The sequence below is a fragment of the Phoenix dactylifera genome, unplaced genomic scaffold (assembly GCF_009389715.1).
Source record: "Phoenix dactylifera cultivar Barhee BC4 unplaced genomic scaffold, palm_55x_up_171113_PBpolish2nd_filt_p 000648F, whole genome shotgun sequence".
In the NCBI taxonomy this organism is placed as follows: domain Eukaryota; kingdom Viridiplantae; phylum Streptophyta; class Magnoliopsida; order Arecales; family Arecaceae; genus Phoenix; species Phoenix dactylifera.
In genome coordinates this window covers 167,842-239,036 of record NW_024068038.1, presented here as the reverse complement: position 1 = coordinate 239,036, position 71,195 = coordinate 167,842, and the positions used below count along the sequence as shown (strand labels likewise).

The 71,195-nt window shown below is 43.2% G+C and overlaps 4 protein-coding genes across 5 annotated transcripts; 2 read left to right on the top strand and 2 right to left on the bottom strand.

Annotated features, from left to right (window-relative positions):
• Positions 1–967: 967 nt before the first annotated feature.
• Positions 968–3,356, top strand: LOC103718572 (cyclin-D5-1-like). Of its 2 annotated transcripts, none has more exons than XM_039119869.1 (5): positions 968–1,501; positions 1,582–1,671; positions 1,761–2,037; positions 2,131–2,264; positions 2,374–3,356. In XM_039119869.1, exons 1-5 carry the CDS (start codon positions 1,220–1,222, stop codon positions 2,515–2,517), a joined length of 927 nt encoding a protein of 308 aa, XP_038975797.1. In that variant the 5' UTR covers positions 968–1,219; the 3' UTR covers positions 2,518–3,356. The 2 variants fall into 2 exon arrangements, with proteins under 2 accessions (XP_038975797.1, XP_008805680.2); XM_008807458.4 differs by having other exon boundaries at positions 1,758–2,037.
• A 17,483-nt stretch (positions 3,357–20,839) lies between these two features.
• LOC103718570 (calcium-transporting ATPase 10, plasma membrane-type) lies at positions 20,840–29,834 on the bottom strand. Its single transcript, XM_008807457.4, has 7 exons — positions 29,158–29,834; positions 25,380–25,434; positions 23,321–25,272; positions 23,069–23,227; positions 22,431–22,602; positions 22,020–22,318; positions 20,840–21,505 (listed from the first exon to the last, which is right to left on the bottom strand). The coding sequence occupies exons 1-7, from the start codon at positions 29,332–29,334 to the stop codon at positions 21,257–21,259; spliced, it is 3,063 nt and encodes a 1,020-aa protein (XP_008805679.2). The 5' UTR covers positions 29,335–29,834; the 3' UTR covers positions 20,840–21,256.
• Positions 29,835–33,893: 4,059 nt separating this feature from the next.
• On the bottom strand, positions 33,894–38,727 carry LOC120106818 (syntaxin-121-like). The gene is made up of 3 exons (XM_039119873.1): positions 38,088–38,727; positions 37,040–37,129; positions 33,894–33,952 (listed from the first exon to the last, which is right to left on the bottom strand). The coding sequence occupies exons 1-3, from the start codon at positions 38,725–38,727 to the stop codon at positions 33,894–33,896; spliced, it is 789 nt and encodes a 262-aa protein (XP_038975801.1).
• Positions 38,728–45,339: 6,612 nt separating this feature from the next.
• Positions 45,340–47,004, top strand: LOC103718569 (probable strigolactone esterase DAD2). Its single transcript, XM_008807456.4, has 2 exons — positions 45,340–46,229; positions 46,345–47,004. The coding sequence occupies exons 1-2, from the start codon at positions 45,817–45,819 to the stop codon at positions 46,775–46,777; spliced, it is 846 nt and encodes a 281-aa protein (XP_008805678.1). The 5' UTR covers positions 45,340–45,816; the 3' UTR covers positions 46,778–47,004.
• The last annotated feature ends 24,191 nt before the right edge of the window (positions 47,005–71,195 follow it).

Below are 71,195 nucleotides of genomic sequence, written 5' to 3'. Positions count from 1 at the left end.
TTAATTAAACTTTCAAGGCATTGCTAACTAAATTTTTTTTTTCACATTGACTAACTTGACCTAATGAAGTTCATACACGAGCTACGATACAACATCTTCTTGATTCCATCCACAACCATCCAGATCAAATCAAACAAGATCCGAAATTCCAGTAAGTCTAGGCATCTTTTTTTTTCCCCCCTCGATACGGAGCCTAGGCATATTTTAATAAAATAAAATGGTCTCAAAACCCTTCTTATCTAAATCTCACATTGATCTCTCCAAAGGAACGACTCACCCACATTTCCCTATAAATGAAATCCTTCCAAAGGAATGCTTCGCACACATTTTTCTCCTAACGAGCAGCTTACCTACATGTATCCGTAGGAGCCAAAAATATATTATTTAGCTTCCTTAACCTATATAAATATTCAGTATCTTTCTAGCACATAACCATACAGGATTAAACATAAACCCTAGCATCCAACTCTCCCATGTTTCTCTTCTAAGGAATAGCTCATCCACATTTTCCTATAGTAGTCCTTCCAAAATAAACGCAGCATAAAACCGATGTAAGGCTAAGTATAAGCCATGGCATCTAGCTCAACCAAGTTTCTCTCATAAGGAACAACTCATCCACATTTTCCTATATCAGTCCTTCTAAAGAAGACCCAACAAAATATTATCTTGGTGCATTTGATTTACCTATATTTCTCTCCCAAGGAGTGGTTCATCAGCATATCCCTATAGTAGCCTTTTCAAAGTAGGCTCAGGTAGACCCAAAAAAAATATTATTTGAAAATTTAGGTCGGTATAAATGTCCAAGTATATAATTGAAGTTGGATTAGCGCTAGAATCTAAATTCCATCAAATCCTGTCAAAATATTTCAGAAAATTTACTTCCAATATTTATTTGGATTTTTTTTGGATCTAATATAACAACGACGTATAACTAAACAAATACCAGCTCAGATTGTCACATCTCTTTCTTTTTCTCCCTCTCACGGCCGGAGCTAGAAAACTCCGCCAGAATCCGCTTCCACCACCATTCTCTATATTTTCGGGGACCGACGCCCGGATCTTCCATCCTCACCGTTCTCCTCCGCCGGCGGTTAAATCCCCCGGGGATTTTGACCGATTGTGGGAAATGGACTCTCGTTTCCTCCCTAATGGGGATTTTTGACCGGCCACGGGAAATGGACTCCTGAAACCTTCAAGAGCAGAGAGCCAAGCTATCCAAATGGAGGATTCCGATTGCTCTGTTTCGCTCTCCAACCTCATCTGCCAAGAAGATGGATCAACTCTTCTCCTTGGCGATGGTGATGAAGAGGAAAAGAGTGATATGGTAACGGTTTATAACGATTGCTGCATTTTCTCGGAAACAGAGGAGGATGACTACATCGACATGCTGTTCTCCAAAGAGAGCGTCCGCTCCGACAGCAGAGGAAGCAGAGTATATGATGACTCCTCCGAAGATTGGCTGAAATGTGCTCGCTCTGATGCCGTCCGATGGATTCTGAAAGTCGGTATCGATCCATTTAAATCCATTCATTTCATTCTCCAATTCTTATCTTCTAATCGCAGCCAATTTCTTTTTAACAGACCAAGGCTTGCTTCGGCTTCTGCTCGAAGACGGCATACATGGCTGTGACTTATCTCGATCGCTTTCTCATGCATCGAAGAATTGATGATGTAATGATTTGCTTCATTTTCTGACTCTGTCTTGCTATCTGATTCTTTAGTTCTGTCTACTGAATGATTCTAGTGTAATCGATCAGAAGGGAAAGATTTGGGCTGTTCAGTTACTGTCAGTGGCTTGTTTGTCTCTGGCGGCAAAGATGGAGGAATGCAAGGTCCCGGCGCTGTCGGAGTTCCGATATGATTTTAAGAGCAATCTGATACGAAGGATGGAGTTTCTTGTTCTGAATACATTGGAATGGAGGTTGAATTCAGTAACTCCATTTGCATATCTAAGTTATTTTGCGTCCAGGTTACAAGAACACAAATGGAGTAATTTGATGGCAAGAGCCATTGGATTTATTTTTGCAGCCACTGGAGGTTGGTCGCCATCAATTTATGAAATTCTTTAGGCTGTTGGATTGGAGTTCATAAGCTAAGGACTAATAATACTCTCTCTTCTTCTTTTTTCAGTGATGAATTTAGTGGATCATCGCCCATCGGTCATAGCGGCTGCAGCAACTCTGGCCGCGTTTGATGAAAGATTAACTCAAAATTTAGCTGAGTTTAAGAAGAGAACAATCTCGCTACGTGGATCACTGGAGACTGTAAGTTTTAACTTTTTGATTGGAATTTATATAGATTTAGTATCTCCATAAGGAAAGTTAGGAGAGAATGGAAGTGATGAGTAGGTGAACTGTTATTATCCTGTGCCAGGAGCATGTGTTCTCCTGCTATTGCCTGATGATTCAGGAGTCACACAAGGAGAAGCTGAAACCATCAAAGAATTTAATTGCCACCACCTCTTTCACAGCAAGAAGCAGTAAGAGGAGAAGGTCAGAATCGCCGCATGCCGAGTAGAAATCAATCAAATGGAGTTGAGATGGAGTTCAGAGACCCAGGCAATGGTTATTTTTTTTGTTTCAGGGTCCATGGGGCATGATTTGATTCTCTACTTAAGTCAGATTTTCTAATTGATGGATGACTTAGCTTGAAAAGGTTTGGTTTTTAGTTTTTGAGGTCAACTTTCTCACACTAGTTGGCGTAAAAAGAAGGGAGGAAAAAAAAATAAAGGCAAAAGCTACAGCTCAAAGTTACAAAAAGGCTGACTACGAGGAGATAAACCCCAATAGGCCATGGCACATAGTGATTTTTGTGAATAGGAATGGATGGATTCCTTTTGGTTTATAGCCCTTGTCATTCATTCATGAATGCTTGCCCATATTCGTTGTAATTCCTTTACTGTTTTTGTTTGTCCTGAAGTGTGATGTGGTGAGACCCATGGGACCTGTGGAGGGATCCTTGTGAACAGTAGTATTGAAAGTCCATTGCTATTTGAGGTGGAGGTATTTGGGACGCTTTGATGAGTCTTGGAGAGAACTTCAAAGCAGCGAGATGGCATTGGCCCTGTCCCACAGGGCCTCGATCGTGTTTTGTATTCTAATTCCTCGTAGCGCACTCACATCTATGTGTAAGTGAGACGCTGATTTACCAAAGAAAAGGAAAAAATGAAAAAAAAAAAAAGCAGTGAGAGAGTGCTGGTATGATCAGATGCACTTGGGTTGCAAGCTGGCCAGCTGAAAGCTTGTAAAGTGGGTGTAAACTGTGATTGGATTTTGCTTGGTCTTGGGAATGAGATGGTGCTGCCTTTATTGTTTTGCTTTGTGCTGTGTCATGAAGCCAGAACCGAGCTTTTTGCTTGTGGAGAATCTAAATGACTGTTCATGAATATGGAGTAATTGTCTCTCTCATGCTGCACGGCAACCCTCAGGATGTTTCACCGAAAGATATTTCGTATGGAGATCAAAAGTTCTGTTGTTTTTTTTTTTCAAACTCCTACAGGGAAAAGGCCAGACTAAAAGACGCTCAACTTTATATGAAAGAGAGATCTCTCTCTCCATGGCTGCAAAAAAGAGTCCACAAGTACTGCCCCTAAGAACATTGGACATATCATCCATATGATGATCACACATTATTCCATGGAGCTTCACCTTAAACAAGGGATGATAAATCTATATGTAGTACGAGTTACTGTTTTCTTTTTGCAGTAAAACCAGATTTTTATTTACAGCAATCTACAGTAAATACATGTATGTATCAGAAAATAAAGTATATGCCAATATGATTAGCCATATATGTTTACTGTCCAATCAGTATGTAACAATTCAGGATCTTGCTCAAAAAATCTAGTCATAAGGTATTATTTGGTTCTTTGATCCTGTATAAATATCCGAAATCTTCTTGGTAATTAATCGATGTAGGACTAAACAAACGCTCGCATGGATCCTACTCCTAAAAGTATATGCCATGTCATAAGAAAGTAGAATAAAAGCTTTTCTCCCGGAAAAATTTCAGAAATTGATGTATTTGATAATAACGTAATCATTAGTTACTAGTTTATGTCCGATGTTCTGAATAGTCCAGGGCTTGGTCCACATAACCATTGAAGGCCTCACCTTAGCTTGTAACATACAAAAGTATTGGATGTTGAGTGATAAAAGAAGGCCTAGTGCTGCCAATTTCTTTCATGCCAGTCCAGCACGTGGGCGGTGCTGTTTTCCAATGGGGAAGGGGACACTTTGCGAGTCTTCCATGCCTCAAAGCTGGTGTGAGGCCTTATCACTCACTACTGTCTGATCTCTGAGCAGATGGTTGGAAATGAGATAAACTTCTTTAATCCCTGTGAGATCCCTCTTCTCCATGCAGTCAGAAAAAAAAAAGAAAAAGAAGAAAGACTGAGATGTGGGTTGGTTCAATGGAGTACCACTGGCTCTGGCACAGCAGCAAGGGAAAAGGTTTAAAAAAAAAAAAAACATACAAGAGGTGCTTGATCTGTGGCCTTAGGAATTTACACATGAAGCCTGCCCATCACTGCAGACTAAGGATCTCTACCCCCACAAGAAAAGTGAATAAAGAAACAAAGCTAACCGAGGATCAAGGAGAAGAGAACAGAGTGCCTCATTTTGAGCTGGTCAACAAAATATTTCTGTGGGCTCCAGTGAATGATGGGACTGTCATTATATAATATTTCAGCAAACAGGGGGGCAAAGACCTGCAATGCAGTGGTGTGTGAAGTACAAAGTACAGAGTCTTTGGTGTATTTTGCCCATGCAAGCCTTTGGATTGGATATAGATGGAAGGATGTCAGTCGATCTTAATTATTTTTATGACAATTGTAGTGACAAGGCATAGATTCGGTTTTCCCTTCCACTGTGTAACATTAAAGGGTATCTCTCAAAATGGTTTATGTAGCCAAATCAAGTGCAATGTTGGCTACAGGGGCGGCCCAATACATTTGGGGGCAAACTGCTAGAAGCGGCGCCTGAGGAAAGGTCGGCCAGAGCCACCGCTATATGGATTGCGGGGAAAAAGAAGGGGACTAGTCCTTCCGCTCGAAAGAAAGCCATATTATGGCATGACTTGTCTTAAGCGAATTCATTAGAAGGGACTTTTTTTATTATTATTTAAATAATAATTTTTTTAATAAGTATAAAAATATTTTAAAATTTTTATTTAAAAATAATTTGCCTAGCTTTTTGAGGAGCAAAATTACTAATTAAACTTGTTACGGGGGAAATAAGCCGCCATGCCCCACGTGACCGGCACGCGCGCCCAGGAAGACTACGGCTGCCCTTTGATCCAGCAATCCGACCCCGAGTCGGACGTCCTCGGCTCCGCAGCCCGACCCCGAGTCGGCTGCCCCTTGATCCAGCAATCCGACCCCGAGTCGGACATCCTCGGCTCCGCAGCCCGACCCCGAGTCGGCTGCCCTTTGATCCAGCAATCCGACCCCGAGTCGGATATCCTCGGCTCCGCAGCCCGACCCCGAGTCGGCTGCCCCTTGATCCAGCGCTCCGACCCCGAGTCGGAGATCTCTTGATAACGACAGGCTATTCCCCAGAGGCACGCCGCGGCCTCCTGCTCCACTACTCCCTGCAACGGCTGTATCCGATGCTGCTCCACGATCTCCTGCATCAGCCGTACAAAGCGGAGCCCCACTATGCCCTGACGTGGCCGTACCCGGTGCTGCTCCACGACGCCCTGTAACGGCCATGTCAGTGGCCACACCATCGTGCCCCACGATAACGAACCCCCCTGAGAGACCCCCCAGCCAGGTATATATGCGGCTGGGGGGAGAAAGGGGGGAGGTGAGCAATATCTCCCAGAGCACTCTCTTACTTGCGATTATCACCTCTCCTCCTCCTCCAATCTCCTCTGACTTGACCGTCGGAGGGCCATCACCACCCTGGTGGTGGTGCAAGGCTTGTTTGCAGGTTTCTTGGCGGAAGGTGGAGCGCAACCAACACCAACCAAGACAACTCAGACGGAACCCCGTTCACACCGCAGTGCCAATCGTTCTCGGTTTGGACCACCAGCAACAGTTGGCGCTAGAGGAAGGGCCGAATCTTAGAACGATCGTAATGGCACGGCGAGGTGGTCGTGGAGCTTCCAATGCTTCCGGTCGCGGAGCCTCTCGCGCCTCCGGCCGAGAGGCTGCTGCGTCCCCAACGCACTCTCAGCAGCATTCCACCGCCCCTTCTCCCATTCAGACGGTCGAAGCTGCTCAGTTCGACCAGCTAGCCCAGCAGGTTCGCACCCTCGCGGAGGCAGTGCAGAATCTGCAGGGTGTGATCTCTCGGGTGCCGCAACGGGCTCAGGAGCCGCTGCCCCCTGAGCACTCGCCTCTTCCTCACAACCCGCGCTCCTTCCTCTCCTATGGAGAGGAGCGCCGGCGCGAGGAGGATTCTCGAGTGCGGTCCATTCTGCCAGGACCTTCTCATCGGAGCTGTGCGGGGTACGAGAGGCGGACCCGGGCGCGTTCTCAGACACCCCAGTCCTCGAGGGGCCCGCACTCCAGTCGGTCCCCCTCGCGCCGCTCCTTGTCCCCCACCCACCGGTCGCGCTCCCTGGACCGGCGGGTGGACGATCTCCACAGACAACTCCAGGTCCTGAAGGGCCACTCCAAAGATCCCTTCGCTGACTTGGAGATCTCCTCCCAGCCGGCGCTTGCCTCGAGGATCCTGCGGACCCCGAACCCGCCGGGGTTCAAAATGCCGGCGATCGAACCCTACGACGGGGCGGCGGACCCGCGGGACCACGTGGAGAGTTTCAGGACTCTTATGCTCCTCCATGGAGCATCGGATCCGCTCCTCTGCAAGGCCTTCCCGGCGACCCTCCGTGGCCCGGCAAGGGCATGGTTCGCCGGCCTGGAGGCTAACTCCATCCAGTTCTTCGACCAGTTCACCCGCTTCTTCATCAGCCATTTCGCCGTCAGTAGCAGGCGGCGACTGGTCTCCGACTCCCTCTTTGATGTCCGGCAAAACGAGGGAGAAAGCCTGCGGGATTATCTCACCCGCTTCAACAAGGCTACACTGGAGGTCCGGAACCTGAGCCAGGAAGTGGCTCTCTCAGCCCTGAAGCGTGGCTTCCGGAAGGGCAGACTCACCTTCTCCCTGGACAAACGCCTGCCGCGGAGCTTCCCGGAGCTGTTATCTCGGGCAAACCAGTATGCAGACGCCGAGGAGGCAGCCTCCCACCGGAACAAGGAGGCCGCCGAGGCCCCTCTAAAGCCCGGAAAGAAAAGGCGAAAAGAGGCACCCCAGAGGAGGAGCCCGACGCCTCAACGCCGGCGCAGAAGCCCGTCACCAGCAAGGAACCACGGCGCCACACGCCCTCGTTCCCCGCACCGACGCTTCAACCGGTACACCCCACTCCTGGCCCCCCGGGCCCAGATCCTCATGGAGGTCAAGGGGCGGGAGGACCTCCCGGTCCCGAGGCAGATGAAGAAGATCCCTGGGAGGAGGCCTTCTCGGGCGTACTGTGAGTACCACCGAGACCACGGCCACGATACCGAAGACTGCTTCCAGCTTCGGGACGAGATCGAGGCTCTCATTCGCCGAGGGCGTCTCGGTCGATATGTAAACGACCGACGTCCCCCGGCAGACCCGCGTCCGGCCGACCCGGCCCCTCAGGAGCCTCGGGAGCAGAATCGACCCGTTGCGGGAGTGATCCACACCATCACTGGGGGCTGCTCTCGGCCCGTGAGGAACGCAGGGGGCTCGACTGAAGCGTCAGGGGCAGCCGTCGCGAAGAGGCAGAGGGTCGGTAATGTAATCACTTTTTGTGATGAAGATTTAAAGGGGGTTCAGACCCCCCACGATGACGCCATGGTGATCTCCCTCACTATGGCAAACTATGATGTAAGGCGTGTTCTTGTGGATAGTGGAAGCTCAGCTGATATTTTGTTTTACGAGGCCTTCCAAAAGATGAGCTTGTCCAGACAATTGTTGCACAAAACATCCACCCCCCTCATAGGATTCACTGGTGACGCTATCTCGGCCGAAGGTGTCGTTGAGCTGCCTGTGACCGCGGGCGTTGCACCCGCAGAAGCCACGGTGCGACTCGGGTTCTTGGTCGTCCGTGTCCCCTCGGCCTACAACGCTATCCTCGGACGACCCGGACTGAACGCCCCTCGCGCGGTGGTTTCTACCTACCATTTGCTCATGCGGTTCCCCACGGCGGCCGGGATTGGAGAGGTCCGAGGTGATCAACCAACCGCACGGCAGTGTTTCCTAGCAACTCTCAAAGAGAAGAAGCAAGGGAAATGGCGCAGGTTCGGATGGCAATGTATCAGCGGAGGGTGGCCCGATATTACAACTCCAAAGTCCGACCGAAGCTTTTCAGAATTGGAGATCTGGTGCTGAGGCGAGCTAAGGCATCTCAACCTACGGAAGGTGGGAAGCTAGCGCCGAATTGGGAAGGCCCGTATAAAGTTCGTTGGGTAAACCGACCTGGCTCCTACCAGTTGGAAGCCCTAGATGGCCGAGAAATTCCAAGGGGCTGGAATTCCGCTAACCTGCGGATGTATTACCAGTAGAACAACAAGGCCAGAAAAACAATTTGAAAAGGTGCAACACTTTTCATTTCAATAATTTCTGGTTACAATGGCGTGCTCGTGTGATTACAAGGAATTCCCAGAGGGGAATTAGGGAGTAAAGAAAGCAAAGAAGAGGTGGAGAATCCGTGGAGCTGAGGACCGAGGATCCCAAACCCTCAACCCAAAGCAGCTGCAATCCCACCGGAAGTGGGTGCTTCTAACCGGAGGCGCCATCCAGCACCTCACCAAAAAGACGAGGAGCCGCCGCAGAAGAAGCTCCCGCTGCCCCCAGGGGAACGCCGCCTCCAAAGGATATTCCCATCCTCCCCAGTGGTAGGAAAGAGAAGGAATTCGAGGGGGAAGAGCATATGGAGGCGCGGTCCCGGACTGAGCGTCTGGTGCAGAGCTCAATCGGGAGGCTGAACTTCAAGGAGGGGAGATGTGATCCCGGATGAAACGCCTAGAGCGGAGTTCCGCCGGGAAGACCCTCCTTGTTGATCCCAGATGAAACGGCTAGTTGGCTGAAGTCGCAAGGGGAGCGCCTCCCCTTTCCTTCAACAGGAGTCTCTCAGTCATATGCCAAGGAGGAGGTCCGCGATCCATGGCAACCTGAACAGCTCCGGCTTGGCAAACTCCATCATACCTGCACCTGTATTTATAGCCAAACTGCGGCCCCCTGGTCGTTCCGATGCGGGTGGCTCCAATAAATGCAGGCGCATTGAAACCGGAGCCGTTCCGGCTCCCGACGCGTATCTCCCCGCGATTTCCTAAGCGTCATTCTCCTTAAACCGCATTCTTTGCGCAGGACAATCCGGGTGTCATGTACCCCTAGGTCCACATATCTCCGCTCGCGCCCAGGCCGTATCCTCCTCGAAGAACCCGCGTATCGCGGCCGCTCAACTAACACTCCTCGCAAGCAGCAGCTGGCGATCCGATTTCCCAGGTAACGCATTAATTAGCGTTTAATGCCCTTCTCGTGTTCCCCCAGGCAACGCTTAGAGAAAAGGAGAAACATGATCGCGGCTGGCCACGGAGAAACCCCGTCGGGCAGCGAGCGACAAGCGCACGACCAGCGAGCGGAATTTCCCGAGGCTCGGCCCTCGGATGCCTGGCTAGCCCGATGATCATCCCGGGAGCAGACTAGCCGGAAGCCCCGACCGGTCGCCTCGGCTTGCGCCAGCCTTGGCCGACCAACGAGCGGAATGTCCCGAGGCTCGGCCCTCAGATGCCAGGCTAACCCGATGACCATCCCGGGAGCAGACTAGCCTGAAGCCCCGACCGGTCGCCTCGGCTTGCGCCAACCTTGGCCGACCAACGAGCGGAATTTCCTGAGGCTTGACAACCCTCGGATGCCAGGCTAACCCGACGATCATCCCGGGAGCAGACTAGCCTGAAGCCCCGACCGGTCGCCTCGGCTTGCGCCAGCCTTGGCCGACCAACGAGCGGAATTTCCTGAGGCTTGACAACCCTCGGATGCCAGGCTAACCCGACGATCATCCCGGGAGCAGACTAGCCTGAAGCCCCGACCGGTCGCCTCGGCTTGCGCCAGCCTTGGCCGACCAACGAGCGGAATTTCCTGAGGCTTGACGGCCCTCGGATGCCTGGCTAGCCCGATGATCATCCCAGGAGCAGACTAGCCGGAAGCCCCGACCGGTCGCCTCGGCTTGCGCCAGCCTTGGCCGACCAACGAGTGGAATGTCCCGAGGCTTGACAACCCTCGGATGCCAGGCTAACCCGACGATCATCCCGGGAGCAGACTAGCCTGAAGCCCCGACCGGTCGCCTCGGCTTGCGCCAGCCTTGGCCGACCAACGAGCGGAATGTCCTGAGGCTTGACAACCCTCGGATGCCAGGCTAACCCGACGATCATCCCGGGAGCAGACTAGCCTGAAGCCCCGACCGGTCGCCTCGGCTTGCGCCAGCCTTGGCCGACCAACGAGTGGAATGTCCCGAGGCTCGGCCCTCGGATGCCTGGCTAGCCCGATGATCATCCCGGGAGCAGACTAGCCGGAAGCCCCGACCGGTCGCCTCGGCTCGCGCCAGTCTTGGCCGACCAACGAGCGGAATGTCCCGAGGCTCGGCCCTCGGATGCCAGGCTAACCCGACGATCATCCCGGGAGCAGACTAGCCTGAAGCCCCGACCGGTCGCCTCGGCTTGCGCCAGCCTTGGCCGACCAACGAGCGGAATTTCCTGAGGCTTGACAACCCTCGGATGCCAGGCTAACCCGACGATCATCCCGGGAGCAGACTAGCCTGAAGCCCCGACCGGTCGCCTCGGCTTGCGCCAGCCTTGGCCGACCAACGAGCGGAATTTTCTGAGGCTTGACGGCCCTCGGATGCCTGGCTAGCCCGATGATCATCCCGGGAGCAGACTAGCCGGAAGCCCCGACCGGTCGCCTCGGCTCGCGCCAGTCTTGGCCGACCAACGAGCGGAATGTCCCGAGGCTCGGCCTTCGGATGCCAGGCTAACCCGATGATCATCCCGGGAGCAGACTAGCCTGAAGCCCCGACCGGTCGCCTCGGCTTGCGCCAGCCTTGGCCGACCAACGAGCGGAATGTCCTGAGGATCGGCCCTCGGATGCCAGGCTAACCCGATGATCATCCCGGGAGCAGACTAGCCTGAAGCCCCGACCGGTCGCCTCGGCTTGCGCCAGCCTTGACCGACCAACGAGCGGAATTTCCTGAGGCTTGACAACCCTCGGATGCCAGGCTAACCCGACGATCATCCCGGGAGCAGACTAGCCTGAAGCCCCGACCGGTCGCCTCGGCTTGCGCCAGCCTTGGCCGACCAACGAGCGGAATTTCCTGAGGCTTGACAACCCTCGGATGCCAGGCTAACCCGACGATCATCCCGGGAGCAGACTAGCCTGAAGCCCCGACCGGTCGCCTCGGCTTGCGCCAGCCTTGGCCGACCAACCAGCGGAATTTCCTGAGGCTTGACGGCCCTCGGATGCCTGGCTAGCCCGATGATCATCCCGGGAGCAGACTAGCCGGAAGCCCCGACCGGTCGCCTCGGCTTGCGCCAGCTTTGGCCGACCAACGAGTGGAAGGTCCCGAGGCTCGGCCCTCGGATGCCAGGCTAACCCGATGACCATCCCGGGAGCAGACTAGCCTGAAGCCCCGACCAGTTGCCTCGGCATGCGCCAGCCTTGGTCGACCAACGAGTGGAATTTCCTGAGGCCTAACCCTCGGATGCCTGGCTTGGCGCCGGAAGAATTTCCTGAGGCCTAACCCTCGGATGCCTGGCTTAGCGCCGGAAGAATTTCCCGAGGCCTAACCCTCGGATGCCTGGCTTAGCGCCGGAAGAATTTCCTGAGGCCCAACCCTCGGATGCCTGGCTTAGCGCCGGAAGAGTTTCCTGAGGCCTAACCCTCGGATGCCTGGCTTAGCGCCGGAAGAATTTCCTGAGGCCTAACCCTCGGATGCCTGGCTTAGCGCCGGAAGAGTTTCCTGAGGCCTAACCCTCGGATGCCTGGCTTAGCGCCGGAAGAATTTCCCGAGGCCTAACCCTCGGATGCCTGGCTTAGCGCCGGAAGAATTTCCCGAGGCCCAACCCTCGGATGCCTGGCTTAGCGCCGGAAGAGTTTCCTGAGGCCTAACCCTCGGATGCCTGGCCTAGCGCCGGAAGAATTTCGGGAGCCAGGAGTCAGCAAGACGCTACCGAGAGTTAAAAGAAAAAGAAGGACGAAGGCGAGATGAAGAAACATTCAACTTGCATTAATTTTCATTGTTTCAGGGCCGAGGCCCATACAATTTGGCAAAACCCCGGTATACAAAAAAAAAAAAGAGAAGACAACGAAAGGTACAAGAGGTCAGCTTGGAGGAACTCCCGGGTCGGGAACGTCGGGCTCGTCCGCAGGAGGTAGGGAAGCAGCAGGAGAACCAGCAGGCAATGGCGCCGGAGAGGAGTCGAGAAGGGAAATCTCGCTCAGGTCAACTTCGGGGTACTTAGCCGACACCCTTGCCAGGCCCTCCTCGAAGCCTAAGATAAAGGCTTCGGCCCCCGCGTCCGACGCGTCACGGACAAACTCGTCGGACTGACGATAGGTCTGTACTGCCTCCGACATATCATGAGCGAACTCGGCGGACTGGCGATAAGCCTCTATCGCCTGACGCCCGATTTCCGCACTCCTCTCGGCCAGCGCCGCCTCTGCCCGCTCCATAATCTGGGCTTTCGCCTCCAAGACCTTCGCCACAATCCGGCCTTCTGCCTCGGTGGAGACCCTCAGCAGCTCAGCCCGAGCCTCCTTGTGCTTCGCTTCGGCAGCAATGCGAGCAGCCTCAGCCTCCGTCAGGCGCGAATGAAGCTCCTGATCGCTCGCACGGGACTTCTCCAAGGCCGACTCCAATTCGCCCAGCTTAGCTTCAAGAGACCGGATTCGGTTGCGGGCGTTGTCGGCTGACCGCTGGGCCTTCTCCCACCTCTCCCGGTAGTCGGCAGCCTTCCGGGACTGCTTCTCGGCCCGCTCATCCGCCTTCTTGACCTCGCCCTCGAGACCCGAGGCAACCTTGAGCTGCTCCTGAGCCTCCAACAGTTGCTTCTCGAGGGCAGCAAAGCCGAGTGCCCGCTCTTCGGCCTCCCGGAGCCTCGCCTCGAAGTCCCCGGTCGTCCTGCCTGCCACAGCCTGGCCTCCCTTTTCCACTGCTTTCAGCCGGTCCTCGGCCTTCGCCAGAAGCCCCGCCTGTTCCTTGTAGCACTCCTCCAGACGGATCATGTACTGGGCGAGCTAAGAAATAGGAAAAATAAGGGAGTCAGGCGGAGAACAACAGAGCCAATAAATGGTGAAAAGCGGCCAGAAGAACACTCACCGACATGAGACAGACACAGCTGGCAGCCCCAACGTCAGAGACCTCCAACTCCCGGACCCGCCGACGGTCCTTCTCCAGCAGCACTGTTTCGATGAGATTTCGGGCGCCATCGGTAGTGAAGGCAGACCCCGATTTCTCCCCAGAGCCGGACGGTGGTTCTGCAGCCTTACCCCTATCCATCGCCTGGGGAAGAGTCCGGCCGATCGCGCTCGGGGCGGGGGTCACCCCAGGAATTGATAGGGTCCCGCTCGGTCGGGGCCTCGGCGCGTCCCTCCTCGAGTCATCAGGAGCCGACCGAGTCGAAGGCCGGGTCGGGGACCGATCACGCCCGACCCGTCCGTCTCGGGCAGGCTCGGATGATACCTCCGGAGTAGCGGCAATCTTACCACCGGAGGGTTGATACAGCGTTAGCTGCCGGTCCGTGCCCACGACGTCTCCCTGATCGGTGGGCCCGGACTCGTCGGTCGGCGTCGGAGGCACCTCCTTACGGGACTTCTTCGCCGGTGGGGCCCCGCTCGGAAGAGCTCGTTTCCTCCTCTGGGCTGCTTCCAGCAGGGACGCCCTACCAACAGCCTTTGTCTTCACCGACCGCATGACGTCGTCGATCTCTGCAAAAAGGACGGGATAGTCGGAGACGGAGAAACCAAAGGAAAGAACGGGACGAAAGAAGGGAAAAAGTCAAGAAAGAATCGGTGGCGGACTCACGGTCGGTGGGGACCGAGCTCAGACCGACATTCACCAAAGTATCCTCGGAAATAAGGCGGGCCACCGGGGGGAGCTGGCCCTCGGCAACCAACCCCTTCAAGGCGGCCAAGCCATCGGACTCCTCCCTTGACAGTCTCGATAGGCCGATCGGAGACTTCATCGGGGTCTCCCAGGTCGCCCTGATTTCCCAAGAGGGATCTGCATCAACAAAAAAGAAGCGCTCCTTCCATTTGTGAATGGAGGTAGGAGCCTCCTTGACAAGGCCGCATCCTCGCCGCGCTGCGAAGCACCACCACCCTTTGTCCTGGGGGTGGCCGCTCAGGCTGTAGAACTCCCAAAAAACATTCAGGGTGGCGGGGATCTCGTGCATACGGCAGAGAACCTGGAAGACCGTCAGGGCCCGCCACGAGTTCGGCACCAGTTGCGTCGGTGCCACTCTTAAACCCCGTAGCACCTGCATGACCAAGTCCGAAGGGGAAAAGCGGAACCCGGCCTGGAGAATGCCCTCATTGATGGCGATCTTCCCTGGAGGAGGATGGGACATCCTCTCCTCGGGCCCCGGGAGCGTGGCGTTGCAGGCCTCGGGAAGGTGGTACCGAGCCACGAGTCTGTCTAAGTCTGTGGCGACCAGCTCCGACTTAATTTGGTCTGCTCTCACTTCGCCCATTCCTAATGGCCAATAAACCTACGGTCAGAACGGGGACAGGAAGGGGGGAAAGACCGGAGCGACTGGAGTACACTAGTATAAGAGGGGAAAGTATGGAGAGCCCTAAGTAGAAGAATGGGGAAAACTCACCGGAAAAGAGGTAAGAACGGCTCCGAGAGCGCCAAAGGAGAAACAAGTGAACAGTCCGACGGCAGCAACAGCAGCGCAAAGGGAAAACTTGAAAATATCTGTAAAGAAGAAGACGGACGGGGAAAGGCCCCCGATTAAATAGGCGGAAAGGCAAGTGACGCCTCGATGACGCCAGAGGACGCCTGGCTGCCGAAGGGTCGCTCGCGTCCCAAAGGCGAATCGACACCATTAAGGTAGGATGTCCGCCGAAATCCTCAGACTGCCAGGTCAGCAATAACCGCCATACGCCATAAAAAGGGCGGGGAGCTCGAAGCGCGCGCGCCTGTCCGAGGAACGGCGGCAATCCCGAAACATCACTCCCTTCACCTGTTCCCCTTCTGGTTCCAGGCTCGGAAGTGGGGGGCTATTGTTACGGGGGAAATAAGCCGCCATGCCCCACGTGACCGGCACGCGCGCCCAGGAAGACTACGGCTGCCCTTTGATCCAGCATTCCGACCCCGAGTCGGACGTCCTCGGCTCCGCAGCCCGACCCCGAGTCGGCTGCCCCTTGATCCAGCAATCCGACCCCGAGTCGGACATCCTCGGCTCCGCAGCCCGACCCCGAGTCGGCTGCCCTTTGATCCAGCAATCCGACCCCGAGTCGGATATCCTCGGCTCCGCAGCCCGACTCCGAGTCGGCTGCCCCTTGATCCAGCGCTCCGACCCCGAGTCGGAGATCTCTTGATAACGACAGGCTATTCCCCAGAGGCACGCCGCGGCCTCCTGCTCCACTACTCCCTGCAACGGCTGTATCCGATGCTGCTCCACGATCTCCTGCATCAGCCGTACAAAGCGGAGCCCCACTATGCCCTGACGTGGCCGTACCCGGTGCTGCTCCACGACGCCCTGTAACGGCCATGTCAGTGGCCACACCATCGTGCCCCACGATAACGAACCCCCCTGAGAGACCCCCCAGCCAGGTATATATGCGGCTGGGGGGAGAAAGGGGGGAGGTGAGCAATATCTCCCAGAGCACTCTCTTACTTGCGATTATCACCTCTCCTCCTCCTCCAATCTCCTCTGACTTGACCATCGGAGGGCCATCACCACCCTGGTGGTGGTGCAAGGCTTGTTTGCAGGTTTCTTGGCGGAAGGTGGAGCGCAACCAACACCAACCAAGACAACTCAGACGGAACCCCGTTCACACCGCAGTGCCAATCGTTCTCGGTTTGGACCACCAGCAACAAAACTTTTATACTCAAGATCCATTAAAATACTATTTTCAATCGATAATATAGCTAATCCATTTAATCTTTCTTGTGACATAGTTGATCGCAAATAAGATTTTATCAACTTTAATTTTGAAAAACTTCTTTCAGCAGAAGCAACTGTTACAGGTATTGTTAATAATATCCTATATGCAATGCATGCATTTGGAAAAGAATCTGTTTTTTTTATAAAACTTAAAATATCAATAGGAGTACTAGTTTCTGTTTGTAAAAATTCTTTTAAAATTTTTAACTCTGAAAACAGATCAATACCATCAATATCAGAATATTCACCATGCTTTAAAAAGTTTTCAAGATTAAGACAACACTTTTTCAAATCATCTTCATTCAAAGATTTTAACTTTCTAAAATTAAACAAAAAACCAAAAACATTTTCATATATGGTAAATTGTTCCAACCTATTTTGAATTGAAAAAATAGCTTGATCTACTATATATAAAAAGTAATCAATTCTAAAAGATTCTTCAGCTGATCTTGTTATCTCATCATCATTATTTTCATCAAAATATTTTTTTCTACGGATCACACGTTTTTCACGAAATATAGGTTCTATTTCCATTTTATTTGCAATTTCTTTAGATGAATTCAAAGCATTCATGAATCCATTTTCTCTATAACTTTTCAAATAAGAAAGAAGACCTTTTAATTGATCTATAGCAACATCAATATGCATGTCTTCAGATTGTAAAATCTTACTAACTGAGTTAACAGCAAACAATATATCATACCAAATATTCATGCCTAATAAAAATTCAAAATTTTCAATCTCATATGTAGCTAAACATGTGGCTTCACTCTTTATTTTAGGATCTTCACTAGTTTCCGCTAATTGAACTAAAGCATCTCTTATTTTAGGAGCTTGGTTTTTAATTGCTTTGACACTTTCAATACGACTTTCCCAACGTATTTGTGACAAGAGTTTAAGAGTTAATGTGGATATATTATCTTGTAAAATTTTCCATCGTTTTGTAGAAGAAGAAAATAAGGTATAAATTTGTTGTATCACTCCAAAAAAAGATATAGCTTTAGGACACGAGTTAGCAGTATCACATAATACTAAATTCAAGTTATGACATCCACATGGTATGTAAAATGCTCTAGGATTTATATCTAATAATCTTCTTTGTACACCTTGATGTTTTCCTTTCATATTAGATCCATTATCATACCCTTGTCCTCTTATATCATTAACCTCAAGTTTATGTTTTTCTATTATATTTATAAGTTCATTAAAAAGGCCCTTTCCAGAGGTATCATCTATTTCTAAAAATTCTAAAAAATATTCTTCTACTTTTACTGAACTTGTTGAAGTATCTACACATCTTAAAACTAGGGTCATTTGTTCCTGATGGCTTGCATCAGGAGTGCAATCAAGTATTACAGAAAAATATTTTGCTTCTTTAATCTTTTTAAGTATTATAGCTTTAATTTCAGATGCTAACATTTGAATCAATTCATTTTGAATATTATGACCTAAATAATGATTGTAAATTTCACCATGTTGAATGCGTCGAATATGTTCTTGCATTATTGGATCAAATTCTGCAATCGTTTCAATAAAACTTAGAAAATTTCCATTATTGCTTTGATAGATCTTTTCATTCTTTCCTCGAAATGCTAAATTATTTTTTGCAAGATTTTTTACGACAGCAATAATTCTAAATAGAACTTTTTTCCAATGATCCTTCTCTTGGTTTATTTGTTCTTGGAGATTTTTATCAATTGTATTATTTTTTAGCAATCTCACTTCTAACTCAATCCACCTATTCATGCTAATGATATGTTCATTAGTTGTTTCATGACTTTTAAGCTTGATACCTAGATTTTTCCAATCCCTACTTCCTTCATTGACTAATTGACTCGTGCTAGACTTTGAATCAAATAATTTACAGCAAAAACAATATACTCTATCCAAATTTTTCGAATACACTAACCATTTTTTATCATGTTTTTCACCATTAGGTAACTTACGAATATAATATATCGTAGAAAAGTGTCTATTGTTTTCATCCTTAGGAAAATGAAAATCATAATCCCTAATTGGACCTCTTTCCACTATTAGATCTCTAAATTTTGTATCAATTATTTTCCATTGACTAGGATCATATAAATTTGTAGGAATAGAACTAGTTTCACAATCTTTTTCCTTGTTTATCCTATCTCCATCTGACTCTCCATTGTGTTCTTCACTAGATATTGTTTCACTGGCAATCTCATTTTTTAACTCTATTTCGGATGCCTGTTCTATTGCTAATTCTTGAGTTGAATTTGATGTAGTGTTATGTTTGTTTGTAACAACAAATCTATCTAGAGCTCCTTTTTGAGATTGAATGAGTTTATCGATTTTTCTTTTTTTTTTTTTTGAGTTTTTCATACCCACAGTCATATTTTCTATTAGACATTTTAATCTATAAATAATATTATCAAACTAAGCAATTAAAAAACCACCACAAACAAATCAAAATATAAAAAGTTAAAAATGATAAAACTTAATTGTGTCAAGAAAAACAAACTCGGGTCCCGACAAGTAGTGCCGAACTTAATTGTGTCGAGAAGAGGTGGAATAGTTCCGAACTCGACAGCGAGAAGAGGCCGAATAGTGCCGAACCGCTGAAGTAGTGAAGTCACAACCAATCTACAATTGAACCAAAAAATAACAAATTTTAAATTAATTACTTAACTAAATATAATTTAATTAAACCAAAAAATAATTAATAAACTAAGTAACTACATACTACAGTTACTTACTCACCTCAGTGGGATTGGGGAATCGGGATCAGTGGACTGTAGACAGTGGCACAGTGCCACAGTGGGAACTGGGATTTGGGAACAGCCGAACCTCGGGAGGTGGCCCGGTGGGACCGTGGGACTGGGAGCCTGGGAGTGGGAGGAGGTCGGGTGTCGGGTCCGTCGGCCGTCGGGACTTGGGATTTGGGAACCGGGAACCCCGAGGACGAGGAGGCCGCCGGCCGGAGTGGCGGAGGAGCTGAGGTCTGAGGAGAGGATGGGGCCACCGCCGGCGCCGGTCACAGCCTCACGGGAGGCCGAGGACGGCGAGTCGGCGACGTCGGCGAGAAGAGGATGGGACTGAGGCCTCACCGCCTCGGCCCTCGGTCGCCGCGGAGTCGGATGTCGGAGGAGCCGAGGACGGCGACTCGGAGTCGGCGAGGACGCTGGACGCCGAGGAGAGGACGGAAGTCACGGGACTCTGCACGGACGCATAGTGGACCAGACGTCGGCGAGGAGAGCAGAGAGCTAGAGAGGGTTTTGCAAGCCGAATAGCCGATCTGCCCTGCCGAGTAACGAGACCGAGTGCCGAGAACCGGAGAAGGTTCCGGCATTAAAAAGGCAGAGAAGGGGAGAGTCGGACTGTCGGAGAGAAGGGGGGAGCCGGGGAGGAAAAAGCCGTTGCCCACTTGCCCGTTGCTTGTCGAGTGTCGACGACTCGACCGCTCGACCACCGACCACGCCATCGCCCGTCGCCCGTCGCCAGTCGCCGCAATCGGCCTCAGCCTTTCACCGTTTTACGTCGCGTCGCCGCCGCCCAAACCCGCTGCCCACTCCGCCACTCGGCCACTCCCTCCATAGCTGATAGCCCATAGCCATAGGCATAGCCAGTCCCCTCCGCGATAGCCTTGAGCTGAAATTAAAAAAAAAAAAACAAGTGGGTGGTGGCCCGTGGGGGCCTTCCCTGGGCCCGTGGGAGCCTTAGGCGGTCGCCTAAGGCTCGAGCCGGCACTGGTTGGCTGCCCACCTCTCCCAACCATACATTGGGTTCTTTCATGAACTAGCATTTAGCTTGGATGGTGCAGTAGTGTCAAAGATGTCTGTCTTTAAATTGGTGAGATAAAAGAGCTCTTGGATGTATTGAATATTTGAATTGATTCATACAGAGTCATCTAAACCATTTGAATTGATTCATTAGTATTCTGTTCTGAATAGAGCAAACATAGTTAGCTTGTTGGTTTCAGCCTCAGGATCATAGTTCCCAGTCTGCTCTTTTCTAAGGAATTAGGTAATTCTTTGCACAGAAATTGGATCTGCTTAAGGTAGGATAAGAACATTCATCCTTATTTATTTGCATGAATTGTTTTTTTTAGGTGCGCAGAAAGACTTCTGAATTTTTTAGGTGGATTCCAGTAACATACTTGATACTCCGGTAACAAAATATTCTCTTATTAAGACCGTAGATATAATGAAAAATAGAGATTATGACAAAGTAGGCTTGCCATGATGTGAAAGGCATGCACTTTGGAGAACGCTTTGGGAGAGCTAGGAGAAATAGGGAAAGATTTAGCATGTTCAGGACTCATCATATAAACCTCTACAATAAACTCAGTTTTCATATTATGATGAATTGTAATATGAACCAGATTGATCCGCTTCAATTTGCAATTTGTGATTTGCTTATGATTTAACAAATTAGTTGACTTTCTGCACAAGTTCTATGCCTGCTCTCATATACTCATTCCTCACCTTGACCTCTTCATTTGTACAACAAATCTGTCTTGACAAAAAACACAAACTAAGTCCATGCGTGCCGAACATGTAGCGCCATTAAATAAGACATGGTGCATGGTGCATCATGCAAATCAGAATTGGATCTTATTGGGTTGTAATTTGATTCATCTCTGAGCTATATAACCCTGAGGTGTGAGGACATATACAAGCATAAAAATTTAAGTGGTGTGAGGACAAGTGAATTATTATAGCAAGAAAAACAGAGAAATGGAAGTAGAAAAAGATAATAATGATTCATAGGTCAATTAACAGGAGTCTATCTTTCATTCCTTTCCAAGCAGATACACATTAGAGAGCAAATCAAGAAAACACATGGAGGGAAGCAGGATACCTATCACCAAGCCTTTCTACAAGTTCAAAATTCATCACTTTAACAATAGAAAAGAATGTTAGATTTCTAGGCCTAGGTCCAGTACAGAATGAGTTTAGATGGCATGACATTTCGTACAGATCATTAAGACAAGCTCAAAAATATGAGCAGATTATTTTCTTCGTCTTCATGGCCTTTCTGCATGACGTGCTTGATAATTGTTTCTACTTACCCAGTGATGCAAAAGCCCATGGAGCTAGCCATCTGAAAAGGCCTGGAAAACCGCAGGCACCAGTTTTTGCCATTGTTGATCTTTCACCTGGATTCCACAGGAATCATTTTGATGGCAGCAGCAACAGGCATGCCAAGAAAACCGATGAACATGCTCAAAAACCACTGATTGAATGTAAGCGGGGCTGTGCTGGCAAAATCTCCAAGGAGTTGAACAATAAAAAATTGGAAGATGACGGTGATAGTAATGACAGCCATAAACACATAGTTCTCCAAGATGCCCTGAAACACATTTATTTTCTCCATCTCTCTAGAGCTAATCTCATTGAAAACCTGCACAAGAAGCTCTAGAAATTAGTGTGATTTAAGTGTCTTGGTTTAATCCATCAAGAACCACTTGCCAGCCTTCACTAAATAACTGCATGCACTAAAGAATATGAAGACAAGTTCATTAAGGGTGAACATATAAGATGATGCACACACAGTATCTTCTAATCAGGTCAACAGCTCAGCAATTCTCATGCCCATCTAAACAGTTTTCAAGTGATGTAATTATAGGGAGGTATCTATTTAGGGCAAAAGCCAATATAATAGTTTATCAAACAGCCTTTAAGATTCATTATCTAGTCTAAGGTGACAAATTTATCAAATTGTCTTTATTTGGTTTAAACGTTGTTAAATGGAACATTGATAAAAGAAAACAAATTCTATGTTGAATTTCATAAATAAGGTTCGAAGCATATGGACCATATCTTTTGCAAATATTCAAAATAATTTGCCAAACCAATAGGCCTAAAAGAAAATAACGACAAAGTTCCTAAGAGAGAGCACAGATGTCATGATTTACCTGACAAAAGACAAACGAATTGAAAATAAGCGTATTAAGTGTAAGATCAGAATCAGGGCCCTCAAGTTGAAATAGCCCTTTCCCTTCTGCCTGGAGATACCATATTACGATAAACTGATAGAAGGCTTGTCCCAGGATATTCCTCCACATTATGTTGCTGATAAAGTTCCCTTTCCTTCCAACAGGAGCTCTTTTCATCAAGCCTTCATTAGGTGGCTCAGTGGCTAAAGCAAGAGCTCCAAGTGTATCCATGATCATGTTGACCCAAAGCAGCTGAACAGCAGTTAAAGGAGCAGTTCCTATAATGAGATATAGCAAGAGGAAAAGAACTATGAGGAGTGCAAGAGGAAAAAAACTATGAGGAGTGACTCAAAGTATGTGAATATTCAATAAATGTTAAGTATTATATACCTGTTAAGCAGGCTGAAGAGAAATTAACAATGAGAGCAACCATATTAACAGTCAACTGGAACTGCACAAACTTTTGAATATTTATGTACACAGAACGCCCCCATTTTGCCACAGTCACAATAGTTGAAAAGTTGTCATCAAGAATAATTACATCAGCACTCTCTTTTGCGACCTGCATATAAGAATGCAATTGAAAACATATTGATGACAAGGTCCAGTAGAATCCTCCTAAATAAGCATGCTAAAAGATGATGGAATTCACTGCAAAAAAGAAAACTGTGCTTTGTTATTAGCAAACGTAATTACTGAAAAAGTTGAACCATTGGAAAGCGAATCTTATACATGAAACAAACACAATACTGGATATTCCTGACAAACATATTCACAACATCAACAGTAACATGCCCCCTAGTTCAAGCCATGGTTTGAGAAAGACTAGTGTCAAACTAATTGAAAGAAGTGTAAGGATGTATAAGTGATCCTTTAACAGATAATTTACAAGGCATAATCGCTGCAAAGCAGATAATTATGTAAATAATAGCTGAATAACTGGCATGTCTTCACTCTCCTGGCTGTGACAGATAAGGAAGCTTCCATGCAAGATATACAGCAACAACAACAAACAGGGAAAAAAGTACCTCAGTTCCTGCAATCCCCATAGCAAGTCCAATATCTGCCTCATGAAGTGCTGGAGCATCATTTGTGCCATCACCAGTCACAGCAACTACTTCACGGAACACCGTGCGCAGGTGTTCAACCAAGGTATGTTTGTCTAATGGCGAAGATCGAGCCATCACCTGGTAAATTAAAGCATTAGCAAGTAGATGAGGACTAATTAACGAATCAAGTATATAGTGTATACATCATTATGAAAATAAAAGAAACAGAACCTGAAGTTTTGGAATTAAAGCATTCATTTCCTCCGGACTCTTCTTTCTGAACTCTGGCCCTTCAATAGCTACCCCATCATCAGTAAGAATACCACATTCCCGGGCAATAGCCTTTGCTGTGTTTATGTTATCTCCAGTGACCATTCTCACAGTTATTCCAGCAGACCTACAAATTGCAACTGAATCCTTAACGCCTGGACGAACAGGATCTTTAATACCCACAATTCCAATACAAGTATATCCTTCAGTAGGAATTTGTTCCTCAACTGAGAAACTATTTTCAATTTCCATATAGGCAAGGCACAATGTACGAAGGGCTTCATTAGCAAAGCTTTCAATTGTATCATTGAGATGACAAACTGCTGCTTCATCAAGGGGAACAGCATTACCTGCAGGATCTAAAACCTTATTACAAGCAGCCAATATAATTTCCGAAGCACCTTTAGAATGGACACGGAGTCCTCCTTCTGGAAGTTGGAGAACCACCCCCATTCTCTTCTTCGTGGAATTAAAAGGTTCCACTTTTACAAGTTTAGTTGCTTGACGCACGGCCTGAAAATCTCCACCAAGTGACAAGGCAAACTCCAACAAAGCAGTCTCAGTTGGTGTTCCGAGAATTTCAAGCTTTCCATCTTGGTTGATCACAATTTCTCCACTGGTATTATTGAAAATAGACTGCAGAAGAATTTTCACTACAACATCTGGAAGTTGGGAGCCCATACTACTCACCTTCTCAGGGTTACTTACTTCATTAATCTCTCCACATATACAAGCCTTCACAACAGTCATGTGATTGGTCGTTAGTGTACCTGTCTTATCACTGCAGATGGATGTTGCTGAGCCCATAGTCTCACAAGCAGCAAGATGGCGCACTAGCGCTTTATCATTCATCATCTTCTTCATGGCAAAAGCAAGGCTCAAGGTCACAGCTAAGGGCAGCCCTTCAGGAACTGCAACAACAACTATGGTCACAGCAATCGCAAAAACCTCCAACAACTTCAATGCATCATCCCCTGACCAGCTCAAGTATGAACCATCTAGAATTTTACGTCTAATTAGGCTTTCTGAAAGCACTGCGAATGTCACAACTGCAAAAAACAGACCAATTTTCCCAATGATAGTTGCCACTCCATTCAATTTGACCTGCAATGGAGTTTCATCATCTCCTCCTTCACTAAGTGTGGCCAACAGCTTACCCCATTGGGTTCTCATACCAACAGTTGTGACCAACATTATACAAGATCCATCTTGGACCTTAGTTCCAGACAAAAGAAAAGGATTTTCTTTATTTACCATGACAGGTTCACTCTCTCCTGTTAAACTGGATTCATCAATCAATACAGAGAATCCAGAAATGAACAACCCATCAGCAGGGACTTGATCTCCAATTGCTAAATGCACAATGTCACCTGGAAGAAGATCATATATCGACATCTTCTGTCTGAATCCATCCCGCGTAACTTGGATAGATATCTTCTTCTTCTCCTTATCCAAATCCTTGAACTGTAAAGATTGCCGGTAGTCACTCATCGCAGTGACAAAGACGACTAGAAGAATGCTTGCAACAATGCCAAGGCCATCGTGTGCACCTTTTGGCCATCCTTCCATGGCAATGCCAACAATCAGAGATACCAAGGCACAGACAGCAAGAATAATAAGAGTCATGTCCTGAAGTGCTTCCCATACAAATACCCAAAATCTCCGAACTGGGCTTTCAGCAAACTTGTTTATTCCATAAATCTCTTGCCTGCATATCAACCTATCTGCAGTACCAACAAGTCCGTTAGTTGTTGATGTACAAAGCTTGTTTGCAATGCCATCTATCCCGCCATGCATTTTCAACTTCTTCACATCATGGCCTTCAACAATGGAACCTAATTCATCAGCACAAATTTGAAAGCCTGCCGCCTTGACTCCTTCAGGTACAGTGTAATCACTACGTAATGGGATGCCTAAACACATGCCAATGTCAAAACTTACAGAGAGTTTTATATGGAACTAAATAAATATGCCACATTCCTCAACTTGAAGACTAGAATGACAGAAATAACAATTTTACCATGTATAAACTGAAGTGCAGCTTTTGACACCAAAATAGCAACCCGCAACTTCTCCTGAAAAACACCATATTTATATGTCAGTCTCTGCCAAATGGAAGAAAGACCTCTAATTCATATAATAACAAGTGTGCTAGTGTTGTACTGGAAAAACAACATCATAATAGTAGTCAAGACAGATTCCTTGATATTGTCAGTGAATAATGCAGGAGTCACGCGTATCCCCTGCTGATAGGGCTTATTAAGCTAGAATTTTAAATAAAGACAGAAGATGGGAATTAGGGTTAGAGTTTTATAGATGTCTAAAGTTGAAATCAGGTTTCTTGACTGCTGGGAAAAACAAATTGTATATATTAATATAAGGACTTCAAATGGTGAAAAACGTGGTCAAATGTTTAGCCAAGTGGATGCTTTAAAGGGATAGAGAGTTTAATAAATACTTGCATAAAAAAAAGAAAAAGAAAAGATACCATACGGAGATATAACCAAAAAATTGTAAGCATCTATGGATGATGAAGATGGAGTCATTACAACCAAAGAATCATCACTTAGGATTTGATGGAGTCCACTTTCAGCTATGAAGCCAAATCATGAAAAGTAAAATTAAAGTACTTGTGAATAATTTTTAGTTTTACATATTTTTATATAAAAACTCTAAAACCGATCCTAAAATCAACCATAATAGAAGTACTTTAGTAACCAACATTAATAAAATAACGATGCTCGGGTTTCTTCTTGCAACTTTATTCCAATGATATAACTTCCTTTATTAGCAGGGTAGGTATGTTGGCCTTTTCTTCATTCACAGTATCAAATGAATTCATAAAAGGAATATTGAAGCCCTTTCCAGTTCAGCTTTCACATTAGGAAGCTAATTAGCCTTCAAACTCTTGATAGTAATATGACAAATTAACCTTCCAATTATACTGCACTTCCTGATCAGACTCCCATGATAAAAAGATGGTAATTGTTGCTTTATGTGAATTACAGCACATATGATGCATGAGAAAGTATCATCATGCATTTATCTAAGTTATGTTGATGAGAAATCTATGTATGAGAGATTGTTAAGAGACGAATTGTTCTGTCTTGAGGAGCAAAATGTAGAAGACTCAAAGAAGTCCAAAGAAAACCTCATGACGAACTATCAAGTGCCACTTTAGGACCTTCACCAGGGGCACATAAAAGGATTTGCAAGGAGTGCAGGAAGAAGAAATGCAGCACATGATGATGGTGAACCCAACATTGAATAATTTTGCAGCTTGAGGAGCTATTTGATGAAGTCTCAGTTTTAGATCAGTCAAAGAGATCTTAGAGACAATATAAGCTTCTCGTACATACTTTCCCATTAAATAATCAACTCACAGACACAGCAGAACTAGAAAGTCCCAAGTAGGCCAGAACATGAGAAATCTTACCAAAAAAAAAATCGCAAGAGGGAGATGGATACTAACATGGGAATCACAAATATGAGCTACTTAAATGGTTGAATGGTAAGAAAATAGACAATTTAAATTGTTGAATGAAAAAAAGAGCATGCTACCAAGAAATAATGCAGGAATTTAACTTGACCTATAATGAAAGTGTCAACCAGTTGAGTACCATAAAACTTGATGAAAGCATAAATGAGGAAAATTAAGCAATTCTGTGAAGTTTGGAGGAAAATAGATGGTGAATCATCCAAAATATTTCAAATCGAAGGCATCCAAATTATTTGAACATCAAAGGGCAAGAGCATATAATATGCATGCTAAGGAAGAGTCTGTACAAACCTACAGCTACTAAAAAATGGTCAAATAATTTCGACTTCAGGTCATTGATAAAGGGAATTTTGTCAGTCATTATATAGATTAATAAAATTTCTGGATGGATTTCACTGATCACTAATCTTATATTGCCCATATGTTGCTTGTAAGAAAAGAGACTAACAAAAGAAAGGCAACATTTGTTAAGTAAATCCATTGTCCTGAAGGATTTATGACCAACATAATAAATCTTAAACAAGACAAACTCTTGTGCGACCAGGGGCAAAAGATTGTCACAAGAAAGACACATTTATGAGGCACTTAAGCCTTGAATTTTGCAATATGAACAATGCCAAATCCATCAGATATCATCTTGTTTATCATTGAAAGTAATTTTTTTTTCTTTTTTTTCTTTTTTTTTTTATGAAAAAAGAAGAGAGGGGGGAAGAAAGCCCATAACACTACTCGAAGAAAAGTACCATACATTTCATCAACCTGTAACAAATGAATAAGCTGAGGATGCAAGCCTTTGGACCATTGGAAACATGCCAATTCAGTTTCAAATAAACTAATTCCAATAAAACAAAAGGTGGCCTGAGCTTGTAAGCAATGGTGGTCACAAGATTGGAGTAGCATGTGTTTTGGTTATATTAGAACATTTAATATAAAGTCGATAAGGAACATTCAACAACAAATAGGCTACAATATCTAAGAGAGCTTTTTTCCTGTCCTTCTGTATCAAATAGATAATACACATACAGGTATGGCTGAAGATGTCAAGTATGAAACATTTACTTCAGCGTTTCATCTACTTTTGCAGGAAAGCTCTGTCTTGGCAGTACAAATTGCAAACTATAAAATTGTGCTGTATAAGCTTACAGAAAGATGTTGTGGAGGCATGATCTTTAACTTAGTTTGAAGGAACGAGAATAATATTTCATCATGATAATCAAAGCATTCACTTGTGCACAAGTTCAGGTTTTTCATCTAATTATTATAGCACTTCAATGTAGAAAGTACAACAAACAGACAGACAGACAGCCCCCCGAGGTGAGACAGAGACAGACACACACACACGCGCACGCGCAGAGAGAGAGAGAGAGAGAGAGAGAGAGAGAGAGAGAGAGAGGCATAAATGGGAACACAAGGCCTTGGGAGTATACAATTATACTAGGATGAGAGAGATCGAGAACTAGGGAAGGAAAGAATGCAATGAAAAATGAGTGAGGAGTGAAAAGGAAAGTAAAGAACGGTATTTAATCTTTCAAATACCCTTGTATCAGATTTTGTAACCAAAAGCAGATTGGGATCCTCTCCCCAATACCCTCTTGGTGTCATCTCTCAGCATCCTCTAGAACAATCATCGAATAGGCAAGTTCAGGTATCATATTGTACAAGAAAGGGTGATTATCCTCAAGCCATTTCTAATCAGCTGGAGAGAAGGTGGTAAATTGGTGTTACATGATTTAACATGTACCCATGGTTTTATCTCAAGCATCAACATGTTTTCCAGGGTAAGTCTTAATGCACTTGTTGCTTTAATTTCATCTGCGCGTTTATTAGTTTCCATCACTTGCCATAATTTCCTCCTCCTGTTTCATTCTTAGTATTACCAATTGCTTTGCAAGTTGAATCCGAAAAGCGACAATAGCAAAGCTCGATTTCCAATCACTAACAAATTAGTACAAACAGCTTTCATATAAATCCCAGAAACAAAGCTTTAAATCAAAGATCCGGACCCCAGGAGTTAATTTAGATCAGACTACAGATCGGTGCCTAATCCAAGACAAGATGATAACCACCATCTTATACCACTCACAACCTGCCAAAATAAGAAATAATTCCAATCTGCCCAACTTGTTTTCTTTATCTTGTTGAGGCGTTCATGTAACAAGTGACGTATAAATGACTTCGAATCCCAAACTAATATCTAAGACCCAACAATATCTAAAGATCTCATGGCAAAATTACCAACCTAGAACCAATCCAGAACCAGATAGATCATGGCAACATAGGGGAGAGGCAGGGTCCAAACCTTGTTGGTTCTCTTCATGGCGGCCGCCTCGTAGCGCTTCGACAGGTTGGCGGTGAAGCGGAACCGGCGCTTGGGATTCTTGATGACACCGCAGAGCTTCCGCCATTGCTCGAGCGCCTCGGCCGACGAATTCTTAGACTTAACCCCACCAAAGTTCTCGTTCAAATAGGTCTCCATTTCTACTCTCCCTTCCCAAAATCCGATCTTTCTTCCACCCCTCCCCCTCCTCGAGTTCCCACAGAAGCGCGCTGCCTCTGTTTTTAAAAGGGCTTCCAAGAAAGACGACCAACGCGCGTGGAATGGATGCAAGATGGCTTCTTGGCAGAAGCTTCCATGTCGATGCTGCCCAAGCGATGCCCCCGCGGCTTCTATATATTCCTTGAAGTTGCGGAGAAGCCTCGGATGAAGACGGGAAAAAAAGGAGAGAGCTTGAGAACAGGGGAGAGAATCAGAGATGGAAAAGGGGGAGAAGGAGATGGGATCCGAAATAAATTGGGAGGACTGGCTGATGGCAAAGTTCCATTTGGACTTTGGAAACAAACCGGAACTGACGCTATAAAAAACTAATGTGGACAGGCATGGGTGAGGCCCCAATGATAAGGAGTTTTGTGATCTTTGCTTCTAACCTTCACCAAAACTTCATCAACTATTGTTTCTTTTGTAGCTGTGGGGGCGCAAGGGTTGCTTCTTCGTATTTTTGCTTCACCAGTTTTATGTACCTTCTTGTTCCCTTTCTACTTGATTGGTGAGTGGAAAGAGCCATGCAATTACACCTTTGTGCCTTGGATTCATATGAACATGATATTTTACATTAGTTTAGTCAAACATTACTCCACAATGTCTTCCTCGCCAACCAATTGAGACCTTCTGCTTAGCAATTAGAAATTCTTATGGGCGGCCGTAGTACATTTAAAAAATATAAATGAATAAAAAAAAATTGATATTAAAATAATCAAAAAAAGGCTGTATAAGTGAATATATAATTTTAGAAAAAAATGACCTAATCCAACCAAATTTACTTGCACAATGAAAAAAGTCACGGGCTATCTCTCCATCGAATTAAATTTATACTTTACTGGAAAAAAGTCCATCACATGCCAATACTTTACCGGCAAATCCAGTTTTTTGATATTATAATAAGCTAATCTAAACAAGGCATGAATTGATCCCTAACACTATGAGCTCGTTTGGTTTGTGGAAAAAGAAGAGAGAAAAGTGTGGTCAATAGGAAAGTAAAAAAGATGCCTCTTGTTTGGTTGGAGTTTTCAAAGAAAAAAGACAAAAAAGTTGTATTTTCATGGGAATATGATTCCCACATTTTATGGAAAAATCTTTTCTATGAGAAACATAGAAAAGTTACCGAGAATCGAAACATTTTTTTTCCAAAAAGACCCTTCAGCTATTCTTATTTGATTCCAAGCATTAAAGACCTAATTTTTATTAAAAATATAATAAAAATTACGCATAAATTTTTCAGAAAATTGGATGGTCAACCAAACATAAGCACTCTGAAAATCTGTCAATTTTTTAATGGTCAAGCAAACATGCCAAAAGTACTTTTCCAGGCATCCTTTCCTAGCAAATCCAGTTTTTTGAGATTATAATAAGCTAAACAAGGCAATACTCCTGACCCACCTAATCTAAATAAGGCATGAATTGATCCCTAACACTATATGTTTATAATAAATAATGTATAGTCATCAAGAGAGTCACCATCTCATTGATAGTCACCAAAATTAAAAAGGAATGGGGACTAATTAAGTCTATTTCATGTGTGGAAAAGCAGTCCAACGTGCGTTCAACCAGACAGAATTATGATTCTCACGGGTGCAACGTGGGATAAACGGTAAGAATTGGTAAGCAAAATAGTCTAACGTCATTACGTAAGGTCAGTCTCCCTGCGACCTTCTGGCTTCTAGATACCTACTCCAAGAAAAAGTCTGAGCCTTCACAATGTTTTCTTGGCATTGCATTTGTAAAGGCAAAGCTAAGAAATTTATAAGGGAAATTCATTTGCCGTGACAGAGGGTGGAAGGAGACAGTGGGTAGAGGAGGAAGGGAGGTGAGAAAAGGGAAGAAGATGAGCAGACTTCTACCCTGCAGCTGCATGTATAATAAGAGGGTCTACCCTGCATGTTTGATCTTGTTTATCCTTTTCAGAAAGTTCTTCTCATAAAAAGCAAAATAGAAACTATTTTTTTTTAAAAAAAAAAAATCTTTGATGCTTTGGCATTGCTCAATTGAAAACATCCGCATAACACCATGTATATTTTAATCATTTCTTCATTTACGCATTACAATTTATGTATTATAACTAGGATTATAGATGGGTCGGGTTGGACTAGGACATAGTTGGCCCAATTTGGTTTCATTTTCTGATCTTGATTTTGGACTTGAACCCAACTATTAGCTAATCGAGTTGGGTCAGACTTATGAAGAAAAAAAAAAATAGACCCGATGAGTTAGCCAAGGTCAAGAATGACCAAAAGCCAACCCCAAGTATTTGGGTTTAAGTTGAGATCAGGTTGGATTAGTTCTATAATTTGAACACCTAACTATCCTTTTTATAACCAACAATATAATATCTGATCATCAAATAAAATCACTAAAATTTTTTAATAACTAAATGATTGTTTTTCAAAAAGTTTTTTAATGTGATCCTAGAAAATCTTCATTTTTGAATTATAAACTAAATACCATCATACTTAAGAAAACTATAATTAAAAATCCAACAAATCTAATAATTTCATGAGAGTAGATAGGATTGTTGGGATAATTAGAAAGGGATTAATTTAGGTGTGAATTTATTTGACGAGCAGGGAAGGATATTTAAATAGACTTGCGCATTGGGTGAGTTGGACCAGGTTTAGTTCAAGGTATAACTAAACCTTCAGGCCAATTTTCTAGGCCCAAAACCAATGCTTACCTAGACTTCGAGTTTCAAGCTAGATCTTGGGCCCTCTTATTTTTTTTATTTAAAAAAATATGGAATGTAGGGGGGGGGGGGGGGGGGGGAGGGAGAGAGGAGGAGGAGGATAGAGGACGGATGACCGGGCTCGGGCCAAGCTTGGGCCAGGCCGACTAAAATCTATGTTTGGGCCGTCCAATGGTCAAGCTCATATGTTAAGCTTAATACGACCTGCTCAGCTTACAATCTAGATCCAAACTCGTCTGAAATGCCTTGGGCTTTAGCAGTTCATGAAGATCATCTGGCCCATGAGTAGGTCTATACTTAAGAAGAAGGAGAAATCTAGACGAAAGGCGATTTTCAAATTAGAGCCAAATTTTCACCCGGACCATCCATTTCCATGGGTCTTCAAAAATAAACCAGTTCAGAACGAGTCTGATCATATCAGGTCATGACTTGACTGATTCATCTGCAGCCCTAATTGCAGCATTAGATTTTAATACCAATGGACCTTTTATAATTGACCATGCAAATCAAAAAGTGCTCTTTCGATGATGTTTTTTATAAAAATGTGATGTACTATATTCCAGAGAACAGCAGCTAATATGACACTTCACAAATACTAATTTGCGAATATGTTCCTAAAAGGAAAGATCTTAGCCTTCAAAACAATACCAAAGACAAGACCGAGGGCACTCTCATCAAGACAACTCCAAACAAGAATTATTGTAAGAAAAAAATTATTAACTAGGATAATTTATTGCCTATGAACTTGGCATCAAGTCACTATCAAATTATCCCTATCCTAGCTTGGCTAGTTAATAATAATCAAATTAAATACATATATGATCTCTTACATGAAAAGTCCATAGTCCAGCTATGTCAAGCCAACCCAGAAGCCTTGTCATGGTGTGACTATACCAATCCTTTTCCTTGATATGAAGCTTTTTCAATGGATTTTTTGTTCTAAAGAGAAAAAGGGAGGGATACCCATTCGAGGTCCAAATTTTTTGGATGCATCATTGGAAAATTGAACGCAGAATCCCTGCTTGCTAACTAGAGGGATGTTTGTTGAAGCAGAAGGAACTCTAATATTTGAAACCGGTCTTGAAGCTATTGCTATTTTGCCTCAATATGTTGCTATTGGTGAATTAACACTGTTCTTAAGCGTATTTTGCCTCACTATGTTGCTATTGGTGATCCAGCAAATTCGCTCCAGGATACAACAAAACCAAAATAGAATCCTAGCCAGCAAAACTAGGATTTTCTAGAACAACGAAATGAAAGATTTTTTGTAGAAGAAGTTATTAATCTATGAAGGATATTGGCAATTTATAACTCTGAATTAAACTCTGAACCAACACAACCTTTGAAATAGTGCCTGTTCAAAACATAACTGCTAGTACAATTATTTTGTGCAAAATGGATAAAAACTGCTAATATGAATTTTATTTTATACGTGCACGTGCCACGTGCCAATCTTTGATAATATAATATTGGCTTTCTCTCCACAACTTTCCACCAAAAAGTTACTTTATCATGTGTAGGATATGAATGCTTATAAAGCTATCTAAAAAACTCTACACAAGCAATGTGGGACTAAAACCCTTCTCAACATTACAAACTACTAAAAGGAAGGAGACTTCCAACAATATTTACATCCAAAATTAGCCATATTGATGTCAATGATGTTCCCCTCGACAAACACCTAGTGATTGCATGTGTGATCATTTGTATAAACTGATCAAAATACAAAATATGTGAAACCACTGGAATAACCATGTCTTGGAGAAATAGTCCAATAACCTTATTTTTATTGTCACGCCCCCTACTCGAGATTTCGAGCCAGGGTTACAGCAACTACCACGTACTCAAAAAAAACTCTTCCTACAAACATGAAAGGCATCTCATCATGACATCATAAAACAAGCAGCTTAATAAATAATCAAATACAAGATTTAAATAACTAAAATCCAAACTTTAATATATCATAAAATCTAATGATATTTAAATATCTTGCATCAAACTTTAGTAAAATTCTAGCGTAAAATAAAAAGACTAAAGTACTACTTTTAATCACTCTGCCGAAATATATCTCCATGCTAGCTTAGTTCTTAAGATATGTAAAAATAGTAAAATATAGAATAATGAGCTAGACAACCCAATAAGTAATAAACACTTTAACTAGATTAATCAGAAAATAAATTAAATACTTATTTATTAAAAATAGGCATATGGAATTCTTTAATTCAAAACCAAATTCAAATATGCAACATTATGCAGGCCAAATTCATTCTTTCTCAAAAATTCAAAAATTCCAATCATTAATCTATTTTTTTTTCAAAATATCAAGTTTATATCATCAACTATGAGTTATAGCTATATTTTTTTTTGCTAGAGTCATGATACCATACATCATCTTACGGTATGTCGCATACCATCGTGCGGCAAAATCATTCAGAACCACATATCTGCTTGCGGCAAAGTCCTTCAGAACCATAAATCTGCTTGCGGTATACCATGCATCTTCTTGCAGCATAAACCCTTCGGAACTAATCACGTGCTAACAAATTAGTTCTCATTAACAAGATCTTTAATATAGTTAGGTTAAGAGTTCAAAACAATCATGTGATTTTGATATCTCAATTCGATAAAAATCTAAAAAATCATGTGGTATCGAAATCAATCAAGCATAATCTATAACAAGATCAATACATTCGATCATGCATCATCAAAATATTCCAAAATAAAGTATATCCAATAATAATGTATCATTTATCAAATTCATGCATCATCAATAATACGATTCAAAATTTATTAATATAATAATTTTATAGTTTACTGATAAATCTATAAAAAGTGAAGCATTACTTATCTCACAAGTATCTTAACAAATACAAATAATTTCAATTTTTTTTTTCAAAATTTTCAATTCATAGACCATATCGCAATATCCCATCATTCGACATCTTTCTATCTAAACAATTCTACCCCTACATGAATTGAACTCCAATAACTAGAGAATATCGATAGAAATTCGGGACAATGATGGAAAGCATGAGGAAAAGATACAGAAAAGGCGGGGCTGGCTAGGCGGTGGTGCATGCCCGACAGCCCAGATTGATCCAATTAAGATAATTTAACTGATCAAATTATAGATCAAGATCAGCATAGGGTATAGATAGATCAATAAAAATTGAGAATGAAAAGTCTAACCTAACTTGGATCCCAAACAACGAGCAGTTCAAGGCCCTTCTATCGAGGTCAACTTAGATCTAAAGCAAAGAGGCTCGAGACCCTCCATTGGATTCATAGATCGGGTAGAGAGAGAAAGATAGACAAGAAAAGAAAAAAATTGGGGGTGGAATAGGATTGATCATGCAGTAGTGTCTGGTGGCCTAAGTCAGTCCGATCAATGCAACTTTATCTAATTAAGATCAAAAGTGGAGACTAATATATGCCCCCGGTGGCCGAGGGCCAAGACTCGTTTTTCCATTTTGTCAAAAAGCACTTACCCAACTCAAAGATATAGATTATGGAGAGAGAAAGACAAAACTAATTTTTCTTTTCTTTCCTTTACTTTTCCTCTTTCGCCTTCAGAACAGGGAAAAGAGGAGGGACCTTCATGGGGCCCGGTGGTGGCCGTGCCCAACGAGGCGCGGTGACGCAGCCAACGACCCAACAGTAGTCGAGCAACTGAGCAAGGCATGGTCAGCGGCGATCCTGGCGATGACACCAATGGTCGAAAGGAAAGAAAAGGAGAAAAATGAGGCCGGGTTTCCAAAGTAAGGAAGGGGGAGGTTTTAACTCAAATTTCTGGCGGTTACCAATGGATTAAAGCTGGCAGTGGTTCACTGGAGAAGTGAGGAGACCAGGGAAGAGAGAGAGAGGGATTGAAGCTTTATGCCTCATCTCCGGCGAGTTTTCAAGGCCGGCATGGTAAGGATCTTCGGGAAGAAAAAGGAGAGAAGAGAGAGAGAGAGACACCGACGGCCATTGTGGGCGATGGAGGTCGAAGGGAAGCCACGGATGGAGTTGAACAGGAAAGAAATCGAGCTTAGAGGAGTCCGTCGAGCTCCCGATGCCGGACTTCTACATCTGCCTCTTCTCCTCCTCACGTGCCGCACACGTGCGCCACAGTTTTTTCCTCCCCTGGTTTGGGCCAAGATGGGCTTGGGGCTGATTTCCGACAATCAACTGTCTGGGCCAGTCTGATGGACCAGGTCCAGTTTAGTATCAGGCCTCTAAAGTGCCCGGATATTTCGTGTATATACTAAGTAAATTCTTGAGTCTAATGTTGGTTCCAATAATTTCTGCCACAGAAGATTAAGACTCAAATTCTTTGTGAATCCATCTTTAAGCCCATGCTCAACTCCAAAGTCGATGGACTTGGATCAACTACAGATCTGGCTTAGATGTACGAGTCCAAGTGATAGCCTACACACGCAAACCCTTGCACTTCACCCTAGACCGAAGTGGAGCCGCTGACGGACGTAGAAAATCCCAAAGTCCGTTGGACTAGTTTAGCCTGGATCAATCAAAGTTGGTCAAGCTCGGTCAAGCATATCCCCCCCCGCACCCAAGCACGATTTGAGTTCAACCTAGACCGAACCCATAAGCGCGTAATGTAGATCAACGACAGTTATATATTAATCCACCGGGTCAGGGGTGTATCATTCATGCGAAAGAAGGATTCACCTTCTTTCATGCAAATCCACCTCGGGCTCGGCTCGTTTAACAGAAGCTTGGGCTCCGAGCTCTGTATTGGGCTCGAGCTTGGGTTTGCTTGGCAAAGCAAAAGCTCAGGCTTGAGCTCGTAAAGCGCGTTTCAATTACGAGCTCCAGCTCGAGCTCGAGCTCGTTTAACAGAAGCTCGAGGCTCAAGCTCGGGCTTGCTTGGTAAAGCAAAAGCTCAAGCTTGAGCTCGTAAAGCGCGTTTCAATTACGAGCTCCAGCCCGAGCCCGAGCTCAAACTCGAGCTCGATAACAAGAATTGGGCCTGCCCGACCTGGCTCTCGATGTCGTCCAGTTGCTCCCCCTGCGTCGCCACCAGCACAGATAAGGCTGCAAATGGGTCGAGTCGACCCGTGACCCGATCCGACCCGACCCGCGTAGACCCGACCCGACCCGAATTTTAGGACCCGCGGGTCCGGGTCGGGTCCTAAAATTGGACCCGAATCATTTTCTGGATCGGGTCTGGGTTTACCAAACGGACCCGACCCGACCCGAATGGACCCGAAGAGAGAGAGAGAGAGGAAAAGCAAAAGAAAGTCTTTTCTTTTTCTTTTTCTTTTTTTTTTTTTGGCGTGGGTTGTGGTACTGTTGGTCAGTGTGGGAGGATAGCAAGTTAGCAACAAGCATAGGTTCACAGAATCCAAAGGAACGTCGGCCCGTCAGGATTCTCTCACGATCTATTACACTGTTGAGACCTCTGGTGTCTCGGTAGCTGCCTTTTTTTTTTTTTTTTTTTTCCTTCTGTTTTTTGGTTTTTGTTTCTTTTAACTTTTGAACTTTGAAGGGAGAAAGTGAGGGAACACTGCAACTGAATATGGGTCATGTGCCAGTTTTCTGTAATGGAATTGGATTTTGGAAGAAGGTCTGGGATTTTTTTTGTCCTCGTGAGAGGGGAGCTGGGAGACACCGAGTTCCGTCCAATCAGTCATACAGATAAAAAATAGTGTGATATGAAATTTGGCTTGTAGACCGACTTAGTTAGTAAGTCATGGGTCATCTGTTCTGACTGGAGCTCAATTGCAAGTCTTTCAAGTCATGGGTCACCCAGCACCTCATAATTATGATATGACCAAATTAGATTTGCCCAAATTTTTTCCCAAAAGCACAAAAAAATTAGACCCGATCGGACCCGAACCCGACCCGAATCAGACCCGAACCCGACTCGGACCCGACCCGACCCAACCCGATCTTCAACCGGGTCGGGTCCGGGTCCAAAATTGGGACCCGAACAAAAAACCGGGTCGAATCGGGGTCACCTAGGACCCGACCCGACCCGACCCATTTGCACCCCTAAGCACAGACATGTCCATAAACACCTGGTGCAGCTCCAGCAGGCTCCTCTCGAGATCCGCCGCTGCCGTGTGCCTCTCCTGGATCTCAGTTATCACGTCCAGGACCCTCACCCTCCCCTGCTCCTCTATCGCCCTCTGCAAGAACCTCTTGCCTTCTCCCGTCGCCACCAAGGCCTCCACTGTCTGTTCATCGGGCTTCTTCTCGGTCGCCGTGTAGTAGCACCGCTCGACGAACTCCCAGTAATCAACGGTGACCGTCTTCCACAGCTCACCGAAGCCCTCCATCGAGTCCTTCAGCTTCTTGCGGAGGCCGGCAACGACGGAGGTGTGGGTGCGGTTCGTGGAGGTGCCGGGGCCGCAGCATGGAAGGGAGTAGTTGACGGCGTTGGCGCGGTCGAGGGACTCGAGGCGGAGCTTGATGAGCTTGGCCTTCTTTAGGGCGGTGCCAACATCGCCGTCCATGCGGGCGCGGAGGTTGCGGACGGCGTGGAGGGTCTTGGAGGCCTCGTTCGACTCGTCAAGTCGGCGATGGATGCGCTCCACCTCCTTGAGCTCGTCCTTGATCACCTCCACATCCTTGAAGAACCTGTCCAGATTGGCGCTGCTAGATGCGGACGAGGACGGGTTGTGGCTCATCTGGACGTCACCGAGTTGGGGGACAATAAGAGGATCTTTTGATATCCCTACCCAATTTATATGATTTGTTGACCGGATTGAAGTTTCGATGGGCCCAGACAGTGTTAAGTCAAAAAGGCTCGTGAGCTGCTCGGGCTCGAGCTCGGATTTAAACGGACCTTATTTTAGGGTTGGGCTCGGGCTCGTTTGACTAACGAGCCGAGCTCGAGCCGAGTCCAAGCAGCTCGGCTCGTTAACAGGCCTACCTTGGGATCATCTACCGGTTGCTTTAAGATTTATGCATGCAAATAATATGATCTCACTGTGGATTCGTAGGCGCCGATGACACAACCTGGGTTCCTTCGCCGCCCTAGGCACAATGTCTCATAATGCTTCGCATATCATGACAGCAATATAAACCCATGGGGCTGAGAGTTATCAATGGAGGACCACAATTGCCACTGTCCCGCCCAAGATTGAGAGGCTGTTAGGCGTGCAACCACAGCTATAGGGTGGTCCACCAAACTACGTACTGCCCTCACTGCAATTTAGAACGCACCACCATGTGGGATTACTTATTTTCTCGCATGAAGCTATCCTGCCTCCTCAACTTATCCACATTCCGAATCCCATGCGTCGAGGCAATCTTAGCCAATCCTAACTCAAAAGATAGACTCGCCAAGTTTGGCCATTCCGTGGTGGGGCTTCCTCCACCCACAAGGAAAGCTTTCCATGGGTCTAGATGTCCACACGTGCTAGGAGAGAAATTGGGTCAGTATTTGAAATCATGCTGTCCAATTAGAGTAACATGATGAATGAAAAAAAAAGAGGCCATTCACTAGCCCCAGCTTTAATTTTGAGCGCAGCTCAAGCTGCTCCCGAACGCTTTGTCGAAGGAAAAAAAATATAAAATCATTCGAGATTTTAATCTTTATAATTTGTAGCAATAATCCAAATTATTTTAAACTATTACTATTAAAATATGTTTTGATCTTAATAGTTTATATTAATTTCTAATATATAATTATAACAATTAAATATGTTATTGTTGTAAAAGTAATTAATATGTGTGTGCACATATGCATATATTATATATAACTTCGACATTTATATCTCCTCTAATTCAAGCTCAAATAAGCTAAGCGTGGTTCTAACTCGATTCATTTGCTAAACGAGCAGATTAAAATTGAGCTACATTTTGAGCTGAACTCAGGTTCGCTCGCAGCTATTCATGCAAGCCCAACTAGCCAGCTGCTCACTAGAAAATGAAGGAGTTCTCTTCTTTCCACACTAATTCCAGCCTATGACTATATTCCACACAAGAGACACTTTAAATGAAGGAGTTCTCTTCTTTCCACTAATTCCAACCTGTGACTATATTCCACACAAGAGACACTTGGAACCTCTCCATGCTTGACTTGTTTAAAAGTAGAGAAAAGCAAAGGGCGTAGCCTCTGAGGAAGATAAGGCCAATGACTCATCCAACCATTCAAGGCCAATGCCTTGTATAAAGGGAGGTCCCTCTCTCTCTCTCTCTCACACACACACACACACACACTCAAATACACACAACCTGTGAGGTCATTGTCTGGCTAAATGGAAAGGGTGGGGGTGGGAAGACTTGGGCAAGGTTATCTGAATCCTGAGGCACCTGTCCACTTCGGGAGGCTTGGCCGGCAACATCTTGAATTCAAGCACCAAAGAGCCAATGGATTGCACTTGGTGCACAATCTTGCATTGGATTCGCCTCAGAAGTCTACTGATAAAGGGAACAAGAAAACACATCCATATCAGAAAAGGTACAGAGAGGATCTATATAGAAAGAGACATCTATAACCGTGGTAGATGCATGAAATTGGTGTAATGGTGCATTAGACTTCCAAGTGCATACAAGGCACCAAGAACACAATTGCACCTGCCATGTACCTTGCCCATAAACCATACCTCTATCAACTAATTTGAAAGGTGCATGTGACTTGCAATATGGCCTTATTGCTATGGAGATAGGGCTTATGAAAAAGATAGTGCCTTAGGCATCCACTTTGGATGTGACCACCTCTCACAAGTATGGCCAAGGACATTACCCTCCATATGAATTTATTAGTTTGAAAGGGATGTCTCTTTTGGACTCATTTCAGGATACCACGAGCATTGCTCCTATGGCAAAGGATTAAGGTACCTTTATGCACCATGTAAACCACTAGTTTGTTCTATTCCTATCCTAGAACCTCCTCCAAGGCAGTAAATTATTGATGGCACTAAAAGGCTTTAACAACTTGCCATATGTCATCCTCAGCAACAAGCACTCTGTAATCACTTCTTTGGGTGATTAACAAGTTAGGTATCGCATATAAAGTGGAATATTATTCTTGATCTTCATAAAAAGATGCAAATTAATTAGGATGCACGATCCGATGATCAGACTGCATAGAACTAGCTAGAGCTAGTCCAGTCTCAATCAAAACAAATTTGATTACAGGCGAATATGAAAAAGTCCTAGTCTTTGCCTCAATTACTTCAGCTAAACATGCATTAGATTTAATATCAGTTTGGCTTATAACACTGGATAATCTTTTCTTAACTCTGTAATAGTGCATGAATTCACATATAAAGCACTATATCAAGCATTAAGAAAGCACCAGTTATAATAACTGAACTTGAACATTCTGCTACTTCAATCATCATATCCAATAGTTAAAAATATTACTCTAGCATGGTAGAAATCCCATATAAGACATATGTGACTCTCTCTCTCTCTCTCTCTCTCTCTCTCTCTCTCTCTCTCTGTGCAATAATAGACTAATACTGCTTTTTTCAGAGTAATCCAAGCTATAAAGGCAAGGCCCGCCTTCCACCATTGTCTCTATTTAATTAGTCCATATCATGTGATAACTTGCCTTGAGGGTTGACAAGTACCTAGCGCTAATGAACACCTTAGTCAAGCCTTGTACTGTCGTACCAGGAGCAGTGGCCGATAAGGAATAGAATGGTGGTCCTTCAAGAATCAAAGTCCAGATACAACAGCAACAAAGTAGATAAGGGGAAGCAATGTCTGGGGAATGAAAGGAGGGAACATGTGAGGAAAGAAAGGATAGGACTTGCGCTGGGAAAACAAAGGAGAGAGAGAGAGAGAGAGAGAGAGAGAGAGATGGGAAATGCAGTCTGGGTCAATCCCCATCAATGGTCATGGGCAATGAAAGAAAGTGGTGAAGAAAATAATGGGAAGATGGGAGTGGCCCCCAGTGTCCTTTTTTTTCTCTTTTTTTGTGGGGATTTATGCGGCTACAAGATGGTGAAGGAACAAAAGCAGTGGCACCATGAGGGAGGGGGATATGACCATACTACTGCAAGCACTATCCATTTCCTGCCATCAGTACTTCTATTGTGTTTTTTTGTTGACTATGTATCTACGATGATCTATTTACTTTTGTGTTGTTACTTCCATGATCCATGATCCATGAAGGCATGACTAGATCTGTTAGGAAGCATGATTGGAGCTTGGTTAAAGATGAAGTGACTGTGCGCCCTTATCTAGGGATATGCACCAAACTTTTGTAAAGGCTAATATCGAGAAAATTCTATGAGGAAATGGTGAGAAGATCCTTAAGATCTCAAGCTTCGTTTGATAGGTGCAATTAGATTGTATATTAAGAAAATTCTATGAGGAAATGATGAGAAATATTGGACTTCGCTGTCCTTGCTTTGAGAATAATGATGCTAAAAAAATTTAGCTACAATATATTTAGTTTCTATTGCAGCCTGAATAGAAATCTCATTTTATCAATATAATTAAAAATAAAAAAAAGATGATATTTGATTTGGACTTAAACATGGCCTTAACTTGCATCTTTCGTAGAGTTGGGATTAGTGGTAGAGCAAGAGGCAAGCTCTCCTCTTCTTACAATTGTGAAAATCTAAAATTATTACTCATTTAGCTCATGGTTAAAGAGAAGAGAAGGATTTGATTGTTGTCGATAGGAGAATACAGAAGTCCCTGAATTGTTTCACATTAGCAGGTATGTTTTAATCCTTCTTTAGTCATCCTGTACATAACTATTATTGATCCGAGCAATATGCTTATATTTGCACTTGTAGCTTTTTTATTTAATAAGCCTCACACTTATTAATCTTTGATCACATCTTCATCTGGAGTACCTTTTTCACTCCCTCCAAGCACATCTTATCCATTGGGCAATGAAAAATAAGCTGGTTATCATTAGGGCAATTTCCATCACAGTAGATTAGTTCCTATAGCAATTATTGATTATAATGCTACTAGGAACAAAATCTGTTAGCCAATCAAGTATGGCTAAGGAGCAACACTGTTAAGAGTCATTTATTTCTTAGATTAATGACAAGAGAATTACATATTTCACCATAACATCCAAAATGTTCAAATCATGATATTCAAGATAGCAGCTTTGCAAGCGTCTCATATCCTCGAAGAAGACAATCAAATAGATAATTGGCGTGATAGCATGTTAAATTAATCCTATTATTATGCGGATATATATCACTTGCCATTCAGTCCAACTGGACAAAGTAGTATTTGCAATCTATAAAGTCATCTTTTTAAAGGGGTTTACAGTTCCCTATCCTATATTCTTATGGCCTACAAACCCCCACATCCTCTAAAAAAAAAAAAAGTAAATAAAAAAAACAGGATGTGAGGGATAAAATATCCTGTCATTGTCCAACATCATTTTTTCTTTAGTATTTTAAAGAACTAATATTTTAAATTTATTTTATATACATAATAAGGTCTTTTTTTGGTATTTTTAAACACACTTAAACATATTTTCATGCATAATTTTAATTTTGAGAAAATAGCTTTTATGTATGGATACATAAATCAATCATTAATCTGAAAAGATGGAACCTTTGGCTTTGGCAGGTACGGGAGAAAGAAACAGGGTGGCCTGTGGAGCTGCAACTTATCGTTTGGATGGGACCCTTGATTTGATAGGTCACGCGGCTTCAACGCCTCGGTCCCCCTAACGAGATCATTTTTCATTTCATAAAATTTATTTTTTAAATTAAAATAAATAACTTGGATTCCAGCCAAAGAAGAAATATTTCTCAATCTCATCAAGCATGGCATTGGAGCGGATCGGATCATATACCGATCAAATTGGATGGGGATCGGATCAAAAATTTATCAACCTAAATCCAATCGATTTATTAAATATATCAAAACTTCAAATTTGAATTTGACCTGTTTCTTAAATAGATTGCATGATTCGACCTACATAACCTATTTATTAAATAGGTTAAACAAATTTTTAACGAGTTAAATAAATTTATAAAGAATAAATCCAAGTTAAATGAATTAAATAGATTAAATAATTTAGAAATAAGTTAAGTAGGTTCAAAGAAGTTAAATAGGTTGTAAACAAATTAAATAGATTGAATCATAACCCAACTCAATTATTAAACAAATCAAAATAAATTAAATGGGTTAAAAGTTTAAACTTAAATCCAACCCATTTAATAAATAGATTTAAACGAATTGACCTATTTACAACTCAAATCTATTTATTTGAAATCCAAATCTGTTTAAAAGCAGATCATTTGCAGATTGAATTGACGTGTGAGATTATAAATTGCCACCTCTAATCTTAATTGGAAGAAAATAAAAAATATCCCAATTCTAAAAATCTAATTCAGGCTCTCTTCTATTATTCAAATTCTTTTTTTTTTAATTCTAATATTGATTCTAATCCAATTCAATTTTGATTCTCGTTCGAATTCGAATCCGTAATCAAATATATCCTAAAATCCACCCTTACGAGCTTACAAATAAGATCATAAAAATGCGTGGATAAATAGTAAAAATATGTAGAAAATTCATTGTTGTCGGCCTAATCTTTAAAACAAAACGGGTGGTTGGTATATTACGTAGTAGGAAGACCAACAACCAAGCGCGGGATCGTAAGGATCACATGGAATTGTACCATATCTATTATATCTAATGACAGACTTTTCTAATGGTTGCTGAGTGTTGTCATCTAGCTATACTTTTTCAGACTCCTAATATCACAGGTTTGCAAGGGTTCTGAATTTCTAGGATCTCCCATCTTGAGGCTTGACGTGCATAGCTCTACTTTTTTAAAAAATTCTCAAACGAGTTTTTAGTTCTTTTTTATCCAATAACGTGCAACTTGCATCCAATGCCAACCACTAGATGTTACCTAATGTTTCAATATAATTGAGGTCAAAATTTGCTGACTCGGTACTGGATCTCATATCGATGTCACACTAGCATAGTATTAATATGGTACAGAATTTTTTTATACCAAATTTTAGTATGTCATTTATATCAGTATTGAACCGGTATGGTACGGTATACTGCGTATCGTCCGATTCGAACCGGTATGGCATATCACGGTTGAGGCCAATTTTTTTTGTTTGATCTTTTTATCTAGAGGCAACTCTGTTCGGTTCAAGGAAGAATCTTGTTTCATTGGTTGGAAAAATTAGAAAAATAAACTCATAAAATGAGGAACGGGGAAGTTAGCATAACATAAACAAATAATATTTTAGTTTATTACTTATGGATATAGATTTGGATTTATTGAAAAAGAAAGTGAGGTAATGAACCTAATAAACCCACAAGAAAAGCCTAATAAACCTGGAGACTGACCACCACCATTACCACAAGCTCCTTAAAAACGATGAAGAGGCAGTGAGGTCAGACACAGAGAGAGGGTAGTCTCACAAAAATCATCCTCTTCCAACTCCTAACATAACAAAAAATAGAGAAAGAAAGGATGTAATTAAGAAGATACTGTGGAGCAGAGTACAGTGGGATGGAAGGAAAGGACCAAGATAAGAAAGATATTGTGGTCTGGATAATTAGCCATCAAAAGCTTTTTTTTAGGAGGAGAAGAATATAATTGAGTGGGGAAATAGCCCACAAACCCTTTCCCCTCTGCAGTTTATATACCCCAATGCCCATCTCAGTATCAGCCAACCCCACATCTATCCAATTTAGATCACATCACAGCTCCAAAATTGGCCTTCTCCACTATTGGTGAACCCATACCATATATTTGGGAAAAAAAACAAAAGAAATCCATCAATAGGAAGGGAGTCCAACTACGGAGGAAGATGGGAGGAAGCAACAGCAACTGGAGCAGCGGCGGCGCCACCGGCAGCAAGCTGCTGGAGATGCTGAACGTGAGGGTAGTCGGCAACGCCGACCGGCCGGCGCTGGTGCTGTCCCATGGCGTCGGCACCGACCAGTCGGCGTGGAACCGCATCGTCCCTTACTTCCAGCGCGACTACCGCATCGTCCTCTACGACCTTGTCTGCGCCGGCAGCGTCAACCCCGACCACTTCGACTTCCGCCGCTACGTCACCCTCGACGCCTACGTCGACGACCTCCTCGCCATCCTCGACGCCCTCCGCATCGACCGCTGCTTCTTCGTCGGCCACTCCGTCTCCGCCATGATCGGCATCCTCGCCGCCATCCGCCGCCCCGACGCCTTCCTCAAGCTCATCCTCATCGGCGCCTCTCCCAGGTACAGTATTATCACTACGACTAGCCACCATAGTACCAGCTTTTTAGCGGAAGTCGAGTCATCGCATCTGGATCCAAGCTGATGGATTCTTGCCGTTGATCGATGGTTTGGAAAGGTTTTTGAATGACGAGGAGTACCATGGAGGATTCGGGGAGGGGGAGATAGAGACGGTGCTCGCGGCAATGGAGTCGAACTACGAGGCGTGGGTGAGGGGGTTCGCGCCGCTGGCGGTGGGTGCAGACGTGCCGGCGGCGGTGAGGGAGTTCAGCCGGACGCTGTTCAACATGCGGCCGGACATCACCCTGTTCGTGTCGAGGACGGTGTTCAACAGCGACCTGCGCGGGGTGCTGGGGCTGGTGCAGGTGCCCTGCGTCATCGTACAGACGGCCAAGGACGTGTCGGTGCCGCTCTCCGTCGCCCGCTACCTTAAGGACCGCCTTGGCGGCCGGACCACCATCGAGGTCCTCCACCACACCGAGGGCCACCTCCCCCACCTCAGCGCCCCCGCCGCCCTCGTCCCCGTCATCCGCCGCTCCCTCTCCCGGTGACCGCCCGCCGCCGCCCGCCGCGACCGGCCATCACCACCAATATAGCCACCATTATATTAAATATAGTGCTGTTTGGCTGATGACACGTGGAGAATAAGGCGTGGTGTCTTGGGTCGTTGCGCTGGATAAATTATATTTATCTCAAAGAGTGGCCCACGTGGAGGTCACGTGATATCGACTTTGTCTTAACCCTTTTTTTTTTTTCCGAAAAAAAAAGTCTTTGGGCATGATTACGGTGGCGGAATGGTATTTTCTTTTCAGTTTTTTTTCCATAAATATCCTTTTAAATATCAAATTTTACATAAATATTTTTTAAAATTAATTTTACATTTGTTTTGATATGCTATTTTTTAATTTTTATTTTTACATATATATCCATACCATCTAATGTTATTAAAATATTAATAATTTTAAATTAAAATAACTAAAATATTTTTATTGAATAGATATGAAAAAAAAATTATAAAACGGACAAAAAGTAATTTTAAAATTTTATTTTATTTTTTAATTAAAATAAATATAATTTTTATTAATGATTTTAGAAGAATCGTTATGCTAGGAGTATTTATAAAAAAATATTTTATAAAAATACATAAATAAATATAAATATAATTTTTCTAAAAAATATTTAAATATAAAAAAAGTTTTTTTTCTTTTCCTATGCTTCATAAAACACTACGTTAACTATGAGAGCCGTAAAGCGAAGCGTGTGCACGACTTTGGACTGTGATTTGATGCTGAGCCGAGGGTGGCGTGGAGTTCGCCGCATAAATTGGTTTTCTTTTTTTTCATTGTACTTTTTAAGTTCAGGCTTCAGAGGAGAAAGACGGAGAGGGGTGGAGGTGGCTTTAATTAGGGGGACCGAATGATTTGGTGCGTGTGAGAGATGGTATAGCCACGGAAGCAATCAAACTGGATTGGATTTGTCTCTGGAGGACAGCCATTGGTGTCCAAACCTTATCCATTTTTGGGCCCATTGATAGCTTTAGCTTGCTAATGTCCTGTCTAATTGACAAAGCATTTGGGTTAGGTGATTGGAGAGGACAATTTGGATTTGTTTTCCAAATTTATTGGATCTCTATGATTGACAAGTTAGTTGGCACCATTAGGCTTTGTCTAAAATTAATTAAAGCATTCAAAAGGGAGGAGGCTGTACTATATAGGCTTATGCCGACCTAGATTTTTCTTTTGGTAATTTACCTTAACATGGATTAGTGACAAATGTGCGTAGGCTTGCCTATCCTTGGCCATAGAATCTTACACAGAAAGAAGTAAAGAAAAGAAAAGAAAAAGTAATATAATCACAAAGCATCTTGCTCTTGAATTATGAGACACATGTCGATGAGTTTTATAAAAAAAAATATCTTAACAATAGTGGTTGATAGCACAAAGCTGCTGCTTGAATTACACTTGCCCCCCACCCTTCTCTTCCAAGCTTTATCATGATTTCTTAGGTGATGGCTTTAAAAGAAGGGGTCCATGATTCTTGTGAATCGATTTTCTTGACCTACTTTTCGGTCCAGAAATTCCATATTATCTTCTTTCTTCACCATGTAATTCTCCTCAAATCAAAAGAAAAAAAGCAAACTATTTTCCTTCCAAGTGATGAAACCACGACTTTGGATACCTTGGCCATATTCCCAGATAGAGAGAGAGAGAGAGAGAATTGACATTCTTGCTTTAGTGAGTTCATTTTCCTAAAGATTTTTCATGTATAGAGTTGGACATGTGTCACATATATCTAGATAGCAATTTTCCTCTAAACCACGGTGTCGTAGCATGATATCTTTGACCAATGTGGGAGTCGACTGCAGAAAAAGAAATTCAGCAATGGATTTCGTAGCGAGGAAATACTATTTGTCTCTAAAAATAACTTGTATATCTAGTAGCAAAAATAATTCTCTCTAAAACAATAATATATATACTTATATCGATAACAATAATTGCCTCTTAAAATTTTCTACTTATAGCAGCAACTTTTTTTCCTACTGTAACTATTTTTTAGTATTAAAATATAATAGTACTGTTGCTAAAGTTTTAGTGATGGTGGCTACAAAGGTTATTCTTTTTTCGCTGCTACTATGTTATTATAAACATTTAGAAGTAATTTTATGACTTTTAGCAAATATTTTTTTTGTTACTAAAACTCCATCTTTGAAGTTTCTGTAGAAAATTCTTGATATCGATCATATAGCCTTTGTTGAAAGACAATGTTCGAGAGACTGTCATTGTTAAAGAGAGGTTGCAATCATCGGGCATTGACTATTCTAACCTAATTGCCTTTCATTAGTAAAACAAAAGGATATTTGGTCTTATCTACACCCGAGAGAGAGAGAGAGAGAGAGAGAGAGAGAGAGAGAGAGAGGTGGCAATCATCAGGCATTGACAATTCTAACTTAATTGCCTTGCAGTATAAGATATTTGGTCTTATCTACATTGTTCCCTTTACAGGCTTTGAGCCATATATGGAGGATAGTATAGCCTATTTCTGTTGTTACCTGATGGAGAAGGTCCAACTCTCAATCTCATTGGGCTTCACTTTCTCTTTGATCACAATTGTGAATGACCTCAATTTCAAAGAAACATGACAGGGTGTAACCAGGGGTTGTTAAGAGCTGAGCATGAGCGAGCAAGGCCAAGCTCAGAGTCAGCTTATTCTATAATTAAGCCAAACTAGTTTATTTAATTGCAAGCTGCATTCAAGCAACTCATGGGCAGCTCATTTAGAAAATTTGTTGAAAGTTTGGGGTCCTCCAAAACGTTATTTCGTATAGTTCGAACAAATATTTTTGGGTTATATTTTATTATTAAATTAAAAATATATTATATTTTTTCGTAAATTATACTAATTTAAAATAAATATATATAATAATATATTTATAATAGACAAGAATATGCTTAAAATCATATATAAATATATGAAAAATATTCATATATTTATTCTTTGAGCTAAATTAAGTCGAACTTAAATAATCTAAGCATAGCTCAAGCTACACTTAGCTAAAATGAGCTAACTTGTAAACAGTTCTCTCATTTGATAGCCCCAAGTATTACTATTAGATATCAATGTGATCACATAATATTATATGGATCAAAGAGTTTTGCACAAGAAAATGCGATAGATATTGAAATATATGAGAGCTGCTTGCCATGCGCTAATTGTAAATTTGGGATAATTTAATTAAAGTCTAAATTCTAAAAAGAGCTGAATGTAATTAACATGTAATTAATTTTTTCTCGTGCACTATATCTCACCTTCGTCTTAGTTCAAAAGTACCTCCCTTTTTCTTTGATAGTTTTGGAGTCTACATTTGCAAAGATATATTTTTTACATGTTTTGAATTTTTCTCGTTTTAGAATTTTCTCTCATCCGTTGGCTAGCATGAGTAGTTTTGTTCCTATGTAATATCTCTACTCCGTTTCTTGTACTAGAAATCCAATGATATTACAATCCCTTCTTAAATGGAAGTCCAACATGGTATAAGTCATTTATTTGAGAAATCTAACTAGAGTTCTTGTAGAAATATTCAGAAAGTAATATGTATATATATGTATGTTTGTATGTATGAATGTTATGTCAATGCATCATATGTCCTAGGAGATATCTAACAAGATGGAAGATAAGAAAACGAACATGACTAAGGTGTTGTTTGGCATCCCTTTCATTTTTCTATTTTTAAAAATAAAAAATAAAAATCTATTTTTATTTGATGGGAGGCAAAATGGATCGTTCTACTCCAGCGAGGAGCCACTCAATTCCGGTCGAGCAGACCTCAGAGCCGAACAGGCCAGACCTCGGACCCTATCGAAGGCCGAGCCGATCTCAGACCCCGCCAAAGGCCGAGCCGACCTCGGCCCTGTCAACTCTGATCCCATTGAAGATCCCGCGGATCCCTAAAAGCTCCCTCAGCAGATTTTTCTGGATTGCGGTGTTAAAGGCCGGTCATTATGATAGCCGCCTTGGGGGATGGAGCATTGACTATTGGCCCCCTGCGTACCATTAGATAACGCCTCGAGAGGGAGCTTACACGCAACGCATTAAAGAGCTCGCTCAACTACTTCTGCTTATGACGTGACGGGTCCTCAGAACAAGTCTAGGAAGATATCTCTCGCATCCTCCGTCCACGGGATTGATCTCCGTGATTCATGCTGCCTCCAACTAATGGCCAACCAATCACAAACTGGCCCGAGACTCCAAATAACGGCCGAAACCCTCACCCTATAACAAAGGGGTAGGAAAAGGCCCTCGATAAGCTTTCTAAAGCTTCTCCAAGCAATTACAAGCTTTTTCAAGCTATTCTAAGCCATTAGAGGTGATGGAAAACTCTCAGAAGCCTCTCAAAAGGCACGGCTAACTTAGCCATTGGAGGGCCTTCGCCGAAATCCTTGGCCAAGTCTTTGTGCAGGGGCACCAGAGTGCAGGAGGTGGCTTGCTTTCTCCATCCCGGCCGACGTCTTCTTGGCTTCCTCTAGCGTGGTCACCCTCAGGCCAAATTTCAACCACAACATTATTCATTATTTTTTTTAAAAATAGATATATTTGGTATAACTAATTATTTTAAAATATAAAAATGGTGATAGTGGTGGAGGCGGTGATAGTGGTGGTGGAGGTAATAGAGGCGGTGGTAGTGTTAGTGGCAGGATTAACAGTGGTATGAAGGAGGTGGGGATGGTGGCGGGATTAAATGGCGGTGGTGATGGTGGCGGGATTACATAGCGAAGTTGATGATAGCGACTACGACAATTGAGGGGAGCTAGATCTAGAGGCTCCGCATTCACTCATGAGTTGCCATGTTCGTTTGGAAGATGGCTTGAGGGTGTTTACCTCAGAGGTATGCTGGCCCGACGAGGGATACACGTTTCTCCTGAGTGTCTGGATTGCCTAGAAGTGGAGGAGTCTATTTTCTATGTCATTTTTGGATGCCCGAGGGCTGCCCAGATGTAGGGGTGCGCCTAGGGCCCCCACGATCCACGGCTGGGGTGGTCGTCGACCGAGAACTTCCTTCTCTTCCTAGAGACTTCAGTGCGGAGTCCGGGCTTGGAGAGACCAGTCATCAGGGTTGCCTACCTAGCCTACCATTGCTAGCTAGATAGAAATGCCCGAATCTTCGAGGATAGCATAGCGCATCCAAGGTCGGTAGCTGACAAGGCTCTTCTTCATGCAGAGAAGATCACCCACGTTGCCACGTCGTCGCCCCTTGGGACAGCCAGGCAAATATGGGACTCCCCTTTTGCTCCTGTAGCATCCAGGACTGTACAGGTCTTCTAGGAGCTCCCACCTCCTAGCTTTCTCAAAGTAAACTTCAATGATAGTGTTGGTAAGGGAGGGTGTATTGGAGGCGTGGGCTTCGTTATCAGGGACCATGAGGCTAGACTGGTTGTAGCTGGAGATCGGCGGATTTTCAACATGTCTGTGGTCTATGCTGAGCTCAGGGCTGCATGGGAGGGAGTTATTTATGTGAGGTGGGTACTGGGTACGGACTGCATTCTGCTCAAGGGAGACTTGGCCACGGTGATAGAGTGGATACAAGACCGGAGTCTTGACACGAGTTCGAGACTCTTAGACAAGTGTAGTCTTTCGTGGGTTACACATGTCTACAGAGAGGCGAATAGCGCGACTGACTGGGTGACCTCATTTGCAGCTCACCACTCTAGAGGCTTCACCTGGGGCGACCACGTGTCAGTGCCTCATTCCCTGTGTTACCTTCTTTTTTCTGATTTCGTTGGTTGTACCTATGCTTGGTGTATGTGAGCTGCCGTTGTACCAAAAAACAAAAGTAGTGCTAGGGTGTTGGCAATGTGGTAGGCGATGATAATGGCGATGTTTTTATGGTGAATGCAGTGGCGATGTTTTTATGGTGCGGTAGTAATGGAGAGCATAATGGTGGTGGTGCAGTAATAGTGGCAGAGTTAAGGGCATCGTTAATGTGGTAAATATGGTGGTGATTGCAATGGTGGCAACGATAAGAAGGTGGTGGTTGGGTGGTAGTGAAAACTCTCAAGGCAGTGGTAAAAAAATATAAGTTTTTTATTTTCAAAATTATTGAAAGTAGTAATTCTCACTTTTATTTTTTTTAAAACAATGGAAATAGTTTTTTGAAAAATACAAATATAAAAATATTAACATTAGGTATATTTTTATTTCTGGTTTCTGAAATTTTATCTTTAAAATAAAAATATGAAATAAAAATGATTGGATGTTTTGAGGAATTGGCCTCTTGTTTCCCAACTTACATGTTCCAAAAAAGTCTCTCTCTCTCTCTCTCTCTCTCTCTCTCTCTCTCTTAAAAACTCCTAATAACAAAGAAAGGAGATAAATAGATCATAGCCCTCCATTTGATGTGTATATAACATATGTCAAAGCCGGTTACATTAACATTAGATGGGCGGATCACTCTTTGTTCTCTCCCAAGTTCCATCCTCTTTGTAGAGAATATTAAAACATAATAAAAATAAAAATAAGCACACTTCTTCATTTAGTTGAAAGGAGAAAGTTGTGTAGAAAGTGGTTCTGAAGTGATTGCTTTACCATTGGAACTTCACTCCTACGCAACTCTCCTAATCTGTTTAGATCTTTAATCGAGTGTAAAGAAGGTTTGAATATTCTCTAGAGTGCAAAGTAAAACCGGCTTTGTTTTTATGCCTCCCATTTGCCTTTCCTTCCTTCCTATTTCTTTTCCTTCTCTCTTTAAATTCCTTCTTTTCTTACCCTCTCTTTCCTCCCCTTCATTTCTCTAGGGTGGAAAATTTTGACAATTAATATTTTTTTCAGCTTTCACTACCGCTGCCTTCATGGCCAGTCAATTGCCTCCCACAATATCTGTCACGCCCCCACCTGCGCAGGGCACATGAGGCACCAAGTGCTCACGCGGGGGCCACATGTGGAGGGAACACAGGACTCCCCTGCTGGATATTGTCTGGTTCCGGCTAACCCTTGCTCCGGTGGATGGTTTCCATCTCAGGGCCCCGCATGTACGCACTTGCGCCGCTTAGACCCCTTCTCGGTTTTGTTTTTCACCCAAAATGCATCTGCAGAATTTGGAGACACCCGCCTCATATGCCCAGACTTTGAAACGAGTCTAGCCAATGCGGAATCTTTCATTCACCTACCCTCGGATTAGAACCATCCTCGGCTCTGATACTAATTATCACGCCTCCGCCTGCACGGGGCATGTGAGGCATTCAGTGCCCACGTGGAGGCCACATAGGGAGGAACAGAAGCTCTCTTGCCAGATATTGTCTGGTTCCGGAGCCCGCATGCGCGCACATGTGCTGCTCAGACCCCTCTTCGGTTTTGTTTTTCATCCAAAACGCGTCTGCAGGATTTGAAGATATCCGCCTCATATGCTCAGGTTCTGAAATGAGTCTAGCCGATATGAGATCTTTCAATATCTACGCAAACTTAATAATTTAAGTTCTCTGCAGCATTGTCTGCCAAGTTCTCTTCTGAGCAATGAAAGATTACTAAATGTCTTTACCTTTTTATCCTGTTGCTTTCTTTTCTTTTCACTCAACTCTATGATATCAGCTTTCATTGGATTTGTAGTGATATGGAAGTTCAATTACTCTTAACATATAGCTTCCTACCTTCCGATCCCTTGAAGTTTCCAATAGGATCCTTACTTACTGGCCCCAAATTTATTTAAGAGGGAAAAACTGGGGTCTTTAAACTATTTAAGATTTATCAGTTTCATTTAATAAACTTTTTCTTACCCTTTGAAGTTATTGCATGATTAGGAGTGCCCCCAAGTAGCCTCCGACAGTCAAGATAACTTCAATGTTTGTGTTTTATCTCTGTTGAGGCACAATGGAGAGCCAAACCTCATATTATTTCACTACCTACTCCATGATAGCTTTGCTTGTTAGTAATTCCATTTCACAGAAGCTCCAGGTTTTAATAAAATAGCCCATGGCTATGATTCTGAGTTTGAGGAATTACTTGTTTGAGGAGGGGGAGAATTAAGCCTCCCGCTTGACTAGGTCAGCACAAGAAAATATACAATGAGAAGAGTTCAATTTTCCTTACCACAGAGACTAATACAAGCACCCTTCTCTACAAGATTATGCTGGTTGTTAGCCACCATTCAGGTCTGAATCTGAGACCTTTCATTTGAATCTGAGCCAAGTCTTGCTAACTCAGCACCATTACGAGGAGCAGCATCAACTGAAATATGTTAGCATGATCCATTGATTGTTCTAATCTGCTAATCGCATAGAGATTTTGGCGATCTTATGATTCTTGGCTCCAATTTTTCTTCATTCTATTCTTCCATTACCTTGCCTTTGATGAATACACAAATGTCTCAGAATGCAGTGATCTTTATGAAACACAGGGTTGGATGGTTATTAATCACATAAATTTACCCTCACATTATAATTTGTAGCACCATTTCGTTTCTAGATATTAATCATGTAATTTGCAGCAGTTCTCTTCTTGCTGGCCTTCTTGGTAAACTGCCTACAAAACAAAATTCATGGTGCTGCCATGGAAGTGTTAAGATGCTGACCCCCTTCAGATTGCACCAAGTCTGATTCTCACATCACACCAATCAATATGGGTGTAGGAAAATCTTTCTTCGTGAAATCTTATACATGATCCCTGTGCAGTCAATGGAAAATCTTCCTTCAGTACATCATGCTTGATGTGATTAATGATCAGGAGCAGCATGCACATCAGCTTGGTAAACTACTAGAAGTGCTTAAAATGACGATCTTTTTCTTCACTCCTTTTTCTCTCTTTTTTCTTTTTGTTTCAAACACTGCATTCCTCCTATATGAAAACTTGACATGACAACGTGCTGAAATTGACATATCCATCGTCGGAGAAGGAAGACAAGGGGGAGGTGGAGAACTCAGTGGAAACTAGAGATGGGCAGGGCCGGGCCGCCCACGGCCCGGCACGGCACGGCACGAAGCAGGCCGTGCCTGGCACGGCCCGCCAGCTACAGTGACGGGCCGTGCCTGGCACGGCCCCTTTGAGAGGGCCGTGCTGGGCTAGAGGGTCCTGGCCAGCGGGCCGTGCCTGGCACGGCCCGCTTCGGGCCTGGGCCGGCACGGCCCGGTCTAGGCCCCCGGGCCAAGCACGGCACGGCCCGCGGGCCAGCACGGCACGGCCCATAAGGGCCTGGGCCGGGCTGGCACGCGGGCCTGGCACGGTCCGGGCCTGGGCCCGGCTCGGCCCGATAAAAATTAATGCTTCATAAATTTTTTTAATAAATTAATAAATATTGAACACTAAGAATTTATGATTTATGAATATAAAGCCACCTTAATGGTGGGGGGTTTGGCATAGACCCCTACCAGTTTATTAATTTAAATCAAAATGGTACATGAAGGGAGGTTTGGACCTTGGTCTGACCTCTAGAATACAATAAGAAACTAAGAAAGGGCCGAGGTTTGGACCTTGGTCTGACCTCCAGAATACAATAAAAATGTACAATTATAAAAAATTAAGAAATCTTACTAATCATCAGTGATTCAGTGAATCAGTATTCACTCTTCAGTCTTCAGTCTTCAGTCTTCAGTAGTGTTTGTATCATCATCATCAGAGGATGTTGTATTATGTCCACCTTTATCTTGAAGTCTTGCCTCAGCATCCAGCCAATCCTTGAAGCAGAGAAGCATCTCCACCGTTTCGCCCGTCATCCTACTTCTCTTTTCGTCAAGAATACGCCGACCTGCACTAAAAGCGGATTCCGATGCTACCGTGGACATCGGCACAGCTAAAATATCGCATGCAATTGCAGACATAACAGGATATTGATTTCTAACACTCTTCCACCAAGATAATACATCTAGATTCTCTATTTGATTTTCATCATATGCAGAATGAAGATCATTTCGTAAATAAAATTCTAGTTCACTACTTAAAGATGAAGAAGATGAAGAGGAACTTGAAGCATGTGTGTGTCTTCTCTGTGCAATGAATGAAAAAATAGATGACGAACGAGAACTACAAGAAGGAGAAATAGAGGTTTGTATTTGTGTTCTAGATCCACGAATTTTTTCATCATATATAGCATAAATATCATAAAGAAGTTTTTTTACCTCATCTTTAGCAGATTCAGCATCTTGATTCATATTTTCAGAGTATGCATCAAGTAAAATTAGCACGCCATTTAATTTAACTCTAGAATCAAATACAGCAGCTAAGTTATGCATAGGACATATCCTGTCCCAATACTCATTCCATTTAGATTCCATTAGGTCAATAATAGGCATTAAAACATCATCATATCTATGTTCTGCAAATTTTTGACTAATTATATATGCTTGTTGTAAAAATGAACATGAAGTAGGGTAATATATACCAGAAAGAACATTGGTAGCATTATAAAAACTAAGCAAAAAATCTTCCAAAATTTTTCCTTTATTCCAATCAGTTTCAGTCAATGTAAATCCTAATCCACGATCATTAATATATGCACTTAATAAATTTTTATATGGGTATGCATCATGTATCATGCTATATGTGGAGTTCCAACGAGTAATTACATCAAGTTTAAATTTTTTAAAACGTTTACTATGATTTATGCATAATTCCTTAAATTCTTGAAGTCTTGATCTAGAAGCATGAATAAAAGAAACTGCATTTCTAATTTTTGAAATCACATCTTGAATCATGCCCATGCCAGCTTGAACAGAAAGATTTAAGATATGACATGCACATCTAATATGCAGTAAATTTCCATCTAATATGGGATGCAATGAGTCTTTTAATAATACAACAGCAGAATTATTATTAGATGCATTATCAAAAGTAATAGACATAATTTTATCATTAATATTATATGAACATGCAGTTTGATAAATTATATTTGAAATTTGTTGCCCAGAATGTGGAAAATCAAAAGCACGAAAAGCAAGAATACGTTTATTTAATTGCCAATCATTATCAATATAATGAGCAGTAATGGCAATAAAACAATTACTACCTACAGATGCTGACCAAATATCAGAAGTTAATGAAATTTTTATATTTAAAGTAGAAAGTGTTTCAATTAAATTTTGTTTCATTGCTAAAAAATTGGTCATAGCTACTCTTCTAAATGTACGCCTACTAGTTCTTTTGTAAGCAGGTTGTAGGTTTAATTGAACATATTCTTCAAAATTAAAAGATTCACATAAACTAAAAGGTAATTCATCCTTAACTATCCATTTTACAAGTGCTTTTCTTTGATTTTCATGATTATATGCAAAATTACCTACAAGTAATCCCCCTTGTATATTAAGGGTACTTTGAGTTTGAGCATGAGAATCATGCATCCTATGACTCTCTTGATGTCTTTTTAAATGCCCTGTTCCCCCACTACTACTACAACTATAAAGTTTGGCACATTTTTTACATTTAGCTTTCCAGACTCCCTCAACCATAACTCTATCAAATTCATTCCATACAGTACTAGTCCTCTTACGAGAAGAGGTTTGACCTTCTTTCGGTTCACCAGTTCTAGAGGAACTAGGAACAGGGGGTTGGGGATTAGTTTCTTCTCCCTCAGAAACAGGAATGCCAAACTGACTTTCCTCAAAAGATGACATATCTATGATTAATTCAAAAAATAAAAACTAACCGCAAGGAGGAATTGAGTAGAGGGTCGGAGGGCAGAGGCAGAGCCGAGATTCCGAGCTTCCTCTTGTGCTCTCAACAGAAGCGACCTTCTCTTCTCAACAGGAACCTCCTCTTGTGTAGCACTTGAACAAACTAAAAATTAAATTGCTAGAAGAGCACTTTGAAGAGAGAAATAATAGCAGTAGGGAGGAAAATAGCCGTTGGCACGGCCCGTCTGGAGACGTTGCGGGCCGTGCCTGGCACGGCCCGTTTGCGCCCGTTGCGGGCCGTGCCTGGCACGGCCCGTGGCGTGCCGTGCCCGGCCCGGCCCACCAATAGAGGGGCCTGGGGCCGGGCCGGGCTGGCCTTCCGTGCTGGACAGGCCGTGCCTGGCACGGCCCGCTTCATAAGCGGGCCGTGCCAGGCACGGCCCGTTTAGTCTTTGGGCCTGGGGGGCCTGGGCCGGGCCGGCCCGGCACGGCCCGTTGCCCACCTCTAAGGGAAACACCTCCCTATTACTTCCCTCTCTAAAATTGAATAGAATAAAATTAAAAGATTGAAAAGGGCTAGTTTTGGTCAAAATATATAATATCACTGTCCTAAAACTGTGATTCACCATCACCTATTTATAGACTTTCTCCGTATTTCGGAAGATGCTGTGTTTACGAAAATCGGAACCAACATTTTTTTTTTTCGATAGAGCTGTAATTCTTTTATAAAAAAAAATTATCCGATAAAAATTTTAAAATTGTTAAACGAAAATAACATTAGTATATTAATTTTTTAAAATAATTTTATTTTTTAAGTTAAAACTTCAACAGTCCCGACCGCCGCTGAAGTTCAAATATTCTTGGCGAGGCTCCAAATATCTCCTCCTCTCCTCTTCCTCCTCCAAAAAATCATAGATTTTCCATCAAGAGAGGCTCGCGCTTCCGATGCGGCGAGCAAGGCCATCTCAAAAAAGATTGCCGGAATGCATTAGGTTGTCTTTGCTGCAAAGGAATCGGCCATTCCTCCCAAAGCTGCAACGCTCTTCCTTGATTCTCTCCCAGATCCTCCATCAAGGTGGACACTAGGCCTGATCTGGAGGCCGGGGATCGCTTTGTTGAAGCTTTTTGTTTTGGAATCATTCAAGTTTGTACCTTAAATGACCACCCCATCTTCTCCTCCCAACTGGTGAAGGGTCTTCATCAGATCCATCCCCGTTTTCTCGCCCCCCAATCGGTTCCTCATCCCATTTCCTAGCAGGAAGGATGTGCTACAAGCTGCCCTAGAAGGGGTGTGTGTGTGTGTGTGTGTATTACATTCCTAATTTCTCCTTCTCCATATCCCCGTGGATCGTTCATCAAGGAAATAGCTCTGTTAGGCTGGGTCTGAGGGTCCAGATCCGTATCTCGAGCCTCCCCTTCTTCTGTAAAAACCTCAACTCGGTAAGGCGTATTTTCTCAGGCTGTGGAGTTCTCGATAGGGTTTTTTCTACATCTACCTTGGATCAGGATTTCATTCCCATTGCCATCCTCTGCGAGAATTTGAAGTTCATTCCTATTAAGTTGAATGTGGTTTTCAGTCGCATGCTCTATTCTTCTTGCGTTGAGATTGATCTGAGCAGTGCCTTCCTCCCCTTCAGACCTCTCCCTTCTACAAGACTTCGAAGACAAGTGGTTCAGGATTGTTAGCTTAGCAATACATTAACTTAGTTAGTGACATGATTGTACATGACCTGGCATTATAGCCGTGGTAATATAGCTATTGTAACTGTATATGATGGCCACCTTCCCCTTATAAAAGGTGGGCTATGGTTGTTTCCTAATGTAGCAAGGAAGGATCTTTTTTTCTCTTCATCTATTCCTCTCCTCCTTTTTTTTCTACATGGTATCAGAGCCTCAGAGATCCTAAGGCAGTTCTTTTCTTTGGATCTCTCTTTCTCGTAGGCTACTGCCGGGCACTTCTTCTTCAGCGACGGCAGGCATTGCCAGGATAGTCGGGATCTGGCACGTCTAACCCTGCTTCGGAGTGTATTTCCCTTCTTTGTGACATTCTATCAAATATCTAACACATGCATACCTTTCCTTCCCCGTCGCATGTACCTCCTGAGATTCCTTTCTTGCGGCGGTTCCCATGGAGGACCGGTCGACCGCGGCAGTGAGGAGTTCGTTCGCCGTCTGAGTGGAGAAGTCTGCCAGATTGGAGAAGCCCGTCTGTTGTCGGCTCCGGAGGAGAGGAGCCCTTCCTATTCCTATGTGGGTCCGCCGCTGAGAGCACCGACCTCGTGCCCCGCGATCCAGCGAAGAGGACCTCCTCGAGCCATCAGCCAACTGTGGCCGTGTCCCGAGCAAGGAGAGAAACACCCCCCCCCCCCCCCCCCCCCCCCACGCATGCTTCGTCACCGCCGCCGTGTGCCTTGCCGTCCGCACGGCCCGTCACTGTTCGCGACCAGAGCAAGGAGGGGAGGAGCCGTCGCACGCCACTGCAGCTCTGCCGGCGCTGTCCACGGCTAGATAGAGGATCTCTGCCAAGCCACCACCCTCGCTCGCGCCGCCACCACCGTGCGTCACCGTCCATCGGTCGTGGCCTGATCTCGGTCCCGCGACGATCTTCTCTCCCTCTAAGAAGATTCCTATGGGCTCGTTTGGTTCATATGGAAAGCTTTTTTTTCCTCCTAGAAATATAATTTCAGGGACGTAGATTTCTTCAAAAAGGATGCCTGAAAAAGTACTTTTGATATGTTTGGCTGAAAATGAAAAAGTAACAGGTTTTCAGAGTGCTTATGTTTGGTTGATCATCCACTTTTCTATAAAAGTTATGTGTAATTTTTATTGTACCCTTAATAAAAGTTAGGTCTTTAATGCTGAAGGACTTTTTTGGACAAAAATAAAAATAAAGTATTTTTTGGCTCACGGAAAAATAACTTTTCGATGTTTCTCATGAAAAAGACTTTTTCATGAAACGTGGAAATTATATTTCAATGGAAATACAACTTTTTCGTCTTTCTTCTTTAAAAATTCTAACCAAATAAGAGGTATCTAATTACTTTTTCGTTGATCATACTTCCCTTCCTTCTTTTTCTGCGAACCAAACGAGCCCTAGCCATCCCATCGCAGAAGGGAGAGAAAGAGGGCTTTATTTTGGCCAAGGCGTTGGCAGAAAGGAAAGAGTGAGAGAGAAGCCAACACTTCTTCTCCCGATCAGTAGCCCATCGCAGACCTTCCCATCCCACACCTCCCCCCTCTCTCTTGACACTATCGATGTGACTTTTTGTGACTGATCTCTTTTTGTTCAAGATGCTACGTGCTGAGAGAGGAAGGACATCAGAAATAAAAAAAAGAGGTTCTTTTATTGATATAGTTATGGCCATATCAGCAGGTATTTTACCCACTCACTTTATTCTTTCTGAAGAAAAATCTAGTAAATTTCAGAAACGGTGTTTCCATTATGGCAAAATAGGCTATAAGATCTTAGAGTGTAGAAAAAAACAAGCGAAGGAGAAAGCAGCTCAGAAAGCCCAAATGGCCTTATCACATTGGACTGCGGTTGTTGCTTCTACTGGTTCGTCAGCATTTGCATCTTCTTCTTCTATACCCACTTCATCCATTACTACAATAGATATTGAGGCAATAGGTCATCAGGTTCTATCTCGCACTACTCTCTCTACCACCTCAGGTAAACCTTCCTCTTGGGTCATTGACTCCGCATGTTGTAATCACATTACCTCTGATCCCTCTTTAGTTTCCTTGGAAACTAACTTGAATCATGTTTCCGTTATTTACACTGCTAATGGCTCCCATATTACTGTTAGCCACGTCGTTCTATCTCTACTTCTACCTTGTCTTTACCAAATACATATCTTATTCCAAAACTATCTCTTAATTTGCTGTCTGTTGGTCAACTTGTGGAACATGGCCTTAAGGTAACCTTTACTGACAAAGGTTGTGATGTGCAGGATCAGAAAACGGGTCACCTCGTTGGAATCTGGCGTAAAGTTGGTTGTCAATTTGAGCTCATATCATTACATGTACCTAGCTCTAGTCCTATTTCATCAGTTGCTGCTATCTCCTCGAGTCTTTGGCATTCTCGTTTGGGACATGTTTCCTTGTCTCGTGTCCAGTCTTTGGCTTCGAGCGGTTATTTGGAAAAAGTTAACTTTCAACTTTTTGATTGTATCTCCAGTCAATTAGGTAAACAAAATGCTCTGCCCTTTAATAAAAATATTTCTTTCTCCACCGCATCTTTTGATTTGATACACTCTGATATTTGGAGACCTGCTCCTGCTGCGACTAAAGAAGGATCACAATATTTTGTGTTGTTTATTGATAACTACTCACGATATATATGGTTTTATCTTTTACCTGATCGCTCTGAATTACTTGACACTTTTCATGATTTTCAGCAGATGGTTAAAACCCAGTTTGGTCGACCCATAAAAATTTTTCGTGGTGACAAAGTCATGAAATATACCTCTACCTCATTTATGAAAGTACTTAAATAAGATGGAACAATATTCCATCATTCTTGTCCTTACATCTCTCAGCAGAATAGTCGTGCCGAACGAAAGCATCGACACATCTTGGATACTGTTAGGTCCCTTCTTCTTTCTGCTACCTTACCTGAGTCTTTCTGGGGAGAGGCTGCTCTTACAGCAGTCTATACCATCAATCGGGTACTTTCTCCCACGATCTCAAATAAATCACTATATGAGGTTCTTTATGAGAAGGTTCCTGATTACTCTTTTCTAAAAGTTTTTGGTTGCATCTGTTTTGTTCTGCTTCCTTCACATAAGTGTACTAAACTTGAACCACGCTCACGTCTCTGCTATTTTCTTGGTTATGGTATTGAACTTAAAAGTTATCGTTGTTATGATCCTATTGCCAAGCGACTTCGTATATCCCGATATGTTCAATTTTGGGAACACAAAATATATACTAGCATTTCTCTGCTCTCCACGGGTCCTCCTCAGTATTCTCCTATCTTTAATAATCCCACTTTTGATCTCTTCCCAGACCCCTTTTCAGTTGCAGGTGATGGGAGCTTATCAGGAAATCTCTCAATGATCGACTCCACTGGGTCTGGACCATCCACTGATCCGATCATCACAACCGGATGATCCGAGCCTTTTCTCAATACTACCCTTCGCCGCTCTAGTAGGGTAAGACCATCCTATCTCATATCAATGATTATCACTGTTTTTATGCTTCGCCGCTCTATGAGCCTCACAATTATTGAGAGGCCAGTTCTAATCCTCTTTGGCAGAAGGCCGATGAACTCCAAGCTCTTCATGATACGCATATATAGGACCTGACTGACTTGCCTCCTGGAAAGACTGCAGTAGGATGTAAGTGGGTGTATAAGATCATGACTCGAGCTGATGGTTCAGTGGAATGCTACAAAGTTCGTCTAGTGGCTCGAGGATTCACACAGAAGTATGGTATTGACTATGAGGAGACTTTTTCTTCAGTTGCATGTCTTACCACTTTTCATTTCGTACTTACAGTTGCAGCTGTCAAGCAATGGAAGATGCATCAGATGGATGTTAAGAATACTTTTCTCAATGGTGATTTAGCCAAGGAAGTGTACCTACAACCTCCTTCAGGTCTTGCTCATCCATAGGAAAAGGTTTGTCGTTTTCGAAAGGCGCTTTAAGGCCTCAAACAATCTCCTTGGGCTTGGTTTTCTAAGTTCAGTTTAGTCCTCATTCAACAATGTTTCACTCCTAGTGCATTTGACTCTACACTCTTTCTTCGCCGATCTGAGACTGGTATTGTTCTTCTCTTGCTATATGTGGATAATATGGTTATTACGGAAAATGACATGTTAGGGATTCATACACTTCAGCAGTTTCTTGGATAGCAGTTTGAGATGAAGGATGTAGGATCCCTCAACTACTTTCTTGGTCTCGAGGTGACATCCAGCTTAGATGACTACTATTTTTCACATGCTAAGTATGCTTCCAAGTTGATATCTCGTGCTGGGTTGACAAATAGCAAAACTGTGGATGGTCCTCTAAAAATGAATGCTAAGCTTCTTCCCACAGATGGTGAATCATTGACAAATGTGACTCTATATCAGCAGTTAGTTGGCAATCTCATCTACTTGACTATGACACGCCCAGACATTTCTCATACAATCACCTTGGTTAGTCAGTTTATGCATGCTCTATGCTCTACACACTATGCAACAGTCTTACATATTCTTCGGTTAGTTAAGGGTACATTGTTTCATGGCTTTAATTTCTCAGCCTACTCCACTTTAGATATACAAACCTATTTTGATGCTGATTGGGCTGAAAATCCTACAGATCGCCGTTCTATCATAGGCTATTGTTTCTTGTTTGGGTCATCTCTTATCTCTTGAAAAAGTAAGAAACAAACGGTTGTCTCTCGCTCCAGTACAGAGGCTGAGTATCGTGCACTGGAAGATACTACTTCTGAGTTCTTGTGGCTTCGATGGCTACTGCATGATATGGGTGTTCCTATGACTAGTAGTTCCCCTTTTCATTGTGATAATGTAAGTGCCATGCAGATTGCTCGTAACGTTGTGTTTCATGAGCGAACAAAGCATATTGAGATAGATTGTCACTTCATTCGGCATCATATCAAGCAAGGTACTCTTCAGTTGATATATGTTACTTCTACGGATCAGGTTGCTGATATCTTTACGAAGGCACATCCACCCGGGCATCATCGTGATTTGGTTCACAAACTCAAGATTACATCTTCACTCCCATCTTGAGTTTGAGGGAGGATGTTAGCTTAGCTTTTGCTAAGCTGTACATTAACTTAGTTAGTGACATGACTGTATATGACATGACACTATAGCTATTGTAATATAACCGTTGTAACTGTATACGATAGCCACCTTCCTCTTATAAAAGGTGGGCTATGGTTGTTTCTTAATGTAACAGGGAAAGATCTTTTTCTTCTCTTCATCTCTTCCCTTCCTCCCACTCCTTTTTCTACGAGGATGGCGGAGGAGACGAGTGGGACTGGAAGAAGAGAGAGCAAAAGACGCCAGAGATGATGGGTATGCTTAATCTTTTCTTTCAAACTCTGATCTAGTTTCCATCCCCAAAAATTCTTTTACTCTGGCTGTCATCTCCTGAGTGTGTCTTCTCTTTTGGCGTGCTTCAGACTATTGTATTGTTGGAATCCAAGTCTCCAAACTTGAGTCCCCCTCCCCACGATCCCTTAATTCTTCTTCTTCTTCTTCTTTTTATTTTTTATTTTGTATTTTTTATTTTTTTTGGGTACATCAGCAGTTCACACATAATGGGTGTAAGACTTGCCTAAAAAGTTAGAAAGCAAAATAGACTGCAAAGGAGTCGAGATAGAAACCTGATCCACCCAGATGAAATCGTCTGAATGATGAGCCGCATAGGTGACCACCCAATATGTTGCACTGTTGGCCACTCTGTAAGCATGAGAGACGCGATGGGAAATGTATTTGCCTAGGAGACAACGAATATCATAGAGCAGTCGCATTCTCCCATTAGCACTCCCGATTCTCTGGATCTCCTCGATCGCCCTAGCGAAGTCCCCTCGAGGATAATGCGGTCTGCCCCCAGCACTCGTCTTGCATAAGATACTTCCTCCCATACTGCTTTCAACTCGGTGCTGTCGACAGACTGATCGAAGATATGCCGCCTCTCAACCGCTACTAGTCTGGCTTACTGATCTCTGATAACAAAGCTGGCACCGCAGTAACTACCTTCTTGAGTATTGCCAGAGTGTGGGGGCTCCCAGGAGACAAGAACACATTTGGACACTACGTGAGCGGGATGAGAACCCCAGATTCCTCTGGCCAACCCAAGCAACATCAACGTAGCTATCTTAAATTTGGCCCCTAAAAGAAGGTTCTTTAGATTCGATCCAAGTTGGCTTTTTAACAGCTCTTCTTAATATTTTGGCTGATGCTTGGACTCTATTTCTCCCACCAATGATGCTTCCACTAACCTGGTTCTGAAGCTCTGGAAACCAGAATTGCTCTTTCTGAATGGAGCGCTAATGTAAGGAGATCTTCCACCACCATAAAATCTGATCTTCTCTCTAAAAATTCAAGATCTCGATCATAAAGAACAGCCGTCCCCCCTTTCTACCATAGAAAGAAATCAACGGAGAGCCCGACTATTACAATTTTGCAAAGATGGGAAATTTATTGGAAGCAGCATGCCAAAGTTGAATGATACTAGCTTCTTCCATAAGGTAGCCAATTATCACAAGAAATTCAATTGGGTCTCTCATCTCAATTGGGCTGGTCAAACTCTTCTTTACCTTGATTAGATCCTCAATGCCTTTACCTATTACTTCAAAGATCTTATTGACAAACCGTCAAAACCTTTCATCGATCTTAACCCTAGTCTCGAGGAGATCAAGGAGGTTGTGTTCAGCTTCAAAGGGGACGAGCCCCGGTTCCGATGGTTTTACAATGTATTTTTTTCAGATGTTTTAGGACCTCATCGTCCCAAATTTAGTCGCTCTCTTCCAGTAGCTCCATGCAAAAAAAAACATTGATTTGGCTAGCTAAATTATGCTTTTCTAACTCCCATTCCCAAGAAGGAAGCTACTGCCTCCCCTTTGGACTACAGGCTAATTAACTTGATATGTAGCTGCATAAAAATTATCACCAAAGTCCTGGCTTCCCGTCTCAAACCTTTTTTAAACACTCTGATCGATCTTGCACAATCTGCCTTTATTAATGGTAGGTCGATTCTTGATAATGTCTTCTATGCCTATGAGGTAATATATCAATCTAAAAGAGATTTTGAGGCCAGTCTAATCTGCAAATTCGACTTTCCAAAAGCTTTCGATAAGGTCAATCTGGACTATCTACTCAATATTCTTGGATTTAGAAGCTTCCTGTTGATATGGGGGGGTTGGATTAGGAATCTGCTACCATCCTCAGAAATAGCAGTTTGTGTTCATGGTAACCAAGGCAATTGGATCCCTTGAGAAAATACCCTCTTTCTCCTCACTTGTTCATCCTTACTGCTGATACTTCAAGCACAATGCTAAATAGGGCTGCTTTGTGTGGTGGTGGTGGCCATAAATTGCTTCGGCGACACACTCATGTTTGCAAAAGCTGGAGAAGATTATGCTGCTATCCTGAAAATCGTTCTCTATTCTTTTGTGAACTTATTTCCAGCCCTGCTAATGCTATCAATTTCCAAAAAGGCAGTGTGGCTATTATTGAACCATCTAACTCTCTGATGGAAGATGGTGCATCTTGGCTTAATTGCAGCAATTCTTCCTTCCCTTCCAATTATCTAAGGCTTCATTTGAAATCCGGAAAGTTATTAAAATCAGACCGGTTGCCTTTGCTTCATCAATTCGAATCCAAGCTTGCTGCTTGGAAGGGCAAGCTCACTCTCTTTTGGAGGAAGATTGACACTTGTTAATGCTTTTCTTTCTTCCCATCCAGTCTATTACATGTCTCTATTTAAGCTTCCGATCGAGCTGGGTGATTCGAAATCTTGACAAGATCCGTAGGTTCTTTCTTTCGAAAGGCTTTATTTCGGGAAGTGGCCTCTCTTGCAAAGTCAACTGGGAAAAAGGTTTGCCTCTCTAAAATCGGCACCTTCTCTACCTTATTTCTGTACAAAGTTTTATCTCACAGAGGGCTTACTTGGCCCATTGCAAAATCTTTTTGGAAGATTATTTGCGCTTCCAAAGTGGCGGCTGTGTGTTTTTGTGATGAGGGTTGTGAATCTACTACTAACTATCTCTTCATTTCTTATCCTTCGTCACAAAGATCTGGTTGGCTTTTTTTGAATTTTCATAGGTCATGGTGTTCCCACAACCTCCTCCAACTTAGTTCTTCGCTGTTCCTCCATCCTCCAGACAGACCATTCGGATGTTGATGACGGCTTTTACTTGAGGTTGTTGGTATGAAAGAAATTCGAGGATCTTTCTTGGCAAGTCATCTTCAGCCAAGACAGTTGCTTGGAAGATTCTCATCTGGCCAGCTTCACTTCCATGTTTGCAAATCTCATACTGAGGCCTGCAGGGTTTTTCAGACGTATGAGACCCTTTGGGATGCCTTAAGACTGTTTGATGCTTCTTTTCATATCCGGAAGGTCGACCTGCTGCTTCTCTTCGTCTTTCTCTATCTGCTGCTCAGAGCTCTTGTTGAGTTTCTACACAGGAGTTTTTTGGAGAGTTTTCGCCCTCTGTAGCGGTTTTGGGTTTGTTCTTGGCCCATGTTTTGTTGGATGTTCTTGCTTTGTAATCTGAACTGAAGTATCATCCGCATCAGCTCCTTCGGATTGATGTAGCTGAAACTTCAAAAGGTTCAGAATGCTTATGGAACCCATAGTTGCTCTTTCTTCTCTCTTTTGTGCAATCTCCTTTATTTGTATATTTCTCCTATTGAACAAATTTTGGGTGGCAATTGCCTCCTTTAGCTTCAAAAAGAAGAAGAAGAAGAAAACATGCTGAACTTGATAAAATCTTCTGGTTATAAATGATTTAACAAATTCAATTTTATTCCCTTGATGAGTATATATTGTTAACATTTGTGGAACGATTTTATTTAACTGTTGATTTTATTTGCGCGACTTCACATGCTTGTGCAATGAGCCAATGAGTCATCTGTTTTTGGTTGCAGGGTCTGCAGTGGGGTGGGGTGTCATGTTGCTGTGCTGTTTACCTGCATGCTTGCGCAATTGGGTCATTCTGTTCATTTGCTCATAGTGTTTATGTATGGTTTCCCTGCATGGTGTATAGTAGATCTACTAAATGGTGCAATACACCGTCTCTGTCACAATGGAGTAATCTTATCGTTGCATCAAGACTCACTGAATAATATAAATAAAGCATATTTAAAAGCTACCACGACGATGCCTATCAAAATAAATTCAAATAAATCTGTCTTTTCTACACCATTTTCCACACTCATTTTCCCTAAACAATCAGCTGCTTTCTTTTCAGAAATCCACACACCACTGCAGTCAAACAGCATACGTATGATAGGGAAGATAAACCCCCTCAAAATAATCTGCATCCCTATTCAAAGCCGCTACTGTTTTTGATGCTCCTATTGATCAGTTTCAAACTATATAATATGGAGATGCTCTTCCTTTCTTCAAGTTTCTCAGGCAAATGTATTAATTAATTTCAAATGGAAACATCAATCAAGCAGAAGAGACCAAGCTGCTTTCTCTATCATTGGCCGCTATAAGGGGTCTTTCAATCTCTCTCACTAGTTTATTAGTTTTGGAAGGATTAGTGGGCGGCTCCATCTCAACGATGTCACATGTTTTTACCTAACAGGTTCAAAGCTGAAAATGAGAGTGTAGAAGGTACAATCTTCACATTTAAGCAACACTCACTATTCTTGGCACTTAGATGAGTCCTTAAGGTGGGAAAAATTTGCTTCTAGAACTTTTCTTTTACAAGTTATTCAAGTTGTAATCGAGTTCTAAGAGCTTCCACAAATTTCAGTAAACATAAAAGCTCTATGAGACGATAAATATCCCCTTACTCCTCTTTTTTTGATCATAGTAAATAGAATTGATGTTTTTGAGTTCTCTTTGTGAGAGTTCGTGGTGGTGTAACCATCTCGCTATGATGTGATTCCATAGTAACTTTCATGCAACTCGAAGGCTCTTCTTCTAGCTTGGTTTTGAAAGGCACTATATGAAGTCGGTCCTACATTGGTGGTGTCATAATACAGGACCTCACCTAAAATGACTAGCCGAAAGATATTATTTGGGTTCCTTGTTCATATATAAGTATCTAAGATCTACCCAGCGAATAATCGATATGGGACTAAACATATGCCTGCACAGATCCTCACATATTTTCTCTGTTCAAGCCTTGACATCCTTGTCAGGCTACGAGTCGAAATCCATTTAAATCTAATCACAAACATCATGATCGGTATGTGGTCAGCCCCAATGGATCCATGCTACAGTATCTCCTAGTCCATATAGATTATAGGCCAGGTCTGCTCAGATACCATTTGTAATAACTTAGGACCTCGCCCAAAATGGCTAGTCGGAAGGTATTATTTAGGTTCTTTGATCATGTATAAGTATCCAAGATGTACCTAGCGAATAACCGATATGAAGACTAAACATACGCCCGCATGGGTCCTCACAGGTGGATTTACAAAATATCCAATCGAAAACTGGTGCAACCCTAGTTGGATCAAGAGATTCGGTTAATAAGACTCCACCTAATCATCCTAGTTATCTTGTTTAAATTTTGCCTTCTAGTTAGCTTTAGTACTTAGGTCTTCTTGCTTTCTTACTCTTAGATTAGCATTCCAATTGAATTAATTTTCTAGTTATTTTCTTTTTCTTCCTGCTTCAATTACTATTATAAAAATCCTAAATATTACTTTTTAAAAAAATTCTAGAAAAATCTTAATTCCCCTCTAGGATAAGAGAGGCCTTGATAGGGGTCCCTAGCAGGTTTATTCTAGCAATATTGCATACCCCAGGTTATCTCCTACTTGGATGCATCACTTCCATCACCCATTTAGGTTAACTCTTTTTGGCTCACACATTAACCTCGCACGGCCAGCTTCCCTAGTCCTTACAAGTACCAGCCTACATCGGATTCACTCTATAGAAAGGAAGGCAAGTACATTTATGATAATATCACTATTATGACACAAATTACTTGAGTCTCTGTTCAATCTCTTGGGCCTCCATTAATCCTGAAGCACGCAACCATGAATCCACCTGTTAGGTGTTTTAGAGACTCCTTTTTTTAACAAAAAATACACCTTCAAATGAACAAAGAAGATAGTGTATAACAAGAACATAAAAAAATTTGGGGGAAAACAGGTTAAAGAGTAAAAGTGGGGTGTTAAGGGTTACAAGAATTGGGAGGAAAGGATCATGTGAAATTGAGACAAATTCCACAGTAAAAC

What these genes read in the sequence shown, in the direction of transcription:
- LOC103718572 (XM_008807458.4), top strand. Translation starts at nt 1,220, where the DNA reads ATGGAGGATTCCGATTGCTCTGTTTCGCTCTCCAACCTCATCTGCCAA. An exon ending in TGCATCGAAGAATTGATGAT is followed by an intron (nt 1,672 to 1,757) that starts GTAATGATTTGC and finishes GTAATCGATCAG; the next exon opens with AAGGGAAAGATTTGGGCTGT. An exon ending in TACGTGGATCACTGGAGACT is followed by an intron (nt 2,265 to 2,373) that starts GTAAGTTTTAAC and finishes ATCCTGTGCCAG; the next exon opens with GAGCATGTGTTCTCCTGCTA.
- LOC103718570 (XM_008807457.4), bottom strand. Translation starts at nt 29,334, where the DNA reads ATGGAGACCTATTTGAACGAGAACTTTGGTGGGGTTAAGTCTAAGAAT. An exon ending in TGCACTTCAGTTTATACATG is followed by an intron (nt 25,273 to 25,379) that starts GTAAAATTGTTA and finishes GCATGTGTTTAG; the next exon opens with GCATCCCATTACGTAGTGAT. An exon ending in CTTTAATTCCAAAACTTCAG is followed by an intron (nt 23,228 to 23,320) that starts GTTCTGTTTCTT and finishes TTAATTTACCAG; the next exon opens with GTGATGGCTCGATCTTCGCC.
- LOC120106818 (XM_039119873.1), bottom strand. Translation starts at nt 38,727, where the DNA reads ATGAGCCACAACCCGTCCTCGTCCGCATCTAGCAGCGCCAATCTGGAC. An exon ending in GGACATGTCTGTGCTTAGGG is followed by an intron (nt 37,130 to 38,087) that starts GTGCAAATGGGT and finishes ACCCATTTGCAG; the next exon opens with CCTTATCTGTGCTGGTGGCG. An exon ending in ATTCTTGTTATCGAGCTCGA is followed by an intron (nt 33,953 to 37,039) that starts GTTTGAGCTCGG and finishes TCATGTTTGTAG; the next exon opens with GAAGAGTTTTTTTTGAGTAC.
- LOC103718569 (XM_008807456.4), top strand. Translation starts at nt 45,817, where the DNA reads ATGGGAGGAAGCAACAGCAACTGGAGCAGCGGCGGCGCCACCGGCAGC. An exon ending in CTCATCGGCGCCTCTCCCAG is followed by an intron (nt 46,230 to 46,344) that starts GTACAGTATTAT and finishes TGGTTTGGAAAG; the next exon opens with GTTTTTGAATGACGAGGAGT.